Source organism: Nomascus leucogenys, chromosome 22a, assembly GCF_006542625.1.
Source record: "Nomascus leucogenys isolate Asia chromosome 22a, Asia_NLE_v1, whole genome shotgun sequence".
Taxonomy (NCBI): Eukaryota; Metazoa; Chordata; class Mammalia; order Primates; family Hylobatidae; genus Nomascus; species Nomascus leucogenys.
Window position 1 is genome coordinate 138,655,757 of NC_044402.1, and position 62,910 is coordinate 138,718,666.

Consider the following 62,910-nt stretch of genomic DNA (forward strand, 5'->3'; position numbering starts at 1 on the left):
ATAACAGCATAAACTTGAGAAGAAGCGCTGTCTGTCTCCAGCAACTAGAAGAATGCCTGACAAAGAGCAGGCATCCAGTTAACAACTGTGGAATGAACAAGCAAACATTATCTGGACTATGCTGTCAGGGAAATAAAAGAAGCCTTGGAAACTGCATAAAACCAGGGGTGACCAGGAAAGGCTTCAGGCAGACAGTCTATCTGAGCCAAACCTGGAGGCATGCAGAGGGCACAGCAGCAGCTTTGGCCATGCAGCAAACCAAATATCTGGCAAGGGCATGGATACAGAAGGTGGCGCAGGGGGCGTGGAGGCAGTCAGTAAGTTCTGAGTTAGCCCACGTGAGGACCAGGCCTACTATTCTTTGAGAATCTGCAGTGTTGGGCTTTTGAAAAGACTGAAGCTCAGGGCGTGACCTTCAAGGTGGGGGTTTTCTTAATGACCACTGCCATTCTCCAGGTGAGCGACAAGAACCTGAACTAAGAATGCAGGAGCCGGACAGAGGGAAAGGGATGGCTAAGACTCATCCACTTGTTCGTTCAACCTATTGAAGTGGTAGGATTGCCAGTTCCTGGACACTACCTGCGGGGTGCCAGTGTCCCCTGGAACCTGGGAGGTCAAGGTTGCCCAGGCAGGGCTCCAAGGAGGTTTCTCCATGGACTGTCTGGTTTCCAGCCTGAGGGATTGATGACCTTGTTGCTCTCAAGGATCCAGAACATGAAGGGAGGCGCAGGTTTTATTGGAAAGCTGAGTTCACATTTGAACTTGTTGCAGAACCTGTGGGATTCCTGAGAGGCGAAGCCAGGGGCATTTGGATAAACTCTATGAGAACTCCAGAGAGGGCTGGGCCGGAAATAGACTTTGCAGCCGGTGGCACAGCAGGCGAAGCCATGGAGATCGTACAGATTACAGCCTAGAAGCTAGAGAAGAGGGCCTAGCAAAGAAATGTGGGGCACAATGTTTAGGAAGACAATATTCGCCGGGCGCGGTGGCTCATGCCTGTAACCCCAGCACTTTGGGAGAGTGAGGCAGGTGGATTGCTGGACCAGCCTGGGCAACACTACAAACATCTCTCTCTACAAAAAATACAAAAATCAGCCAGGCATGGTGGTGTGCGTGTGCACCTATAGTCCCAGCTACTTAGGAGGGTGAGGTAGGAGGATCACTTGAGCCTGGGAGGTCGAGGTTGTGGTGAGCCATGATCGTACGTACCACTGCACTCCAGCCTCCAGCCTGAGACAGAATGAGAACCTGTCTCAAAAAAAAAAAAAAAAAAAAAGACAATATTTAATATCCAGTTGTGAGGAGCCACTGCCAGAACCTGAGAAGGAATGGTGGGACAAGAAGAGCAAGAAAACTAGACACAGAACAGTTTTCTGAGACAAGGTCTCACTCCCATCGTCCAGGCCGGAGCGCAGTGGCATGATCTCAGTTCACCGCAGTCTTGACTTCCCAGGCTCCAATGATACTCCCACCTCAGCCTCTCGAGTGGCTGGGACTACAGGTGCAGGCCACCATGTCTGGCTAATGTTTTGCATTTTGGGTAGAGATGGACTCTCGCTGTGTTGCCCAGGCTGGTCTTGAACTCCTGGGCTCAAGCGATCTGCCTAACTCAGCCTCCCAAAGTGCCGGGATTACAGGTGTGAGCCACTGCGCTCTGGCAGGAACAATGTTTTAAGAAGCACGAGGATGTTGAGTATCAAATGCCGCAAAGTTCAGGTGAGAAAACTGAAGAGTCTACTCGGCAATCAGGAGTTCATTGGAGACTCTGGCAGAAGTTTTCTATAGTAGAATGGCAGGAAACGTAGCCATACTGAAATTTTGTTAGGGACAAACAGGTGGTGAGGAAATGAAGAAAATGAGAATGAAGACTGTTTTTAAGAAACTGGAGTGTGAAGAAAACAGTAGGACAATAAGTAAGAAACCTCAACGGGGTGTGAGGACAAGTTCCCCAGGATAAAGTGGATAAGATGGAGGCTGGCACTTAAGATTTGGAACAGGTTCAACAGAGAGGAATGGCAAGGTTTGAGGGATGGTTCCTGACGTCTAAGGGCGCATTTAATATTCTTTCAAGGTTAAGGTGGGGCAAGATCTGGAGGAGAGAGGATGGTACCCCAAGTGTCATCATCCATTGACAGGTCAATAGGTAGTACAGAGACATGGAAACAGAGCAGGTGTGGACAGAAAGCATGGTTTCCCAGGGAGGGCAGTATTTTTCCATGAGGATGCAAGAGTGAAAAGCCTGGGAGATTCCATGAAGAGCTGAGGGGCTTCTGAGCACAGCTTAAACCTTAACCCTCCTCCTGCCAGATACATTCAAATCCAAGTACTGACAATAATCTAGTAAGACCTGGGCTTCCCTGGCTGCCGTCTATCAAGGAATGCCAACGTCTACCTCTGGGCAGTGTGCGTTGGATTGGCTTCTCTGCGGGGTCTTGCTGATCTTAATGCAGGGGCCTCGTGAGTCTCACCTCTGTACCCCCAGCACATAACAGCTGCTCAACACATTCGCGAGGGGAACGCTGAGCAAAGCGGAGGCCTGGGTTCCCTCCTGGAGAAACCTGCTTCCCCTCCACGGCCTCAAGCGTCCCCTCCTTCATGACCCCAGTCGTTGATTTCGGCTGCACTTCCTATCCCTGGGGGAGCTTTCAACGCTCCGCCGTCCAGGCCGCCGGGCCCCGCAGCCCGGGCCCGCTCTCTAGGGCTGGGCCCCCCGGCAGCGGTGGGCTGGCCCCGCAGAGGACCTGTCTCGCCTTCGCTTCCTCAAGCGTAAATCGGGCGGCGGGGGCTGCAGAGCCTTCACCTCTTCCTCTGTCCCAGGATGTCGGAGAGACTGCAGCCCAGCCTCCGCCACCGCAAAGCTGCTTAACGGGCAGCGCGAGTCCCTCGGGCACCGTTGGATGCCGTTGCTCACCGTTGGGCACGTGCTTTAAGAAGCACGAGGATGTCCAGTGTCAAATGCCGCAAAGGGCTCAGAGCTCGCCGCAAAGGGCTCAGAGCTCGCCGCAAAGGGGCGTGGCCTCCGGGCCGCGGAGGCCTCTGGGAGTTGTAGTCCCGCCTCAGCATGTGGTGGCCTCTTTAAAAAAAAAAAACTGGCCCTTAGGTCCGTCGCTGCCTCGGTGGCCCTGTCGGGCTTCCCAGTAGCGGCCTAGTGGAAAAGTAAAAGATGTCTGAATATATTCGGGTAACCGAAGATGAGAACGATGAGCCCATTGAAATACCATCGGAAGACGATGAGAAGGTGCTGCTGTCCACGGTTACAGCCCAGTTTCCAGGGGCTTGTGGGCTTCGCTACGGGAATCCAGTGTCTCAATGTATGAGAGGTGTCCGGCTGGTAGAAGGAATTCTGCATGCCCCCGATGCTGGCTGGAGAAATCTGGTGTATGTTGTCAACTATCCGAAAGATAACAAAAGAAAAATGGGTGAGACAGATGCTTCATCAGCAGTGAAAGTGAAAAGACCCGTTCGATTTAATAGTGTTGGGTCTCCCGTGGAAAACAACTGAACAGGACCTGAAAGAGTATTGTAGTGCCTTTGGAGAAGTTCTTATGGTGCAGCAAAGCCAAGATGAGCCTTTGAGAAGCAGAGAAGTGCTTGTGGGGCGCTGTACAGAGGACATGACTGAGGATGAGCTGTGGGAGTTCTTCTCTCGGTATGGGGATGTGATGGATGCCTTCATCCCCAACCCGTTCAGGGCCTTTGCCTTTGTTCCATTTGCAGAGGATCAGATTGCTCAGTCTCTTTGTGGAGAGGACTTGATTAAAGGAATCAGTGTTCATATATCCAATGCCGAACCCAAGCACAATGGCAATTGACAGAAAGAAGTGGAAGATTTGGTGGTATTCCAGGTGGCTTTGGGAATCAGGGTGGATTTGGTAATAGTAGAGGGGGTGGAGCTGGTTTGGGAAACAATCAAGGTAGTAATATGGGTGGTGGGATAAACTTTGGTGCATTCAGCATTAATCCAGTCATGATGGCTGCCCCCCAGGCAGCGCTACAGAGCAGTTGGTGTACGATGGGCGTGTTAGCCAGCCAGCGAACCAGCCAGGCCCATCGGATAATAACCAAAGCCAAGGCAACATGCAGAGGGAGCCAAACCAGGCCTCCGGTTCTGGAAATAACTCTTATAGTGGTTCTAATTTTGGTGCAGCAACTGGTTGGGGATCAGCATCAAATGCAGGGTTGGCAGTGGTTTTAATGGCGGCTTTGGCTCAAGCGTGGATTCTAAGTCTTCTGGCTGGGGAATGTAGACAGTGGGGTTGTGGTTGGTTGGTATAGAATGGTCGGAATTCAAATTTTTCTAAACTCATGGTAAATACATTGTAAAATACATATGTACTAAGAATTTTCAGAATTGGTTTCTTCAATGTGGAGTATATTCAGCAGTATTTTTGACATTCTTCTTTAGAAAAAGGAACAGCTAAAGGAATTTTATAAGTTTTGTTACATGAAAGGTTGAAATATTGAGTGGCTGCAAGTGAACTGCTGTTTGCCTGATTGGTAAACCAACACACTACAATTGATATCAAAAGGTTTCTCCGGTAATATTTTATCCCTGGACTTGTCAAGTGAATTCTTTGCATGTTCAGAATGGAAGCCATGGATTAGAACTACATTCTTTATTCCTTGTTTTAATTTGAACCCCACCATATGGATTTTTTTCCTTAAGAAAATCTCCTTTTAGGAGATCATGGTGTCACAGTTTGGTTCTTTTGTTTTGTTTTTTAACACTTGTCTCCCCTCAAATACAAAAGTACAATATAAAGCCTTCATTTAATCTCTGTAGTTCATCTCATTTCAAATGTTTATGGAAGAAGCACTTGATTGAAAGTAGTGCTGTAAATATTCTGCCATAGGAACACTTCTGTCTACATGCTTTCTCATTCAAGAATTCGTCATCACGCATCACAGGCCGCGTCTTTGACGATGGGTGTCCCATTTTTATCCGTTAATCTTTATTTCATGGAGCCGTATAAACGCTCTGAACGCAAGGCTGTGATATGGAACCAGAAGGCTGTTTGAACTTTTGAAACCTTGTGTGGGATTGACGGTGGTGCCGAGGCATGAAAGGCTAGTATGAGTGAGAAAAGGAGAGAGCACGTGCAGAGACTTGATGGTGTATAACGGATATTTTTTAACTTGGCGAGATGTGTCTCTCAATCCTGCGGCTTTGGTGACAGTGTGCAGACAGCAATGATAGCAAATAACGTACGAATGTTTTTTGCATTCAAAGAACATCCACATCTGTTGGAAGACTTTAAGTGAGTTTTTGTTCTTAGATAACCCACTTTATTTGAACGTGTTAAGTGAAATGATACTCGTACTCCCCCTACCCCTTTGTCAACTGCTGTGAATGCTGTATGGTGTGTGTTCTCTTCTGTTACTGATATGTAAGTGTGGCAATGTGAACTGAAGCTGATGGGCTGAGAACATGGACTGAGCTTGTGGTGTGCTTTGCAGGAGGACCTGGAAGCAGAGTTCACCAGTGAACTCTGATGTCTCAAAGAAGGGTAGAAGTTCTAATGTCTGTTAGCTACCCATAAGAATGCTGTTTGCTGCAGTTCTGTGTCCTGTGCTTGGATGCTTTTTATAAGAGATGTCATTGTTGGAAATTTTTTTTTTTTTTTTTTTTTTTTTTTTTTTTTTTTTTTTGAGACAGAGTCTCACTCTATCGCCCAGGCTGGAGTGCAGTGGCGCAATCTCGGCTCACTGCAAACTCCGCCTCCCGGGTTCACGCCATTCTCCTGCCTCAGCCTCTCCGAGTAGCTGGGACTACAGGCGCCCGCCACCACGCCCGGCTGATTTTTTGTATTTTTAGTAGAGACGGGGTTTCACCGTGGTCTCGATCTCCTGACCTCGTGATCCGCCCGCCTCGGCCTCCCAAAGTGCTGGGATTACAAGCGTGAGCCACCGCGCCCGGCCGGAAATTCTTAAATAAAACTGATTAAAAAAAAAAAACAACAAAAATCTAAGTAAAGGGGTTGGAACTACATCTCCCAGGAGGCCCCGCGGCTCGCCTCTGGCGGGGCGGGGCTGGAGGGGGCGTGGTCAAGGCCTCGGTTCCTCCGAGCACCTCCCAGCGCACGGCGACCCCCCCGAACCCGCCTCCAGGGCGCTCGGTATTCCCCAGCGCCGGCTCCGGGCAGTCCCGGAAGGGCTCAAGGGCTGGGCGCGCTGGCTGATCGAGACCGTCCGAGTCCTGGCTCTCGGGTCACTTGCAGAGGCCTGAGCAGAGCGTGGGGAGGGCTGGAAGGGGAGAGCCCCGGGGAGCGGCGGTGCTGAACCGGGTACAGTCTTGAAGGTCGCGGTCAGGAAGGGAGTGGAGTGAGAGGGGAGTCAGAGGCCTGCTGCGGAGGCCCAGGTTAGAAACGAGGCTGCTTTGGACTCGGTCGGTGGCAAAGAAGACGACACGTGGAGGCAGCGCTTAGAAGTAGAGCTCGGCCGGGCTTGGTGGCTCACGCCTGTAATCCCAGCACTTTGGGAGGCCGAGGCGGGCAGATCACGAGGTCAGGAGATCGAGACCATCCTGGCTAACACGGTGAAACTCCGTCTCTACTAAAAATACAAAGAATTAGCCGGGCGTGTTGGCGGGTGCCTGTAGTCCCAGCTACTCGGGAGGCTGAGGCAGGAGAATCGCTTGAACCCAGGAGGCAGAGGTTGCAGTGAGCCGAGATCTCGCCGCTGCACTCCAGCCTGGGCGACAGAGTGAGACTCCGTCTCAAAATAATAATAATAATAATAATAATTAATAAATAAAAATAAAAAAAAGAAGAAGAAGTGCTCATGGGCTTGACTGATAGGAAGTGGGATGGCGGGAAGAGGGTGAACTTGAGGGTGACGTCTGGAGAAGTGGGAATGCCTGCGGATCTGTTGTTTCGGCGGTGTTGTGAGCCCATCTGACATCTAAGTGCAGTCACTGAGTGGACAGGAGGATGGAGAGGAGCCAGCCGCCTGGAGAGGGGCTTTGAATCAAGGGCACAGGATTGGCAAAACGGGCCAGATGGTGTCACTGGGTGTGGGGGTGGCAGGGAAGGCTGAGGACAGAGCCTTGGGAAGAACGCGTCCAGGTGGAGGTCGGCAGGGAGGAGCATTGAGTACAGGGGACTGAGGATGGCCGATGAGGTAGAAGGAAGGCTGGTGTGGTGCCCTTGAGAATGGAGGAGGAGCCTCCAGATGGATGAGTCATAACCCACGAGAGGTGAGGTTGACATGCAGACATGCCCACTGGGTTGGGGAACATGCTCGTCACTGGAGATTTTGACTGTGCAGTTCCAGTGGAAGGGTGGCCAATAGCTTGACTGGAAAGGAATGAAGAGGAATGGGATGTGTGGAAGTGGAGGCAGTAAGTGTAGATGACGCTTTCAAGGAATTTTTCTTTCAAGCAATGAGACAGAGGCTAACAGTATGTCAGATCCAGGGAGGTTCTTCCGAGTGAAGGTATTCACATTACAGCCTGTTTGTAGGTTAATGAGAATGATCCAGAAGGGAGGAGAAGCTAATGGTGCAGTGGAGAGCAGGGTCCCTGAGCAGGTGAGCAGGGATGGGGGCCCATGCCCATGTGGGAAGCGGGCGCCACACTGCTTCACGATGGAAGGCAGAACGCCTGGGCCAGGGTGCGGGCAGGTGTCACAGAGAATGTCCTTCATGACCACATCCTAATTCCCAGAACCTGCGAATATGCTACTTTACATGGCAAAAGGGACTTTGCAAATGCAATTAAGAATTAAGCTAAAGACCTTCATATAGGGAGATTATCCTGGATCCTCCAGGGGGCTGGTGTCATCACAAGGATCTTTAAAAGTAGAAGGAGGAGACGTGACCACGGAAGAAGGGTCAGAGAGACGCAATGCTTCCGAGGAACTTTGAGGATGGAGGAAGGGACCATCCGCCAAGGAATGTGGGTGGTCCCTGAATGAAGAGGCAGGAGAAGGAACACAGCCCTGCCTGCCAACACCTTGATCTTAGCCCAGTGAATCCTGACAGACTTCTAACCCGTGGAACTGCAAGATAATAACCGTGTGTTTGAAGCCACCAAGAGTGTGGTCACTGGTTTTGGCAGCCATAGAAAAGTAATACAGTGGGTCAGGGATCTGGGTGGGAAGGAGACAGCCCTCAGAGAAGGGCTTGTGGGAGGCCTGGGGGTGCTGGGAGAGGAGCTGGTAGCTGACTGGGAAGCTGGTGGCCCCAGGCTGCACCGCAGGCAAGAGCAGCTCTCAGCCCCAGAAGGCCAACAGTGGTCACTGGTGTGGGAGCCAGTTTACATTTCCAAAAGAAGCTGCACTCGAGGATACTGTGAAGCTGACTTTAGGGCTGGAGGGGCATGGGGCCAGAGTTCTGGGTTAGTGGCTTCTGACCCTGGTCCTAGCAACGCTTTTACTCCAGGTCAGCCTCCTGCACCTTGCCTCCTGGGCTTCCCCTTCACCCCCTCCTAGGGCCTCTGGAAAGGTGTGATGAGTGGACTTGAGAGGTGAAAGTTGCTCCTTTGAAGCAGTCCGTGGCTGATGCTCCCTCATTGGCATGGCCTCTGGGTGCTATTGGGAGCCAGGGCTTTCAGGATGGCCCATTATCCATCTGTGTCCCTATGGGCACATCCTACATCAGTCTGTCTGAGGACATTAAAATAATCCCAGGAATGATATTTCCATTGCTCAAGCCTTCGTTTGTGGCGCTGGCTCCCCCACTGCCCCAATAGCTCAGCTCCAGATGATAAAGTTAAGCTGCATCTAGTTATAGCCCAGTGGCTTCTATCATTGAATTGAGATGAGCCAGAGTGAACCTCAAACTTTGAAACATCCCTGGTGGCCAGGACCTGCTTGGGGGCTTTTGTAAAGGGGCTGCTGGGAAAGGTGTTAAGGCAAAAGCACATGTCCAGAGAGGAGACCCCGACGTCAATGCTAAGTTGTCACACCTCGGCCCTAGCCTGGGGACTACCAACCCACAGTGAGAAGCTGCTGCTTTGGGGTCCTGGAGCAGGAGGAGAGGGCTAGGGTAACTGTGGCGGTGACTTCAGCCGGCTGACCACGTGCTATCTGCAGGTCTGGCCCAGCCCAAGAGGGCAGGCTCCCGCACCCCAGCTGCCCATCCTGCCACCCTCCATCCCTGAGGGTTCTGACCTCCTGGACCCAGTTTGACCTAAGGCTCAAGCCCCCTGGGGCCTCGGCGCTTTCATTTCAGGCCACAAACTGGGTGGGTCTCCTTGACCCTGAAGTCAATGGCAGCAGTGGGGAAGTTCCTTCTTCAGTCAAGATAAGCAACAACCTCACACAAGTAGACTGATGTCTATGTCATGCTCGTGGGTCCTAAAACAGGTCTTTGAAAGATACTTTCAAGCCAAATGGGTAGCAATTAGGCATTATTTTATTATTCCTGAAGCTCATGAACAAGAAAATGGCACAGAGACAGGTCATCTCCCTATTGCTGAGTTACCCTGGAGACAAGCCTCAGGCAAACAAAATCCTTCTCCAGGACACACACAATGCCCAAGAACAGGCTGGGCCTGAGGACCTGCCTAGTATGGGGGGGCAGAAGTACTGCCTGCTGCAGAGACAGCCACGGAGTGCGTCCCCACCGCCATCACACTGCTCACTCTGCTGAGAAAGGGTGAGGTTTTAAAGGACATTCACCAGCCTCAGATGCAGGGGAAATGTGCTTCGTTTAGCATGTACACATCTGACACATTAATGACACATTACTCAACAATACTTCAAGGGTAACTAACTCCAAAATTCTTTATTTAGTAAAATTGTCACATTTGATGTCAATGGAATACACAAACTCAAGTGTGCTACAAACAAGATGTACAGAGCATCACAGCTCTGGGCAGTGCTGCAGAGTGCACCTGCCTCTCGTCTCCCCGCTGAAGTGGCAAGTTCAAGCTTTTGTTTAGCCCAGGGCTGCCTGGAACGCTAGTGCCCAGCACCATTCCTGCCACCTCTGCCCCCAGAGCCCGCACAGGGCTGGTGAAGGCTGGGCAGGTGAACCTGGGAGAGCGCTGGTAGCTCTACAAGATTCTTCCTCCTGCCTGTGGCTCCCTCCCTCCACCCACCCCAGAGCTGCAGGGTCCCTAAAAGTTTCTTAAGAAACGAGGCTGGGGCCTGACTGGGCTGGTCACCAGGGGCTGCCCTGCAAGCCATCCATCGGAGGAGGGAGGGAAGACCTGGGAGACTTCAGGGCCCTACCCCACCACATCTGAACCCCTGGGAGGAGGGAGAGATCCAGGGAGGGCCGGGCCCACCCCCGCAGGACTCTGGCTGGCATTGGTCACCAAGGCCTCCAGACACTCTGGGCAATTTGGGCTGCGGTCAGGCTGCCCAGGGCTGCAGGCACCAAGTCGGGCCCCTCAGCAGGAGCCCGACTCAGTTCAGCCTCAGGGGCCTCCTCCAGGTCGGAGCACAGGTCGTCCCCGGGACTGGGGGGACTGGGTATCGGGGATCCCGGAGCGCCCCCCGCAGGCCAGCCACTCCGCCCAGGGGCTCCAGGTGGCCCCGCCAGGGCGTCCCCCAGCAGATCCTGGAAGCTGCTGCCCTCACGCAGCGGCATGGACTCGAGCAGATGGTTCAGGAGCTCGGCAGCGACGGTGGCGTCGATGGCCTGGCACGTGGACACGAACGTGTGCACCTCGTGCATGCACTGGATGTAGCCGGCAGCGAAGCGCTCGCTGGCTTCCGCCTGCAGCTGCTCGCGCTCTGGGCCCGAGGGTGGGAGGGAGAGAGCCGCATCCCGCGCGGTGAGCGGCGACAGCGTGGCCCAGCCCACCCGGCCCGCGGGGACGCGGCTCACCCAGGAGACGCGGGGGCGCACCCTGCTCCGGGGGAAGCCCTCGCCGCCTACAGGACAGGGGCGCCGGGAGGGAAGTCCTCCGTCTGGCGGGGGTTACAGGAGCCTGCGTCCGGCGCCCCCGCCCGCCCCGCCGCCACTCACCGCGCGCCCGGCCCCGCAGCACACCCTGGACCCGCCGCACCGTCAGCTCCAGCACCTCGGCGTTCTCCAGCTTGGCCTGCACCTGCGCCGGCGGGAAGGGCGGTGAGCCGGCAGCGCGCTCCCGGACCCGCCCGCCCGCAGCCCCACGGCGCCTGCCCGGCCGCCGCACCTCGGCGCCCGCCAGCAGCAGCCGCAGCTCCTGCAGGCTCTCGTTGATCCGCGCGCGCCGCTTCTTCTCCACCAGGGGCTTCCGGGCCTGCGGGGAGCGGGGCACTGAGTCCCAGCCCCGCACGGCCTCCCACCTGCTTGCTCGCCCACGGCCCCGGCCCGCACCTTGCGGTCCCCTCTCGTCTCCCAGCCGTCCTCATCCTCACGGCCCACACGGTCCCGGCCGGGCGCCGCAGGTGGCGCCATGCCCGCTCCGCCGGGGACGTGGCGGGGACTGGGAGCAGCGGGGACGGGGAGCGCCGGCGCCCTCCGCTGCCCCGCGGCCGCCCAGCAGCAGCCCAGCCGTCCGCGCTCCTCGCGGCTTCCGGCCCGCCACTGTCCCGCCCCTTTTATAGCCACTTATTTGCATTTAAATGCGCCGATTGGCCGCGCGGGCCCGGGGCGGCCGACCGCGAGGCGCGCTGCAGCCAATCGGGGCAGCGCGCTTTGTGCGGCCCCGCGGCTCTGGCGGGCGGGCAGCTGGCTGAGCTAGGCTGGGCCCCCAGCCCGGCCTTCCCGAGACCCCCGCGGGGACGGCACCGGGGCGGCGACCCCGGGGAGCTGCGGTCCTGCCTGCGCTTGTTTCTCTCCGTCTGCTGCTCTAGGACCACTGATCTGCCGCGCGTGCGACCAGGCGTCCACCCGTCCGTCCGTCCACTCATTCATTCACGCATTAATTCATTAATTTCCCTCTTTCACCGATGGCGACTCCAGAGCTGAGCGCTCGGGCCACTGGCCCCAGGAGATGCGTCCCTGGTGTGCAGAGCCACAGTCAAGTCCGCGGTCTCTGGACCTAGAGGGGTTTCAGGTCCTGGCTGGGGTGGCTGCCAAGCCCCGGGGAGGCAGGGTCCACTGGGCAGCGGTGGCAAGGCGGCCCCTGAGTTTCTTCCGGACTCGTCCAGACGCCGGGCCAGACCTCCGACGCCGCCCTCCGCCAGCACTGGAGTCCTAGTGGGGCGGGGTCCCGGGTGCTCCCGCCCGCGCCGCTCTCCCCCTGGGCTCTGCGGGTCACCACCCCCGCCCCCCTCTGAGCTCCCCCATCTCCCCCTAGTCCCCTTTGGCCCCCGGGGCCCCCTCCTTCCCTTCCCCTGCCCCCCGCCCGCCTCCCTCCTCCCTCCTCCCCTCCTCGTCCTCCGCGCCCCGCCCCCCAGGCCCGCCGAAGCTGCCGTCTGGTCCCGTAACTTGATGCCCGTGACAGTTGGCAGCTGCGGCCGCTTCGGCGGAGAAAAGCGGCGGCCGCGCCAAGAGCGACAGGTGTTGGCCGCGCCTTTGTCTCGCGCGCTTTGTCCCGCGGGCAGGCGGCGGGCGCTTGTCCCGGCCAGACGCCCGCGACCCCCCCCATCGCGGCGGGCCGCCCATCTGCTGGGTTCCTCTTGGCCGCGGGCGGGGTGCATGGGCGGTGGAGCCGCGCCCTCGGGCAGCGCCCTGGGGACCCCTGCCCAGCTCCTGCCCCGGCGTCAGTCCAGACGCTGCGTGGAGGAGCCGGAACGCGGAGACGCCTTCTCGGACCCCAGCCGGCCGACCACCAGCCTGCCCCGCACAGCACCTGCCTTCCTCAGTCCCCACTACTCACCCGGGCTGGGATCGTCAGGGTCTGTTCTGAGCCCCTCCAGGCTATAAGCGTCCCTGGACAAGGGCACAGTCTGACCTAGGACCCCCTGTTCACCTCCCCGCACCCCCAGCAGAGCCTGGCCTCACAGAAGCGCTGGTAGGTAGGGAAGGTGAGGGGTGTCCCCGGCAGGATGGGCTGGAAGGCCGCGTGGGAGGGGAACGTCATGGGACCGCAGCAGCTGAGCGGAGCGGCAGGACTAGGCTGCAGACCGACCGCCCCACTGCCCCTAGAGAGGTCTGACAGGCCTCCCATGGCCCCTTTACTTCCGCCTCTCCACCAGAGGGACCCCTGCAGGCTTCCCGCTGGGTGAGTTTGGTTAGAGGTTTGAAAGCTCCCAAAGTCACCTCACTGACCTCTGTAATTACCTGGAACCCCCTCCCGCCCGCTCCCAACTGTCCCTGCTCTGGCTCTTGGTTGCTCTATGAGCAGGGTCCTGAGATTTCCCCCAGCCCAGCATCACTCACCTGGGTGTGAAACTACCCCTTTACTTCACACACTCCCCACCTGCCCAGTAGTGGGGCTGGCAGGGTGGGGCTGGAGTGGCGGATCCCAAGGAAGTGGCTTACTGGCCTGTGACTTTACTCTCCTTCACCACTTAGACGTCACCCCAGGGAAGGAGAACCCGCACTCCCCCAAGCAACTACAATGACATTTCCACTACTTTGAGAAACTGTGATAGGGAAAAATAAACCCACTGATATTTCCTATAGTCTCAAGTTTGCAAACTGATGAACACTCCTCTCATTATCCAAACGAACAAGGCCGAGAAGATGTTTTAGGACGCTCTCATCCTAAAACATCTGCTTTATGTTAGGCAATTTATATTGCAACAGGATGATCAGGGCCCCAAAAGAGGACTTTGGGTAAAGACTGACTGAACACTTGATTGGATGGGGAACTGGATTTGAGGGGCAAGGAGGACATGATAAAGGCAAACGGTGCAAGCAAAAAAAAAAAAGAAAACCAACTAGGAACTCTAGGAAAAACAAACAGCTTCCCAAGAAATGTAATCCTAGCACATTACTTGGCTCAGGAGACAACAATTTTCACAGTCACAACAATGTAACACTGTTCATAGGGTTTTAACATTTAGAATTAATCTATACAGAAGGCAAGGAAGGATTGTTTATGGTTATGGGACATGATATAAAGTTGACCTTGTAAAAACAAAAGGACAGGTGATAGGAGTTATGACAGAGTAGGCTAAAGGGAGGACTAGGGACCTCAAAAGCCTTGTCTGACAGTGGAGTGGGTGGGGGTTGAGGAATGCTGTCTAGAGTTGAGGGAAGGAGAAATTAAGCACTGGGATATGCCACAGTGTGACCAAGGACCCTTCAGGGAAAAGAGCTTAAGTAGAGAAGGCTGTACATCAGCAAAATCCTTCTTGGTTGGACTGGAAGTTGCCCAAGGTCCCCTCTGCAAGGCCAGCTTCAGTTCCCTTTAGCGGTGCACTGGCCAGCTGGCATGGCCTTTTTGTCCCAGAAGCCTGGCCTATCTTGGGGTCACAAAGCCCTCCCTCCCTCCTTCACAGCAGCCTCCCCTAGCCAACACTTCCTGCCATTTGTCCCTTGGGCCAGTCCTGCCTTCAAAGTTTGCCTGTGTATGGACTTCCTGAGCATTTGAGCCCTTTGATCCCCCTAGAGCCAGAAACAGGGGCCAGCAGAGGCTAGGCAGGGCGGTGGTTGCTGCGGGGGTACCCGTTAGCGGTGGGGGTGGCAGGCCATAAATCCCTGGGGGAACAAAGGCAGCTGCGGCCTGCAGACTGTCCAGGACCCTTGTGGGCAATCTGCCCAGGAGACTCAGAGAATCTCCGTTTGGCTTGGAAATAAAACCCTTGGGGTTATATGGTAAATAAAAATATAATTAAGAGTCTTCCAAAAGCACTCAGGTTCAGTGAAACAACCATATCTGGCCATTTAGAGCAGTTTGCAGAGGCCTCTGTGCTCACTAGGAGGACTTTGCCTTTTATCCCATCAACACTTGGCGTTAGGCAGCCAGGCTAGCAGGCAGAGGAGAGCCCCTCCCTTCTGCTCAGGGAGCTTCTCAGAGGCTGGGCATTAGGTTCAGGATCCATTCAGCTCTCTGCTCCCACCCCCAGGGTCATGGTTTGAAGAGTGGGAGGGATGGAGAGCAACTCTTCGGGCTTCCACAGTTTTGGCCTCACAAGGCTTCATTCATCACTGTGAAAGAAGGGCTGGGGTCAGGGGACTATGCTGCCCTGCCCGTATCATTCGCAATGGAGACATGTGACCTTTCTGGTGGAGCTTCCTGACCGCCCCACCTTTAGCCCTACCTAGCCCCATGACCAGAAGACAGGCAGCCAGCCTGGACAGGCCAGGTAACCCAGGGCAGGGATGCAGGGAAGACAGAGGCGCATGGAGGCAGAGCTGGGGGCACTCTGGGGCTGAGCCAGACAGCTGCACCCCTCCAGTTGAAAGTGAAAAGACTGCAGCATGACACGATTAGGTGTGCATTACACAGAGTTCACTCCTGCAGCCTGCAGGAGGGTGTGTGTGTGACATGCACAGGAAGAAAGGGAACCAGCAAGAAGCAAACGCTATAAGGGAGCTGACCACCAGGAGGCCTTTGGGATGTAAGATTCTTTAATGCAGAATTCCTGGAGTTCTTTAAAAAAAAAATTAAAAAAATAATCTTTGATCTCTATTCAGGTTTTCCTTTGTGCTATGTGAAAAATACATACAAGTAAAAATAAAAATATACTTGCTTTATTTACCAATTTTCTAAAAGGCAAACAGGTCATAAAAAGACACAAGCAGTCAAACAGATCTATTGCACTGGGTAAAGAAAGTTTGGTTTGCACACAAACCAACCACTTGTCCGGCAAGGCTCAACAAATCATCACACAAACTCTGAGAGCTTATTTACATATCTCTTTAGGAATATATTAAAAAGAAGGCTCAGTTTAAAATAGAGAAAAAGTGTTTAACACCTGTGTAAGCACACACACTAACGAAAACATGACTTGATGCTTGGCATCATGTAAACAAATTCACAAGATGATCCTATTAAGTCAACTGCTTGGCACACGCTGAAGCTACAGTTAACAATCAATGAGCATATATTAAACAATAAAATAATGCTGATGGTAAACATTCATCAGATTTTGGCAGTTTTGTGTTTCGGTAACATAACTGTAACCTTAGATTAACATCTATCCCTTCATGATCTGACTTTAGAGGCAAGGAGTTTGTAACATCTAATTGCCCTAAGAATGCAGACAGCTGCCTTATCATAGGCATAGGCAGGTGATGTTACTTGGTAAATTAACAAAAAATTAAAGTGTTCTTGTGTTTATGAAAAATAGGTTTAATAGTCAGGCATAAGATGGTTTTACGATGAAAACCTAGTGGATTGCCAAGATATTTCACCTCCATCAAAAAACAGAAAACCCTGGTCCCAGTCGGGCGTGGTGGCTCACGCCTGTAATCCCAGCACTTTGGGAGGCCGAGGTGGGTGGATCACTTGAGGTCAGGAGTTCGAGACCAGCCTGGCCAACATGGTGAAACCCTGTCTCTACTAAAAATACAAAAAATTAGCTGGGTGTGGTGGCAGTCGCCTGTAGTCCCAGCTGCTCAGGAGGCTGAGGCAGGAGAATCGCTTGAACCTGGGAGGCAGACGTTGCAGTGAGCCAAGATGGCGCCACTGCGCTCCAGCCTGGGCAAAAAGAGAGAAACTCCATCTAAAAAAAAAAAAAAGAAAACCCGCGTCCCTTTTAAGCCTCATAGTCTTGGTCCAATTTTAAGTCAACTGTTCTTCAGTGATGACTCTGAATTCCCACCAGGGACCAATATTAAATTTTCTGAACCATCTTTGGAATATACAATGCAACATGAGGTTTTGTAAAAAGCTGGGCAGACTGGCCTGACTTTTCCCCAAGTGTCCAAATGACCTAAAAGTGCTGGGGACACTGGTAGAGGCCTGAAGCTGCTCCGAGAGAGGTCGGGCTCATGAAAAGAATGAGGGCTGGGCACCCAACCCAGGGTGCAGTGGGAGAGGTGAGCTCACTGCACCCCTGAAAATACAGATGCAGTCGCAAGCTGTGGGACTGAGTGGCAGTGGCTGCCCTCAGCCAGGAGATGCGATGTGGGCTTGGCTGGGTGGAAGCAGATGTCTGGGTGGCTCCAATGGAAGAAGACCAAACAGGACGGGGTCTCACATGTGTTGGTCACAGCCTGGTTTGCAGAGGGAAGTCACCATAAAGAGATGACTGATGACATATTTTAATCTCCATATTGGCCATCATGGTCTGAAAAGGAGACAAGAATGATGCAGAAATATACAGAGCGTCTGCGTGTGCATTCATCCGATGGAGCTGGCCACACAAACCACTAGGCTTCTTTAGTCCAGAGCAAATGTTTCAACTTTGTTCACTACAAACAAAAGCTATGTCAGACTGAAATACTGACCACACCAGAAGCCAAAGCTGTTGGTTTGCCAAACAATGCTTCACACCATTTAATGTGAAACGTTTTGAAATAAAACTAGGAGAGGCTATCTCCATTTGTTATGTATAAAAAAAAAAACTCTACCTTGACTAAATGATAATTAAGATAAAAAGCAGTCCCCAAGAGAGGACAAAATTTGATCTGATCCAAACACCCTGAGCTCTGGAAGCCAGAGTCCCCAGCTGGTGCAGCAGACAGAGGTCTCGTCACAGTCACAGGACTTCTGGGAGCACTGAGGCAACTTCCCTGACACTAAGAGGCGTTTAGTCTTTCTCAAGTTAAATAACAACTAAAATCTCTTCCCCATCCCACAGAACTCCACATATATATTTTATATATAAAAACATATTTCTTTCCAAACCCTCCCCACTCGCCACAGTTTTAAGTCACCCCTTCAGAAAACTATGGTTTTTTTTTTTCTAAAACAAAAAAAGCAACATGAGCATATGTGTCCATTTCAGTGGAAACAGCCATGAAGATCTTTCATCTCTTCCAAGCACCACCTGGTGTACCTCGCTGGCTGCCGGGCTGAGGTGGGGCAGGGGTTAGTAACGTTTGCTCTTCGATCCTGTGATTCAAGGGGGATCCATTTTTGTCTTCTTTGGTGTCCGACACTTCGCTGAGTCCCAGAGAAGGAGTATCTTCTTCATATGGTATGCAAATATTACCTTTTTCCTTGTTTTCACAGTAAACACATTCCTTAAAAGAAAAAAAAAGAGAGATCAGTAACAAACTTGAGATCTGAGTTGTTACGAAAGTCATTCGAACTGGCGGGGCGCGGTGGCTCACGCCTGTAACCCCAGCACTTTGGGAGGCCAAGGCAGGCAGATCATGACATCAGGAGATCGAGACCTTCCTGGCTAACACAGTGAAACCCCGTCTCTACTAATAATACAAAAAATTAGCCGGGCGTGGTGGTGGGTGCCTGTAGTCCCAGCTACTCGGGAGGCTGAGGCAGGAGAATCACTTGAACCCTGGAGGCGGAGCTTGCAGTGAGCAGAGATCACGCCACTGCACTCCAGCCTGGGCGACAGAGTGAGACTCTGTCCCCCCCCCGCCCAAAAAAAAAAAGTCATTCAAACTGAGTAAGGTGCAGGTGACCAGGTGTCAGCCAGGAGGCAGCTGGCAGCAAAGGCCAAAATCCCTGTCCCAGGAGCTGGCACTCTAGTAGCAGAGAGGGACAATAACTAAGAAGGGCTCCAGAGGCATAGGGTATATGGAGGACATCTGTGATTTTCAACTGGACATTCACAGCAGGCCACAGAAAAGGTGACGCAATGGTTTTGAAATGCATCCACACTCTTTGCCACTCCTCCCTCAAAAGGTGGGGCCTAATTCCTTTCTCCTTCAACCTTGACTGGACTTAGGCATTTGCCTCTAACAAAGAGTACCTGACTTCTGATTCTAGGTCCTAAAAGGCACCTTGGCTTCCTCTTTTCCTCTCTGGGGAAGTCACCTGCCACACTGTGAGGACATCCAGGCAGCCCTATGGAGAGGTCCCCAGGGCAAGGAGCTGAGGCCTCTGCCAAGAGCCAGCAGTGTGTGAGAGGCCTGCAAGTGAGGCTCCTGGAAGCTGGTCCTCCAGCTGGCAGGTGACAGAAGCCCCCATCAGTATCTCACCATCAACATCAGGAACGACCCTGAACTAGAAGTATCCAGCTAAGCCGCTCTCAAATTCCTGACCCAAAGAGACCGTGCAAGGTAATACATGTTTACTGTTGAAATCACTAAGTGTTGGGGCCATCTGCCGTGCAGCAATAGATTACTAATGCAGCAGTGGGTGGAAAACAGACTCTAAGGCAGCCAGGGTGAGCCACGGGTCTATCTGAGGAAAAAGGATTCCAAGCAAAGGGCTGGGCACGTGTGAAGATCTTGTGGCAGGGGCCTGCCAGGGTAGTCTGGGAAACAGCTAAGGGGCCAGTGTAGCTGGAGAGGAGGGAAGGAGAGGAGAAATGGGAGATGAGGTAGAAGATGTGGACAGGCGGTCAGATGTGTATGGCTTTGCAACCATTTATTCTGATTGAGGTGGCACAGCGCTGGCAGGGATCTGAACTGTGAGGGACAGAATCTGACCGGAGGTGACACAGGGAGCAGTGAGTGCAGCTTAGAGGCCACTCTGACATCCAGGGCTCATGCCATGGAAGCATCCTCATGACTTGGACCTGTGTGGTGATGCTGGAGGCACTAAGTGATGGGCTTCTATCTTCAAGGTTGAACCCAGACAATTTGCCAACCCACTGGCTGGGGCCTGAGAAGTAGAGCCCGGGATGCCTCCAGGGCTTGCAGGATGCAGGCGGGGGGGAAAAGAGGTGCAGACACTGAGCCCGAGGGTGGGGGGAAGAGGAAGAGCCTGTGGGGAGGCCAAGAGGTCAGAGGGACAGCCTGAAGAGCACAGGGCCTGGAGACCAAGCGTAGCAAGAGCTCCCTGGAGAGAGCCGCTCACTGCTGCCAATGGTCCCTGGGACGAGGACTGAGAAGTGACACTGTGTTCGGCTGCTGGAGAACTTGAGACCTTGACGAGCACAGCTTCCATGGTGTGTGGGAGGGAGGGGTCAGCAGAGAGCAGGAGAGAGGGGGTGGAGTGCCCACAGGCCGCTGGAAGGACACGTGCCTGGAGAGCACACCAGCAGGAACTTGTTGTTTCCACCATTATTTAATGTTCTCCATGGACACTGAGGATTTGTGACAGGAGAGGTTTTTTTTGTAAAATAGAAAACAGAATTGAAAGAAAGGAAAAACAGATTTCAGCAAGTGACTGAGATTAGATTTTTCAACCTTTTTGGAAACAACGTTGAAAAGCCACTGGAAGAAAGTTCTTTGAAGTAGATATAGTGTTGTGCCTTTAAAAAAATAAACCTTTAATTTTAGAATTTTTTTTTTTTTGAAACGGAGTCTCTCTCTGTTGCCCAGGCTGGAGTGCAGTGGCACGATCTCGGCTCACTGCAAGCTCTGCCTCCCGGGTTCATGCCATTCTCCTGCCTCAGCCTCCCGAGTATCTGCAACTGCAGGTGCCTGCCACCACGCTCGGCTAATTTTTTGTAGTTTTAGTAGAGACGGGGTTTCACCGTGTTAGCCAGGATGGTCTCGATCTCCTGACCTCGTGATCCACCCGCTTCGGCCTCCCAAAGTGCTGGGATTACAGGCTTGAGCCACCACGCTCAGCCTAATTTTAGAAGTTTTAAATTGACAGAAAAGTTGCAAAGATAGTACAGAGAATCCCCATCACAGAGCCTTTCAGGGCCATATCAGAAATTGAGTCCCGTGAGCTTACTGCCACGTCGATGGCTGCGGGTAGGCTGCCCGTCTGCATCCATTGGTGGACCTCGCGCAGCTCCTGCTTCTGACTGTCCGTGAACCTGGGCTGGAGTTTCTGCAGGAGCTTCAGCTTCTCTCTGTCCTCCTTCAAAACCGCGTCTAAATTTCTTCGCAAGATATTTAGAAATTGGTAAGCTTTCAAATGTCTTAAGGGTTTCTGTTTTTATTCTTTCAGAATAAATAATGTAGTTTTAGATGATTTTGTTTAATGCAAATCTCCTTTTCTTTAAAAAAATTTCCATTTAAGGTAACTTAATCTCCCTAGTACAGAACCCGTAGTTTTTCTATGAAAATGATGATTCTGGTCAAGATTTAATTTTACTGTATCTTACAATAGGCCTGAGAGCTGGGTATCTGCAGGTGTGACCTTGTCCCCTGGGGCTCGGGTCCACACAGGAATGGTTCATCTGGGAGATTCTTGCCAGCAGGATGGCATTCCCCTGCCACTGGCCAGTGCTGGGCTGGACTACAGCTGCCCTGGAGATGGAGCCCCCATATCCACTAGCTGACCAGAGGACTTAGGGGTTTGATATGGTTTGGCTGTGTCTCCCCACCCAAGTCTCATCTGGAACTGTAATACCCACATGTTGAGGGAGGGACCTGGTGAGGGGTGACTGGATCATGGGGGCGGTTCCCCCACCCTGTCCTGGTGATAGTGAGTTGTAACGCGATCTGATGGGTTTATAAGTATTTGGCAGTTCCTCCTTCGCTTGTGCTCTTTTCCTGCCGCCTTGTGAAGAAGGTGCTTGCTTCTCCTCCCTTCCACCATGACTGTAAGTTTCCTGAGGATTCCCTGGCCCTGCAGGACTGTGAGTTAACTGAACCTCTTTTCCTTTATAAATTACCCAATCTCAGGTATTTCTTTACGGCAGTGTGGAAACAGACTTACACAGGGTTCATTTTTCCTTCCTTTCTTTCCTCCCAGCTTCCCATGCCAAGCGGGTGCTCCGCAGGGGAAGGGACCACATGCAGTTCCCTATGGCAGCCTGATGTGGACACAGAGCCCTCGGGTCACTGCAGAGCAGCCCGCTCCCTGGGCTGGTCACCTACTCTGACACTTGGTTCCTTCAACTCTAAGTCAGACAGCCAGACACACCCCATTTACCTCACAGGGTTACTGGGCAACAAAGAAAGACATGCTGGCACCAATGCTTTGTAAAAGTTGAGCGTGGCACTGTGAAGGAGGCACCAGGGGCCTGTCTTCCTCGAAGGCTGTAGGGTGTGAATCCACATGGCCCCGGCTTACCCTGGCCACACTGCAGGGCCAGGGTCATCCTGTACTAGCCTGGCAGAATTGTCCAGAGGTAAGCCTGCTTCTCTGCTGCACTCAACTAGATCTAAGTCTTTCGGAGAGGGACGTCCCGCCCCATCTGAATGACCTTGACCTTGTTGTTTCTGGCAACTCCTGAACCCCATCCCTCCCCAGGTGCCTAGGAAAACGCTGGGTGGTTACCGGGAAGGCAGCTGGTATGTCATCATGACACTGCTGTCCGCATCTGCCATCAGCAGCCAGATGGGATCCTGCAGGACGCACTTAATGAAACGCTCACTTTCTTCCATACCAGTGTTCATTTTTGCTTTGTGATTATTCTCTGAGGAGTCAATGCTTCCAAAATATTTGCTGGTATGACTTGTGTCACTACTGCCTTTAAAAACAAAAAACGTGGTGCGTCAAAACCTTGCCATATGAAATTAAACCTTGCATAATGTGCTTCCTCAAAGTCAGAATGATTTGAGAGAGCCCAGCGCCTTCTTAGGTATTGGCTATCTGTGCCGGTGCATGTTCCCCTTCTCTTCCCACTTCTTGAATGCTCTGGGTAATTAGGAAACAGGATCTCTGCTAGTGCCACGCAGGCGATTCTTTCCTGTGAAGCCCTGAGCAGCTCAGGTAGAGCTGCGTGTTAGAAGCCTTGACCACCTCTCCCAAGCTCTCACCATCTCACTCATGCGGACCACAGGGCACTGCAGTTTCCCACAAGGGGAGGCAGCTGGCCTGGAGCGCTCCCTAGCCAGCCTCACCTGTGCAGCAGGCCTGCGAAGGGAGGCGAGGTAAAAGCTCACTCCAGAGAAGTAGGGGAGCTTCAATTTTGTGGAGAGTGTGTGCATTTCTGGTGACTGAGATTCCAAATCACATGTGAAAGATCCCAGCGGGTAGAGGCTTGCAGGTGCTCCACACCCTCAGTTCACCAAGTGGAACTAATGCAAGAAGGCAAACCACTATCTGGGGAGTCAGAGGGCTGGTCCCACAAGGAACCAGGGTGTGAGGCCTGTAGGCACCGAAATCAGAAGCAAACAGGGAGGATGTGGAATTCTGACTAGCTAGGGCCGGCCATGCTGAACAGGGAGAGTGTGTCTGTGTGCGTGTCTGCATGGGCTCTGACAGCTGCTTGGGGAGTGCCGGTGAACCCTGTTCTGAGCACAGAGGCCGGCCTGTGGCAGTGCATCCTGCGGGAACCTCCCAAGTGCCTAACACCCCGCCAGGGCCAACACATACCTGCCCCACGCGGGGAGGCGTCGCAGCCCAGTGAGCCAGAGCCCAGACACTCCGAAGCAGCAGAGCCCGAGGCCGAGCAGAGGTCCTCATTCAGCAGGAGGTCTAGGAGGCCGCTTGATGTGGAAAGGGCATCACTGTTCTGCGTGTCTGAGGGTTCATCACGCTTTAGGGACAGGAAGCAGACACTGCTGTTCAGGGGCTCAGTCAGGACACAGCACACGCAGCGGGGTGGGGGTGGGGGGCATGAGTGGGGTGAGGGTGGAGGGGCGCTGTGGAGCGGCTGCGAGGTTCACGGCCAGGGAGGGCCTAACGAGCAGACCACGCATCACCACCAGGCTTACGGTGCAAATTCCACTGATGCTCTATGGATACCGTCTAGTTACATTTAATTTTGGAAGAGTCACATGGAAGACGGCAATACCTGGGCTCCAGGGGGGAAAGCCTCAGGCTGCTCCTTGGCCACAGCCCCCTCCTCGCATGCGGCAGACATGGATGGGGAAAACGCCTCTCACAGCACCCCCTGTGGGGGCTGCCTTGGGAGTGAGGGCGGGGCCTGGCCTGGGGAGCATCCCTGACTCTCCTCTCCTTGGAAACCCAGACTGCAGGCCCAGGACTCCAGAAGCAGGAGCCCAGAGGTGGCGGGAGGACTGGGAGAAGCTCCACAGATCTACATGCTTGCACTTCCTCACCCGGGAGCCCTGGGTCCCCCGGCCAAGGCAGGGAATCGCCTGAGGCCTACGGACTGCACTGCTGCTGGCGTTCCCACACACTTGAGCTCGCTCAGAAACACAAGTGTTTAACTGCAAATACAACTACCATTTCATTAACTGGTTAAGAATCCCACAGTGTCCCTACGCCTGCAGAGGTTGGAAACTGAGGTCACGCTGGTTTTAGGGCTGTGTCCCCCTCCTTCTCCGCCTTCACCGGGGCCACCTGAGCCAGGTTCTGGCGCCACACCCTGAGGAGCCCTAGCTCTGGTATTTAACCTGACTGTGCTTTATCTTTGAAGAGTCATTTAAACATTCGAAGCCCATAAATACTGTCAAGTCACATGCTGCTTTCTGGAGTCTGTACCACAATCTCTCCTCCTTCATTCAGATTCCATGACAATAAAAGGCTTCGAATCATCTACTCTGATAGGATGGCAATCTACAGGGTTTGGTGGAAACCTCAATCCTGTAACCCCCATGTCTGAACTGAGCATGTGTGGCCGGCCTGCCAGGTGTGCTGTTTGCTGCCTGCTTTGGGGAAAGAGCATCAGAAAATCCTTACGGTCAGAGGCGCCTTCGGCTGCTGGTCCCGAGAAGTGCCAGGTTTGCAGTCCGCCCCCACAGCTGCTGTCTCTGTGGCCCCTGTGGTCCCCGTGGCCCCAGTGCCACCCTCAGGGGCTTCCTCCAGCTGCAGCAGGTTGAGCTGCAGGGGCGAGCTGCTGCGGGACTGGAAGAGAGGCGGGGAGGCCCTACCCATGGCCGATGGTGGGGTGGCCCGGGTGGCTGGACAAGCACATGGCTGTCTGGGGATCAAGGTCCGGCTGGGGAACTCAGGCTGCGAGGCAGAGGCCATCTCGGATGTGAGTGTGGGGTGGCTCGGAAACTGAGGCTGGCTGGGGAAGAAGGCCTGGGGCAGGTTTGGGGTCCCCGAGGGGAAGGAATAACTGGGTAGCATGAATGCCATGACAGGGGCCAAAGGGGCAGGGAAAGGTGGGGGCTGGACTGCAAACTGGTGCTGGAGGTCCACGGGCACAGCAGGCACTGTGAAGCTGGCGTGGGGAGGTGCAGGGGGTGCCGCCACAGTCCCTGGCGCTGGAAACACGGGCAGCGAATAAGCTGCTGGCACTGGAGTGGGAAAGGGCACGGCCGGGCAGCTGGACTGGGACGTGTCCGAGGGTGACCAGGCTGTGGCGTTCAAGCCCACCAGCGGGGGCCGGGCAGACACGGGCCCCCCAGATCCAGTGCTCTCAGATGAGTCTCGAGGTTTGATCCGCTTGGACTTCAATTTTCTGTTCTTTCCTGTTTTTTTCCAAGGTGAATCTATTCCGGAAGTATTTCTTAGTCCAGGGGCAGCTAATGCAGAAAAACAAATACCTGGAGTTAAAATTTTAACTCCAAATTTGAAGACACCTCTTCGTTCAACAGTCCTGGGTTTCCAAATACTGGCCCATGGCCTGCCTGGTCCACCAAGTGGTTTTCCCTGATCCTCAGTGAAGTGAGAAAAATCAGGGCAAAACATCAGGTTTTTCCATAAAACTAAATTGAATCAACTTAAAGGACAAGCTCTTAATTGCAGGATCACATTCCTTATTTTCTTCTGGTATTAAACGTCCTTTCTTTTATGAAATGCTAATATGATGAGTGGTAATAGAAAGTTCTATTTGTTAAATAGAAAAAAAGCTGTCACGTCTCTGCTGTTCCCCAGTATTTGGGGGAAAAATTGGTTTGTGAAATCTGAACGGTAGAGCCACTGACCTCCTCTATTTTTCAATTTATAAGCACTGTCACTACTGTTCCTTAAAGAGGGAAGTTTCCTCTTTCACCTGTCAAACAGCCTGAGCAAGATCAGAGGGGAGCATTGCCTTGCAACCAAATTCTTCCTCTGCAATGACAAGTGCTGTTGAGTAAGGCTTTCTTCAGGAAGATGGAGGGACTCAACGGGTGAAGGAGGGACTCTGGGTATGTCCCCATGGCCTCCCTGGGGATTGGGGGGGGGGGGATCCAGGGAACTTTGGTTTTCCTCTCACATCACGCAGAGTGACTTGGGGCTCTTGCAGCAGGTGTCTGGGACATCTCCTGTCAGCTGTGCCAAGGCGGTCCCATGCCTTTGGGATGTGCTGAAGGGAAATGGGCTAGTCCAAGGCAAACTCCTATGTAAATGGAGGTTTTGCAATTCAGCCTCTCTATCTGGTGTTCTTTTCACAAGAAATCTGTCCCCTGGTGGGAACAGTGGCTAAGGCACTGGGTTCCTGGGTTATCATGTCTGGGTCTGGCAGGGCTGCCCTAGACAGCTCTGTAGTCTGTGCACTGCATAAGGCTACAGAGTTGTCTAGGGGGCAAGCAAGAGCGGGAACTCTGCACTAGGCTGGTCCCATGGGGTGGGTCTGCTCAGGGCCATGGAGTGCACCTTTTTCTAATTTCTACAGAGGTTCTCTATGGGCTGGCAGTAACTCTTGAATCTGGGGAGGAAGGAGAGAAAGGAAAGAGTGGAGAAGACATAATCCTCAAGGAAGCTGTGAGCTTAATTTCTTACACATTTCCCTTGGTGCGTCTGCCCAGAGATCCGGGGCAGCTGGGTCCTTGTGGTGAGTGGCTTCCTGGGCTCACTGGCTCTGAGCCCTGTGCCAGTGTCCCAGGGGGAAGGGAAGAGGCAGCATCTCTAACAAGTGTCTGGGAGTATCGGAAGGAACTGGGGGATCAGGAGCCAGACTCCTGAGCCAGGAAAGGGGTGAAGAAGCTCATCTATTTTACTTCATCCCTTGACCTTCAACCCCCCGAGTGGCACCTGGCCTACAGAGCAGCTTCCCACACCATGACCATGGACTCTGCCTGACTTTGGAGTCCAAAGCCCAGCCCTGAGGCTGGCCCAGTCAGGAGGGTGCATCTCCTGGGGAGAAGGGCACCAGGAATGGTACACCCCTCCTTCCTCATGTGCCCAGCACCACATGCCCACTATCTTGAGGTTGAATTAGCTGATTCTCTGGAGGTCCCGTCCAGGTGGGGCCCCTGCCCACATGGTTACTCAGGCAAGAAATGTGGGCACAGCAGCACTGCCCTGCCATGGTTCTGCCCTCCCCGGGCACTAGACTGGGACTATTCCCCAGGGAATGCAAGCTGACATCCTGAGAGCACTCCCTCGATGGGAAGTTCTACAGAAACAGATGGTGTTGCCAGGGAAGTTCCAACAGCTGTCTCACATGTTAATGCTTCTGAAACTGGACACATTTCACATTTTGAAACCAGCACTGGACTCAGTACCAACAGGAATGAAGTTTTTTAAAACCCACTTTTAATTTGGGTATCACTTACTTCGTTCACTTGGCTGCCCCTTGGATCTTTCTTGTAAGTAGTAGTGGCAGTGGGACTGGAAAATGCTGAGTTTTCTTATTTCTTTGAACTTCTGCAGGAAGCTCTGCTCCTCCTTCTGTGTGTGTGCAGCGAGTACCTCCTTGGTGAGGCCCAGCTTCTTGAAGGGCTCCTTCTCTTGGCTGAGACCACAGGCCAGGGCAGGGCCCGCCAGGCAGTCCAGGGATTCTGGCCCACTCGCAGCATCTTCCACCATCTCTGTAACACAAGAACCCAGGGCTCTGGTCCACACGTGCCCTGTTTATTATTTTAAGGCCACACTATATTCAGGAACAAGACAAATCATTCACATATAAAGTGATTTCATGATGCCTGTGGCATGAGGATGAAACTACAATGTTTTCATTTAGCTTTCTGAGAAAGTTCATGGCAACAGGCAGGAAGCAGGGCAGGCCAGCCCTGACAGCCAGGTGCTCAGCAACCTGGGCCTGAACAAACGGAAACGTGGCGAACCCTGGGCTTCAGCTCTGCTGCTGAAGATATCCCTGGGCTGTCCTTAGCTTTCAGAACATCAGAAACTTGGGTCAACGTGCTGAGTCCTTCCGGGTTTGGGACCAGGCATGGTAACAGATGGGACCCTATGGGCCCATGGGGCAGACAGGACAGGGGACAGGCAGGGCCACTGACCATCCTGAAAGGGAGGGCTTGGGGACTGGATCTTGGACATACACTTTTTCCTCATCATCTCCCTCTTCTTAGTAAAGAACAAATTCAGGATTCATTTTAATCATAATATTCTAAAGAATAAGAACACTCAGCCACCAATGAGTTCGTTGTAAATCTATTTACCACCTGTACTGGCTCCTGTCCACAAACAGGGTGGGCTAACGGTCGCACCTTCTGCTGGGCAGAGGAAAGAACCCCAGGCCCGCCCAGGGAAGAGGGAGGTGGAGCCTCGCTCCCAGTGCTCTCTCTGCACCAATTAAAGGGGATAAGATCTTGCACCAATCGACCCTCCTGCGTTGATGCCAGAACAGACAACTGCCACTGGGGGGCACCACAAGGCAGCAGGGACCTGGACAGGTTGCTGCCTGGGCCCTGGCTGGTCGCACTCCACCCTGCATTTTACGTAACTGGATTTCCTGAAACGCCCCCCCTTTCGGGCTATGGTGGGGTTCTTCTGCACTTAGAAAAAGAAATTAAGATGGCAAACTTCTTGTTTTCATGTTTAAAAATCACACTGCTCTCCGATCCAAGAGCCCACGGTCGCACCTAACTCCGGCTGCGGCTTCTTGTCTCCCACATGGACGATGGTGCTGCTGTAGCTGCACTGGCTGGTGAGCGACGCCACACTCTCTGCCTTGCCCGGCAGTGCCAGCGACGTCAGGTGTGTGCCTACTCCCGTGCGGCTGTTCACCCTGGAGGGTGGCTCTGCCTCTTCATGAGAGGAAGGGGGGAACAAACATTAGCGTGTCATTACAATGCACTGTGCAGATGAGAAACCGACACCGGAGTGCCCATACAGCTTCCACACCAGGGTGCACACAACCCATCCCATCCCATCCCACAGACACTCTGGCCCGGGCATGGGATGATTTGTCCCCAATGTTTATTCATAGGAGAAGAGTGGAAAAGAGAAAGTTCTGAAATGGGAGCAGTTACACACTTAAATCCCGAGTCCTCTGCGGAGAGGCGCAGCAGCTTGGCAGCTGCAGGGAACGCTTGGTGAGGGGCTCTTGCCTGCAGCCAGGCAGCCTTTCTGCAGGCCTGTGGGGAGGGGCTTTTCCGACAGTCAGGAGCCAACCATAATCTGGGATACCCTGTTTCTCTCTTTTTTCTTTTCTGAGATGGAGTCTTGCTCTGTCACTCAGGCTGGAGTGCAGTGATGCAATCTTGGCTCACTGCAACCTCCGCCTGCCAGGTTCAAGCGATTCTCCTGCCTCAGCCTCCCAAGTAGCTAGGATTACAGGCATGCGCCATGAGGCCCGGCTAATTTTTGTATTTTTAGTAGACATGGGGTTTCACCACGTTGGCCAGGCTGGTCTTGAACTCCTGACCTCAAGTGATCCACCCACCTCGGCCTTCCAAACTGCTGGGATTACAGGCGTGAGCCACCGCGCCCGGCCGGGGTACCATTTCTAATCCTGGTGGTGAACACCAGCAACACTGATGGCATTGTGTTAAGCAGCCTGGGATTTAATGTGATTTATGGGGCATGTTAACATTCAGGCACAAGGGCCCCTCTGAGACGCACTGGAAAGAAGGCCTGCCCTAGACTGACAACTTGAGACCAGTGTGGCTGCATGAGGGGGTCAGCAGACGGCCCCTCAGTGTGGCGGCATGAAGGGGATCAGATGTCCCCGCAGTGTGGCTGCATGAGGGGGGTCAGGGGACGGCCCCAGGCCTCCAGCAGACCCACTGGGTTCCTGTTCTCAAAGCCAAGGCTCTGACAGCACCATCTTTGCCTCTAGCTCCTAAGAAGGGTGCTGACTTTTGAACTACTTTCATCATTTGAAAAACAGCCTACACCCTTACACTGTGTCCACAGAAGCCATGGGGACATCTGAGTCTACTCCAGAGGATGTACATTATTTCACACGTACATGGCTCTACACAGATTAGATACCTCCGGCATGTGGCCCTGGGCTGACTGTGGCCTTCCGCTTATCACTGGACCTTAGCGCCGGGACGTTTGCTGGGAACTCGCACTTCCTCTTCAGGGTGGCAGCCTCGTTGCAGCTCTCCAAGTACCTGTGTGAAGGCATGAACCACTGGTGAGGCCAAACAACATGAGAGGCGGGAAGGTGCGTGAGATGGTGGAGACTCGGCTGGAAATGCCGGTGTACCTGATGACGCTGTCCAAGCAGCTGATCTGCTGGTAGGAGCAGGTGGGCTGGTCCTTGCAGGCCAACTCCTCGGGGAAGCTGACCCCCAGGCTGTCCTTTTCCATGGCAGGGGCAGCTTTCATCTCAGCTGGGGGATTAGTTTGCATTTCTGAGGGAATGGCAAAATTGTTCTTTCATTTATTTTTCTCCCAAAGAAAACACTGTGTATTTAGAAAGCATTTTCGTTCTACCTGAAGACAGGGCTGGGGACTCAGAATCTGCTTCATGGGTATGGAAGCCTGGGGACAGCCTGGCATCTGGCAGCCCTGTGGGCACAAGCACCACAGTGCCGTCCACAGAGAGACCTGGGAGGGAGCTGCTGCCTAGCCTGGTGTCTGCTTCTCTCTGGGGTCTAGGCTGTGCCCAGGGGTCAGGGACTCAGCAGTGGGAGACAGCAGTTCTCACTTAACTCTTAAACTTTCAGGGCCAATGAGAACCCACGTACTTTATGCTCCTCCTGGGCCAGGCCAGTGTTTTCAAGGTGATCCCTGCTAGTAACAATTATGATGGCAACTGCCTCCTCACTGTGCTGCAGATTCGACTCTTGCCCCAATGACGTTCATCACATGCCTGTCCCCCAGGGGCCCTCGAGCACAGAGCTGTGTCTAGCTCATTAGTGTGTCCCCGACACCCAGAACAGAGTCCAGCAGGCAGCATGTCCACCAACACATCCCCAAGGCCAAAAGTCCTAGCAGTGTCTGGCCGGTGCTCCCCACAGGAGGCTTCGGCCTGAGCACAGAGAATGAGCAAGGGCCCACCACGGGGAGGGGACTGGGATGCATGCATGTGTGCACACACGTGTCTGGGTGCATGCTGTGAGAAATACATGCAGGACAGAGGAGCAGCATGAATCTGAACCCACGCATGACAGTGTGAAGCTGCCTGGGAAGTGTGGCGCTGTGGTAGGAAAGGGCTGCTGCAGTGGGGGTGAGTCGGCAGCCCCTGAGTGGCACTCTCCACTTCAGACAGGTTTGGTTTGAGTGTATGTGGATGCCGGCCAAACCGTCGGCAGTTGTGTGTGTGTGTGTGAGTGAAGGGTTTGCAAGTGTAAACACACAGCCATACAGCCACTCTGTACAGCAAGAACGAGCGGCCCAGGCCGTGGCTCCCAGGCACACCCAGAGGGTAGGCCAGGGTGCAGGAAGGCACACCTGGCCACAGCTCCCCAGGCCTGCACACCTAGCCACACCCCGCCAGGCCTGCGGAGCGTCAGGTGCCCAGTGTGGACATCAGTGCCTGCACTGGCGGAGTGCAGGACTGGGCTGCTCTCGCCTCTTGGAAGCTGCAGACTGTGCTGAACACAGAAGGGGGTGTGGCACGGCTACAAGGTAGACTCCCTGCCAGCCAGAGTCAGCATTCAACCCAGGTTCCCTCTTCTCATGTGGCCATTCTCTAGTTTCAGTAAGGAAATGCTGAATTTTTTTTTTTACCTGTAACGGATTTTTTCTTTTGTTCTCCAGATTCGTGAGAATAATGACTTCTATTTTTGGTCTTGTTACCATTTTTACAAATTTCCTTGAAGAAAAACAAAATGAACACGTTATTCATTCTAGGAGACCTCCTTCAGTCTGTCCCACAAAGTGAGAACAGAGGATGGCTGAAATAATTTCAGCAACACAGAAGGAAATTGTGAATGAGAAATTTGACAGGTGTGGAGCTAGATAAAACCTCTTTGATGATCCTAAAGAATAATAAAAAATAAAGCAAAACGGCACATTACATTTTCTTTTCTTTTTTTTTAAGACAGAGTCTTGCTCTGTCACCCAGGCTGGAGTGCAGTGACGCAATCTTGTCTCTCCACAACCTCTGCCTCCCGGGTTCAAGCCATTCTCCTGCCTCAGCCTCCCCAGGAGCTGGGATTACAGGAGCACCATGCCTGGCTAATTTTTGTATTTTTAGTAGAGACGGGGTTTCACCATGTTGCTCAGGCTGTTCTTGAACTCCTGACCTTAGGTGATCCGCCTGCCTCGGCCTCCCAAAGTGCTGGGATTACAGGCGTGAATCACCGCACCCAGCCCACATTTTCTTCTTTCTATCCTAGTTAAATATTCACTTTTGCTTGTCTGTTTTAAATAATTTTCAACCAACACTTAGCTATGGTTTCTAGCTCTTTCAACTCTTAAGAGATTAAAAAGTCCCAAGTGAACAAAGTTTAGAAAGGAAGCAGAAACAGCTGCGATCATGAAGCCTCTCTCCTAACTGCCAAAGCTTGTCTTGAGTGCGCTTTTTAACTCTGGAGGGACATCCACAAACTCATCTTCTCAGGGAGAATGGAAGGGGACGTACGGCTCTCCTCCGGCGTGAGTCCTCATGGCCGTTGCTGTCGCTGGAGGAGGTCTGGCTCATAAGGTGCTCATGGGACCCGTTGCTGCCCAGACTCCCGTAGCCGCTGGAGCCGCTGTGGGGGACGGGCTGGGGAGACAGCAGACAGGGCTACAGACACAGCCAGGGCTGCTGAGCTGCGCATGTGGCCCCCTGCCCACACACCCTGTTTCACAGAGAGGATGGCGACCTGCCTAAGGCTACATGGCAAAGACCAGGGGAGCTGAGGTTTAAACCCCAGGGTCAGCTCCAGAGGTAGACTCCCAGCCTCCAGCCGCGGTGCGCCGACCCAGACCCAGACATGCAGTCACCGAGGAGACGGCACCAAAGGAATGTGTCCAACCCGCTCATCAACGCATGGCTGCAGCCAGCCACGCCTCCATGGAGGGGTTTAAAACAAACAAGATGTGATGACAGCTTCACTCCACAGCCTCCGGGAACTGACAGGCGGACGCCTACTCAGGCGAGGGGTTGACTGCAGTGGGCCTGATTTTTTTAGGGACCTTGAGTACAATGTCCCTTCCCTAAGTCCCACTGCTCTGGATTAGAATGAGCCCCTGCAGCACTGAGAGGTCACTCTGGGACTATGCAGCCTGTGTCAGATCACGGGGTCTGCACATGTCCTTCAGCTACTCACTAAGGGCTGCAGTTCAGACAAGGTCGAATGCAAGGCTGGAGAGAGCCAAGGGTACTATGGACTGTCTTGGACTAGCACAGTCTATGCCCAAACTGTCCCCTGGGTGATGTTCAGAGAATGACAGATGAAGCTGTCTGAGTGGGTGTGCCAGGACCAGGGTTCAGAGCCCATGTCCTCCACAGGGGGTGCTCAGGCTGCTACCTGGGAGGAGGGCATGCAGGCGCCACACCCACCTGCAGCAGGAGCCGGTGGATCTGCTCCGTGAGCTCCTGAATGCTGTGGTGCAGGGCCTTCTCCTCTGTGCAGGGGTGGGCTGCAAACACGTCCTCATTCAAAGGGCCCCTGCGTGGTTTTAATTCATCTTGTTAGATGGGGCCCCACAGGGGGACCTCTCTGGCGTGACTGTATAGCCACTACATGCTGCCTGCCTGGGCGGGCCCTCTGCCTCTCCCATGCAGCCCCCCAGGCTGCTGCCTGTCCACTCCCTACTCTGCCGAATGAGGTCCCTCCCACCTGGGGGTAGAGGACAGGTCACCCCTGCCTACCAGCCTGGGGCTCCAGATTGGTGGCAGGAGGCAAGGTTTCGGTCTTGGCCTCTCAGCCCCTCCCTATGCCATCTGTTGCTGGAAGGTGAGGACAGCCCGAGATCCCCGCCCGAGACCCCTGAGCCACCTCAGGCCCTTGGAGCACTCACACCCTGACTTTGTGTCTCCCAATGATGAAGGAGATTTTCCTGCTCCATGGGTTGATGAAGCTGGACCAGCTGGTGTCCAGCGTGATGTACTCCCCGTTCCGGGCGCGAAACCGAATGGGAGAATAGTCGAAAGGCTGCCCGCCTGACTGCAGGACTAGAAGAGCAAAAGCCAGGATTCAGGGGAAAAGGGGAGCAAACAGGATTTACAGTAGAGAGAGACAAGTCAAGATTCACTCAGGCCCGGGATCATTTGCAAACTGTAGGGATATGAACACTTCTTCAAAGCCACTGCTTTCAACCTCTCGTTTTTGCTGTAGATTACCAAGAGGCTGTTTCCAGCAGGAGCTGTTTCATCCCATGTTTCACCTCTGCTAGTGTCACTTGCGTCTGTGAGGGCTGGGCTTGGTGAGGACATGCACTGTGCACTCCCCTGGCCTGGTGAGAACCTTCCTAGCCACAGATGAACTGGTCTCCCCTCCTCCCATGCACCACGGAAGCCAACAGTAAACATGAGATGCCACGGACTCTGGCCACGGAATGAGAAACAACTGGCCACAAAGGAACTCACATGAGTTTACCCCTCTCTCTCGACTCCACTGGGCACTGCAGTGCCAGGAGTGAGGCGGCGGGGCAGGCGTCTACCACCTGGTTGTCCTTAGCTGATCTGACCCGTCAGAGCTAGACTGGTCCCAAGAAGCAGCCCCAAGGACACACGAACTTCCGCCAAACACTTCAGGATGTACCGTGAAAAGGGGACCTACTCTTTTTGTGGATGGCCAGCATCAAGGGCCTGTCACTAGGGTGGAGCTGCACGAGCACTGGGGTTTCAATCAGGTCCTGAGGTAGGTAGCCCAGGAGAGGGACCGCCCTGGAAGGCAAGCAGACACACGCTAGGATCGGCGTCCAAACAGCGGTGGAGACTGTCACTAAGAACCATCTTATTCCCTGGAAAGAGAAGATACACTCCAAACCCCACCCCCCCACCCCCAGAGATCAAAAGTTGGACTAACAGAACCAGTTAGACTTTCAATCAATAGCAAATGAAGGTTCACTGTCCAGGACCCCGAAGGAGGCTCCCTCTGCTGGGGCCTGAGTTCAGCTCTGCGTTTCACCTCCCGAAAGGTAAGTCATGATCATGCTTTTGTTTTCTTCCTTCCAGCATCTTTTTCTTTTTCGGTGTCATTCATTAGTTTGGCCACATGTGACCTGGCATGGATTTTTGCTTAACAAGTTTCGCCTGGGCCTCGGAAAACCCTTTGTATGTGCTTCTTTTCCAGCCTGGTCTCATGTGACTTTGGCCTCAGCGTCCAGTTGGTTTACTGTGGCTTCTCTGGAGTCTCGGTGGCTGGCTGGGCCTCTGCCCTGTGCACTCATGCCTCCTCCCGGAGCTGTGGCTTTGCTCCGTTGCAGGACGGAGCTGAACTTCAGCAGCACCTTCCGCTTCTGTTTGCGCCCAGCGCCCTCTGCCGGCTCCACCGACCATTTCTTCTCCCCAGCTGCCTCTTAACACTTGTTGCATCCAAACCAATGTTTCCTCAAATTCTGCTGCTTGTGTGGAAGGATTTTTCCTGTGAATCTTTAGACCATGGTGCAGAACTTTCTCACGGGCCTGGCATTATTCTTTGATTTCCTCCTTCTTGTCTGAGGCTCTCTCTTCAGGCCTCATGTTTTCCTTTGGACAGGATATACAGAATGTTCCTGGCATCTGGCATCCGTCCCATCAAGGCCTTGCTGAAGGAGGAAGAGGAGGAAGGAAGAGGAGAAGAGCGGGGAACAGGAAGGAAAAAGAGGGGGAGGAGGAAGAGGAGGGAGCAGAAAGGGGGTGGAGGATGAAAAGAAGGAGTGGAGGAGGAGGGGGAGCCCTGGCCACCTGCTCTGGCTGGCCTTGGGTTTTGTGAGCTAGGCCGCACACAAAACTTCAACAAGGAGAGCTTGCAGGCTGTGGCCCATCATGCCAGGTGCACCTGTCTGCCAACCTCCCTGCACAGGGCTGAGCTGGACACCAAGTTGGCACGGGAGTGGGTTACAGACAGTTCTCAGATCTCTGAAGGAAGAAAAGTCTCCCAAGGCTGCTTTACATATACGGCCCCAGGCCCTGCCCTCCAAGATCCTGGTTCCGCAGGGCAGGGTGGTGTCCAGAATCCTGCATCTGCAAACTGGCTCTGCCCCAGGCAGCCCCGCGGACACACCTGAGTAACCTGGAGCTGGAAGTGACGGATCCCTTTTTACCCACAGAGCCTCCCCAGGGGGCTGTGTGGCCCTGACTCCAAGGATGAGGGCCTGTGTCCCTGGGCCAAGAGTAGAGGAGGGAGAGGCCTTGATCCTCCAGCTTCTAGGAGGTGACCTGGTTCATTTTAGGAACCCAGCACACTGGTGCTTCTTGGTCCACTTCCTGTGGTATCTTGAGGTCACTTTTCCGTGACTACTGCCAGCAACCCACGCATTTTTTTCTTTCTTTTTTTTTGAGACAGGGTCTTTTGCTGTGACCTAGGCTGGAGTGCAGTGGTGCAATCAGCTCACCGTAGCCTTGAACTCCTAGGCTCAGTGATTCCCCCTGCCTCAGCCTCTGAGTAGCTGGGACTACAGGTGCACAACACCACACCCAGCTAATTTTTATTTTTATTTTGCAGAGACAGGGTCTTGCTATGTTTTGAACTCCTGGTTTCAAACAGGCTGGTTTCAAACTCCTGGCCTCAAGTGATCCTCCTATCTCAGCTTCTCAGAGTGCTAGGCTTTTAAGTGTGAGCTACTGCACCCAGCCGGCCCAAGTGTTTTCGGAGTCTTCATGCATTTGTGGAGGAGCTGGGAGAAGATGCATGGTGGGGGCAGAAGCCACTCAGAACATGGGTGCTCCCAAATCTCACTGAGACCGTTTGCACCTGCTACAGCACCCTGAGGGGGAGACCCAGAGAGAGGGACCCAAGTGGGGCTCTGAGGCATGGAGAAAATCCTGTCTCCTGGAGAAGCCTCTAGCACACAGGCTGGAAGACGGACTTCTGCTGGGATCCAGCCAATGGCATCTCTGGCTTCCACCCTGACACTGGTCCCAGGCAACAGCGCCTCTGTCTGGACCATCGTCTACTCCGAATGGGTTTACGTGGGAGAATTAAGACAGGCTCAATTAGAACAATCAACGGCTCTCCAGAAAGCCTCAATTACACCATGTGCATATCTTAGGAAGTTTTCAGTGTAATTCCATAATTATTTCATTGCTTGTATATAATTATATGTTTTTGTCCATTATCATGTAATTATAAAACCAAGATGCAGTCTTGGCTTTGGCTAAATAGCTTTTATATCAAAAACATGAAAAAGGGGGTGGGTCAAGACGACGTACCTTTCGTCCACATCCTGGAACAAACAATTTGGCGTATGGGTGGTTGTAAAAATTCTCTTTTCAGGAGGAATTCTAGGGGCTGAAAGAATAGAATATTGCACACATTTGTGATCTTGAGAAATGCATATTTAATGTTATATTAAAAGTACCAGAAAACACCCTGTAGATTCAGAGTAATGAGCAGCTAAAGAAAAAATTAAAGCATGGACTCTGAACAACAGAGCCTGCCACACTGAGAACCTTATGCTGGTTATGGGATCACTGGCCAGCCTTCTTAGCTTCTTTGCATGCTAGTTTTAGTCTAGTAAATCGAAACTGCCATGTTAACAAAACCACACAGACCACGTAAAGACTACTCTTAGCAAAATAAGGCTGGAAGGCCATCTTTACGTTTTTTTTTGTTTTTTTTTTTTGAGACGGAGTCTTGCTTCATTGCCCAGGCCGGAGTGCAGTGGCACGATCTCGGCTCATTGCAACCTCTGCCTCCCGGGTTCAAGCGATTATCCTGCCTCAGCCTCCCCAGTAGTTGGGACTACAGGCGCGTGCCACCACGCCCGGCTAATTTTTTGTATTTTTAGTTGAGACAGGGTTTCATGGTGTTAGCCAGGATGGTCTTGATCTCCTGACCTCGTGATCCACCCACCCTGGCCACCCAAAGTGCTGGGATTACAGGCATGAGCCACTGCGCCCGGCCCCATCTTTATGATGTTTAAGATGAAACTACAGTGATCTGACACATTATTTTTAGGAAAATGAGTTACATACTTGGATTCAAATTTTTTTTTTTTTTTTTTTTTTTTAATGAGACAGGGTCTCACTATGTTGCCCAGGATGGTCTCAAATGCCCAGGCTCAAGAGATCCTCCCACCTCAGCCTCCCAAAGTGCCAGACCACCAGCATGAGCCACTGCACCTGGTCTGGATTCAGATTTCTTAGCAAATGTCACTGTACTGGAGAACTTCACAGTTTAGAAACTTGACAAAGGTGGACAAAGGTGATAGAATAATTTGCATAAAGTGAGTCATATATCCAAAATTTTCCTCAATTCATGGACAAAACATTCAAAATTCCAACATTTTTCATTCTTGAAGGAGACTGGTAATTTGGGGGAATAACTTGTTGAACTCTATGTACCCTCTCTAAACCTTACTATTTGGAAGAGAACATTCTGTAATACACGCAGGAACACATCAAACATTGTAGAGAGAGTCACATACTTAAAATATTTCTATCACTTTTAAGAAGGCTGTCATTTGGCTGGGTGCGGTGGCTCGCGCCTGTAATCCCACATTTTGGGAGGCCGAGACAGGTGGATTGTCTGAGCTCAGGAGTTCGAGACCAGCCTGGGCAACACAGTGAAACCCCGTCTCTACTAAAATACAAAAAAAAAAAAAAAATTTGTTGGGTGTGGCAGCGTCCACCTGTAGTCCCAGGTACTCGGGAGGCTGAGGCAGGAGAATTGCTAGAATCCGGGAGGCGGAGGTTGCAGTGAGCTGAGATAGCACCACTGCACTCCAGCCTAGGAGAAAGAGCAAGACTCCATCTCTTAAAAAAAATTAAAAAGCTGTCATTCACCACAGAGAAGGTGGTGAGCACAGCACAGCAGACTCAGCTGGCTTCCCCGGGTTCAGCAGTTGCAGAATGCACCTGCCTTCAGAGAATCTGGAGATCATGTGACTCGCTCAGCAGCCATGGTGAGCACCTACAGTTCCCAGCCAATACAAGGACCAAGATGCCACAAAGTGGGCTCTTAAGAGGGACCACAGGAAGGACCCATCAAGGTGGCACAATGCCTTGTATCCTCGAGCTTCAAGAGAAGAGCCCAGATATTATTTTGGGGGTGGGGTAGCCAGAAGAGCTAATGGACCAAGAGGGTCATGGTGAGGTGAGCTGGATTCTGTGAGTGAGGTGGCAACAGGAGCAGAGACTGTGGTCCAGAATGCTGGGCATACAGAGGCACAGCAAGCCTTGTATGGAGGCTGACTCACCTGGAGAGTCATGTCAGTGCATGTCTGTCTGGGAGGAAGGGAAATCCCAGGAAAAGTTAGGATGGGACAAGGTGGGGAGGGAGGGATGCCCAGCACTTCATTTCTTGGGGACCGAGGAACTGTTTGGGGTTCTGGAGCAGGCAGCGACATCAGTGCCCTTCAGAGGGGCCCATTAGGCTGAGGCATGGGGCAGGGGATGAGGACGGGAAGGATGTGGGGCCCCAGACCTGTCGGGGCTGTTCCCACTTTGTGGACAAAAGGCAGAGCAGCCAGGGAAAGGGGAGAAGGGGTCACAGCACTGGTGTGGACAGGGGTGAGAGATGCTGGCACCCAGATGCCATGATCTGCCGTGGGGAGGGCCGCATGACAAGCAGGGTGTGCTGAGTCTCCAGAAAGATGGGGACCCTGCCCGAGGTGAGGTGGAGAGGCCAAGGCTGGGGAACCGCAGCTGGGAGTCTATTGTACAGATGTCATGTGTGAACCACAGGAGTAACTGAGGGGGAGCCAGAGACAACGTCTGCCCTCGCCCTGGGCTTGGCTGTTACCTTCATAACCAGAGTGCACTCTCTCTGCCAGCAGAAGGCAGCAAAGCTGACTCTCAGCACCTTGTTGGTCCTGCACCTTGACCAGGTAGGGCGTCATGCGGAAGGGGTGGTAGCGGATCTCATTCTCGTGGCTTTTCCCGACACTGTGGAGAAGAGCCACGCTCAAAGTTTGGAACTGTGACACAGGAACAGTCCCCTGTTCTGTTCCCTCCTCACCTGGGCCCCATGCCACGCTGCAGGTGATGTGTACCTCTGCTCTGCCTGAGGAGCTGGGCCTGCCCCCCTGCCCTCTTCAGTCCCTCCCGCAGTCCCATCATACCGAAGGGCAAATCAGAGTTGACACCCCCACCAGTGGGAGTGCTCCACAGCCCTTCTCTGGAGCAGCCTGCACTCTGGGTTGGTAAAGCGGACAGAAAAGGGGTGCTGCTCCCGCCAGGGGTCCTCGGCCCTGACTCCTGAGGGTGCCAGGGTCTGGCTTAGGGTCACTCCTGACAGTGCAGCTAGATGGTCAATCAGTCACCCTGGTTTGGACCAAGACCCTTGTCGGGAAAGCTATGGGTCTCTCCCCAGAAGAACGCACAGACAACCAAAAGATGCAGTGCTTTCGGAAACTCTGTCGACCCTGGGGTACAGGCCTTTGCAGGAGACAGAGAGAAAGTGCAGGGTCCCCTGGCCACCATTTTCCATGAGGGGCAGGTTAAATCACTCCACTGCTGGCCGCATTCTTAGCGACCTGTACACATTTAAAATGTAACTGACTGTGTTTTCTGGTAGACTTCAGAAACAGGCATGCTGAGTCCCTGCGGGCAGGGCTCACGCCCCCCAGCCTCAAGCGGAGCAGCGCTGGGGTGAAATGTTTATACGGTTTTCTAATTTAAGAAAACTGGGAACCAGGCTTACCCGACACGGCAAAAGAAAGATTTCTCCTCCATGCATTCTTGAGTAAAAGAATCTAGAAGGGAGAGCCCAAAGTCATTCAACCAAATCAACAACTAAATACAGTGTTCCTCATTTCTCACAAACAAAAGAGGAGCAGCGGAATCAAGCAAGATTCAAGGTGAAAACTGAAAATTTATGGAAGCACAAAGTAAATCTTTAGGGGAGAAACCTTCTATTACATTTTTGACTAAAATTACATAACACTTCATGAGTGTGGTGCATTCCAAATTATGCAGTGCTAAAATTTTAGCACCAGGAGGCTTACATTTTCAAAACGGTGTATGATGCTGCTGCAAACACACCAATTAATTAACAACCGAGCACACTCACGGTGCACTGCTGCAAACACACCAACTAACCTACAACTGAACACACTCACGGATGTCCAGAACATTGACAAAGAAAGCTGTGGAGGCCACAGCAGCTACATCTCGGAAGCTAAGCCTCCATGCTGATTTTTGATTAACTCCACTTCTGGGAAGGCCTCGGAGATTTCATTTACCTACTGTCCCTGAATAAGAGCAGGTACTTAGGGTAAATCCTGCCCTCAGGGCAAATTCCTACGGGTTCCCTCTGAAGCCGGTGTGCCAGTCCCACAGAAGCCCTGGGTCTGGGGGAATGGCAAGACTGGGATCCAGTCTTGTCTCATCGCCACCCACAACATGCACAGCTTCTGTTCTTAAGTCCCTGTTAAATATTTCTTTCTAAGAAACTGAATTTGTCAGCCTCTTTCTTTGGCCTCTCAGCTGCCTCAGACTTTGGAGTAGGTGTGCAGAGGCCTGGCCACAGCGAAACAGAAGCCCCAAACATTTCGTGCTACATATTTTTGGGACAGTCAGTTCTAACAGAAAGAACTTGGCATTCAAGGCTTACATCAGTATTTTGGTAAAATAGTAACTTCCTTTAAAATGTGAAATGTCTAGTGAAAATATGAAATCAATCGGGCAACCTCATCAGAAATGAAGGAAGAGGTGTTTCCCTAATAGTTGAAAGGGATTTAAAAAAAAGAAATCTCTGCTTTCGTGGGAATCTAAACTAAAAAAAATCTTAGATCTAGGTCTTTCATACAACATTTCGTCTACTCAAAAGAAATTAGGAAAGTAGAAGCAATGACTAGTTACAGAAAATGATATAAAACCAGCAGCTTGGAAAGGCCCCTGAGAATTCACCTGGTCCTTGACTTAGCTGGGCAGGGAGGAGCTGGGGCACAGGAGGCCTTAAGGAGAGCGGGGGTCGGAGGCACCGGCAGAGGCCCAGAGGCAGGCACACCCCCAGCTGGCTCCAGGGACTGGAGCAGACCCGGCTGGGAGGGCCTGGCTGGGGAGCGGAGCCTGGAAATGAGGCAGGGTAGACGGTGGCTACAGGGGCAGGCCCGGCAGCCAGGAAGGCTGCCATCCACAGTGCAGCACACTTGGCCTGCAGTGCCTCGGGGGCCAGCGGCATCTGCCCAGGGACCTCACAGTCTATATACCCAAAGCCAGCCCTGGTCAAGGCAAAGAACCCTCAGGAAGTCACTCTGGGACATGACCCACTCACTGGTTGCAGCTGCCAAGGTGGTAGGGGGATGCCTGTGTGCAGGGAGCAGGGTGCCTTGCTCATGCTCCCCACTGCCCCCCCAACCCGGCCTCCCACGACTGCAATTGCAGCAAGATTCCAGCTTTTCCAAACAACTTCATTTCTAAAATGCCTAACGGTTTTCTCTCTCTGAAATGTATGGAAAGCCTATTTTTTTCTCTAAATGTATTCTGAAGGGACGAACAACTGCTTATCCTTTACCTTTGCCAGAGCAGGCAGCTGGTGGCCCCCACAGGTGGGCTCTGAAAGGTGAGGCAGGGCGCCTGCACCACATCTGGGGTGGGCCCAGCTCCTGGCCCCTTTCCCGACCCCAGAGGGAACAAGGCACTACCTCGATGACCTCACCTGCTCCGCTGCACACGCTCCACAAGGGAAGCTTGTACGGGGAGGTGAAACTGTGGAACACGCCCACATCGTGAGGTGCCAGGAACTCCACAAACTTAGCATCGCTGAAGGCATCTCTTTTACAGTGAAATATGGATGCAACCTGGTCAGAGATGTACAGGATCTTCCCAGACACCAGGGACACAGCCACGGCAAACATATCCTGAAAAGGAAGAGTAGGGCTCTGGTGACAAGGTCAGATGGGGTTGGACGCCACATCCGACTCAGGCAGGCAGGCTGGAGGGAGCCACCCACCAGGAGCGTCGGAGGTGGGGGGCTCTCTGAGCCCCTTGTCTAGCCCTCACCAAAAAATCCTATCTTGCCTGTTGACAGAGCAGGAGCATCATCATCTTGGACAAGCCTCTCATTCTAAAGTTCACCTTAATAAAAAATGGCCTACATCCACAGGGCATCAGCCTAATGGCTAAGGTCAACGTGACCATAAACCACAAATAACATCTCCAACCAGAAACATTCCAAACTCCTCCCCAACCAGAGACATACTAGCCCCAAGATAACCCCAATCCGGGCCGGAAAGATGCCTGCCCCAAGTTAACCTCCCCTCCTCCCAGAGAGATTCCAGCCCCGCCATAAACTTCTCCACACACAAACATTCCAAGCTTGTGATAAGCCCCCTCACCCTAAAACCAACATATACTCTCAGTCTGTAAGAGAAAGCACTCCTGACCAAAATCGGCCAGGAGTACCTCTCAGGTTTTAACTAAAGAAAACCTGTCTTTGACTGCCAAGCTGCGTTTCATGTACTGGCGGGGGGGGGGGGGGGGTCCAGCATGATATTATTTGAAACAACACATCAGGGTTCTATGGCTGGAAGAAACCCCAGCTGTCTCCACCCCCGGGAGGCGCCACTCACCCCGCTGTCTTGGACATGGCACCTGGTGTCCAGGCTGGGTGACTGGGAGGTGGGGGGACCCTCTGCTCACTTGGCCTGCCCCAACAACCTCCACCAGCCTTGCTGTCTCCCAGGGTTCTAGAGGCTTCCTGGGGAGGAGAGGCCTCTGGTTGGGCCCCTCCAGCCCACCATGGGCACTCTACCTGCTGGCTGGGCCTCTGGGCTCAGGGTTGGGGGCTGCCTGGGGGTTACGCTGGAGGAAGACGATGGGAAGGATTAGGGAGCCCTGTTATGAGGCCAGCTTCATGATGGTCCCAGCACATGTGGGGTCCCCACTGGCCCTCACATCTGTTCTCACCAGCTGAGAACTCGGAGTGGTAGAGTAGGTGTGTGTGTATGTGGCCCATGTGCCCTCCAAGGGGCCCACCTTTGGGTGTGCTTAAAAATGCACAGGCTTTGGAGTCTCAAATCCCAGCTCCCCCTCATGACCGCAAAGCCCTGGACAAGTGAACTGACTGTCACCAAGTGTGTCTCCTCACCTTGAGGACATGAAAACCCAGAGCCCCCCAGTTCAGTCACACTGGGTTTGCCTTTACACCCATGAGCTACAGAACAAAGTTGGCCAGGGACGAGGAAGACAGTCTCACAGAAGGCAGAAGTCCAGAACACGAATGCCACTTCCAGAATCACTGACTTCACATTCTTCCTTTTAAAGGTAGGAACTTATCTGCTGAAACCCCAAACGCTCCTGCCTTACAGCCACCGGCAGCAGCGCTAAGCTAGCTAGCCTGCCGGAGGAACTCCTGCCGTTTAGAAAGAAACTTTGCGGGAAGACGCTTACGGCATTCTTCACAATATGCTCAGAGGTAACGCTCTCCATCTCCTCCATGGTGTAGGAGGGCACGTCTGCTCCACAGGGGTGACCCTCGCTGGACATCAGCAGCTGGTAATACTCTTCATTGGCTGCAGGAGAGACAGTGTTCACACTCAGTGGGCAGAACCCAGCGCTTGGCCGGAGACAGTCACTAGCTCTTACGAACTTGGGGATCTACTTTTCTCAAATGAAAAGGTAGGATACAAATCTCGTCTTCCTGGGACACAGAACACATGAAAACGTGAAGGCAAAACAAACTCACAAACAGATTGGAATATTTTTCCCTGAAACATCAGAAGGCATTTGATTATAAAATTTTTTAAAGTGGCAACTACATTATTTAAGGTAATAACAGTCGCAGAGTTCCAGCTACCTCTCACATTCTCCAGAAGGGGCTTTTTTTTTTTTTTTTTTTTTTTTTTTTTTTTTTTTTTTTTGAGATGGAGTTTTGCTTTTGTTACCCAGGCTAGAGTGCAATGGCGCAATCTCAGCTCGCTGCAACTTCCACCTCCCGGGTTCAAGCAATTCTCTTGCCTCAACCTCCCAAGTAGCTGGGATTACAGGAATCCACCACCACACCCAGTTAATTATTCTTTTTTGTTTTGTTTTCAGATGGAGCCTTGCTCTGTCACCAGGCTGGAGTGCAGTGGCATGATCTCAGCTCACTGCAACCTCCACCTCCCGGCAGTTCAAGCAATTCTCCTGCCTCAGCCTCCCGAGTAGCTGAGACTACAGGTGCGTGCCACCACGCCCAGCTAATTTTTGTATTTTTAGTAGAGACGGGGTTTCACCATGTTGGCCAGGATGGTCTCGATCTCTTGACCTCGTGATCTGCCCACCTCAGCCTCCCAAAGTGCTGGGATTACAGGCGTGAGCCACCATGCCTGGCCCCCAGAAAGTCTTTAATCATGATGGTATATCCACGTTTCCACACAGGACCACATGGCCACCCCTGCACATCTGACTCCCTGGGTAATGCCATCAGACACCCCCATCCAGGCAGAATTGACTGCTTAAAAAAATAATAGGCACAAGAAACATCTGAAAGAAAGTTTTCAAAATAGAATCTGAAGGGCCACTCCATCTGAGTTCCCACGTCATCCTGGGCGTATCCAGCGGGCTCTGGGGTGACAAGCCTGTCTCTGGGTGTCGGTGCTCATGGCCACAGCCGCCCTCACTCCGGGCGGGAGCAAAGGGGCCATATCGAGGCTGCCACTTGCTCTCAGGGCTCAACAGGCCCCGGACACATGAAACCTGGGGCTGCGTTAGGAGTCTGACCCAGGATTCTGCTACGCGTGTGCTTCCCGCAATGTGGTGAGAAGACCTTTGGACCCACAGCTGGGTCTCAACTGCTTTCAGTTTTGCCACCTTCAGTAATTTCAGAAACAGGCACATTTCTGAGTATGCTCTGAAATCAAGATATAAACTGCTGGGAAGTGTGGAAAATGTCCATGTGGCAGAGCTTCTGAGCTCTGAAGTTACTGCAGAGGCCAACAGGGAAACACCCTAAATGGACATAATCACTTGAGAACAGAGCAGCCCAGCTGATCAGAATGAACTTTCCCTTCCAGCTCCTCCTTCCGGAAAAGGGGGCCTCCACAGGCAAGCAGGCCCAGAGTGGTGCCCTCCATGGTGGGGTGCTCATCCCAGGGGCACCGGATTTCCATGCAGTATCTTTAGACCTGACCAGCACTGACGAGTAGCCCAGGCACCTTGTTCTGTGTATATCAACCCTCACAAAATGGACAATGGGATTAGGGAGGAGAAACTCAGAGGACTGCAGAGCAACTCAGAGGACACCCAAAGACAACACCCAAAACTGCAAGGGTCCAAGCTAGCACATGGCAGAGCAACCCTTCCACACCTGGCTCAAGGGACCCCAGAGACTAGTGCTGATGACCTGCTCACTGCTGATGAAAAATTACCCCAACATTAAAAAATATGAAGACTGCTTGAAATACGAGTTTATACCCATGGTTACTAGTGAAGAACTTTGCTCTAACTGTATGCTGTGCTTTGAAACGACTGATAATAGAATACAGCTACTGCTTCACCTTTAAGCCTTTCAGATTTTTCTATTTTTATGCATGTTTTTAATGTACAAGATCCACCAGCCCCTTAGTGCATGTGCACAGCGCATGAAAAGGCACAGCTCCACAGAGTCAGGAGGTGCTCACACACCAGCTGGCAGGAGGTGTGAAGATGCTCTGCAGGGCACCTTCCTTCCCCACCCTGGCTGACACTGATGGTCTCTGCCTGCTCGTCACAACAGACCAACACAGCTAAGGAATTCTTCAAAGTTCTGGAGCTGGTAGTTTCCACTCCAAAGAAAAAAGGCCAGGCCAGGCACGGTGGCTCACACCTGTAATCCCAGAACTTTGGGAGGCTGAAGTGGGAGGACTGCTTGGGTCCAGGAGTTCGAGACCAGCCTGGGCAACACAGTGAGACCCCCATCTCTACAAAAAATACAAAAATTAGCTGGGCGTGGTGGTACACATCTGTGGTCCCAGCTACTCAGGAGGCTGTGGCAGGAGAATCGCTTAAGCCCGGAAGTCAAGGCTGCAGTGAGCTGCAATGAGCCTCGAGTTTTAGAAAGTCAGCACAATCTAAGCTATAATTTGGGGGGATTTAAAACATATTCCTATAGGTTTGGAGCAGATGTGTGAGGCAGACGTACCTTTCACCTGCTTCACGCTCCTGAGGGCGTACTTCAAGGTGGCCAGCGTACTGGCCTTACCCTTGGCCTTCTTGTCTGCAGGGAGGTGGACCTTCAGCTCCTTTAGTGTTTTTATCAGCTCTTTGTGTGTGTCCACTTTCGAAGACTGGTCGCTACTGCAGGATTCAAGAAAGAGGAAGCCAAATGTTAGCTTCCTAGGTGTCCTTTCCTGAAGAAATGTGCCTCTTGTCCATTTTCTCAGCCTCAGCTCTAGAGACGTTTTGGTCTGGGTGGTCCTGTGTGGGGCTCTGCAGCACATTTAGCAGCATCCCTGGCCTCACCCACAATAGATCAGGAAGACCCTAGCCAGGTATGACAATCAGAGCTGCCAACAGACATTGCCAGATGATTCTTGCTGGGAGACAAATTGTTCCTGGTCAAGAGTCACCGCTCTAACCCAATTGAATGCTGGAGAAGTCCCTCCAACTGTGTTCTTTTCCCTCAAGGGTTAGAGCTAGGCTTTGCTCAGGAAAGGATACTGGTCGACCCACAGTCTGGTGCAGTGGACTATGCACTGAGCTGGGCCCTTCTTCCCTGCCCCAGGTAAAGAAGGACTGAGTGATGGGATTATAGAGGAGAGCAAAGTGACTTCCTGGGACATAAAAGTGAGCCATGAACACAGAGAAAAGGGGATTGTGGAAAAGGGTCTTCAAACATTAATTGAGGATACAGAGATGTTAGAGCGACAGGACAGCGGGGCACTGGCTGATGAAGATGGGCCTGTTTGGAACAGAGGGTACAGAAGGAATGATGGAAATCAAGGTTTCTCAGGCAATGCAAAGTGCCCACATGCCCCGGATAAGGAGCCGGGTTCTGCTCCCGAGGTGACATGAAAATTGACATAGGGTAAGTTTGCTACAAACATCTACGAAGGGTGAAGAATGTTCCAGATGAAAATGCCCAAGACGCAGGCAAAGTTGGCTTCGAGTAAAGCTGGGAGGAGCTACAGGTACCAGAGTGACATCCTGGGGGCTCTGGATGGTAAGGGGACACAGTCAGTGTCTGAAAGGCCAGAGTGAGGCTGGGTTCATACCCACACAGCCACACAGATGGGCTTTAGCAGAGCTTAAAAAAAGCCACGTCACTCCCAAAAAACTAACCTCCAATAAGTCTTTCAATTTCTCTAAAAACTCTATGTATGAAGTTCTAATTGGCCTTACCTGCAGCCACTTGTAGATGGGTTGTGTTCAGATTTTGCCATCATCAGGCTAAAGGCATCTGGACTATGAAAACAAGAAATAAAAGCAAAATTTAGACAATTGTATGCTCCAGACACATCTTCCCCTGCCATCCTACCAGTGATAACAGGCTAGATAATAATACCATGGTAAGACAATTTTTTAAAAATGCAAGGTTAAGATAAAACTGGAACATAAAACCTTCAGACATCAGAAAAACTAAGTACCAGGACATAGAAACACATGACAACAGGAGCCAGTTCCTTTTCTATAAACCGCCCAGTGTTGTATAAGCAGCCGCTGGCTGGGTTACCCACCACTGCTACCTCGCAAGATCTCCTTACACTACCCAGTACCTGTCTGTTGGCAACTGGATCTGCGAAATCGACAGGGATAGGAAGGACAGACACTGGCACATTTTAGTCATTTTCAAAAATCTTGAAAAACTTGGTAATCATGATTTAAAGATTGCAAAAGCAATCAAATCACAGCAGAAATGAGCCACTGAGAAAACAACCTGCCCAGCCTCCATCTGGCCAGAGGCTGAACTCACCTCTGGTGGGCGTCCAGTGGCTCCACCAGCATCCCCAGCTCCTTCCCACTGTCATCACAGTCACTGCCCTGCGAGTCCCGCCCCGTGGAGCAGTTTTCGTTGGTCTCGTGTCCGCTGGAGCCACTGCTCATGTCCACATCTTCCTGCAGTGGGACCTGGCTGGGCTGGGGCTCCATGGGCTCCTTGGTGGGGTTACTGGGGCTGGGTGGAAATTCCGCGTATCCATTCATGTTGGGCTCTGGAATGAAGCTGGCAAACAGAGGGATGCTATCACTCATTAACAAGCACATGCACAAGTGGCGCTGCAGCCATCAGGTAGAGCACCCGTTTGACTCTTTCTGTTACTAATGAAACTGCAGTCTCTTTCTTTCTTTTCTCTCTCTCTCTCTCTTTCTTTTTTGGGGACAGAGTCTGGCTCTGTTGCCCAGGGAATGCAGTGCCTGAGCTCAAGTGATCCTCCCACCTCAGCCTCCAGGGTAGCTGGAACCACAGGCACTCACCACCATGCCTGGCTAATTTTTTGTATTTTTGGTAGAGACAGGGTTTTGCCAGGTTGCCCAGACTGGTCTCGAACTCCTGAAGTCAAGCGATCTGCCCGCCTCAGCCTCCCAAAATGTTGAGATTACAGGCCAACTGCACCCAGCCAAAGCTGCCCTTTCATCGGGATCAATCACACCCATATTAGTTCATCACATCACTTATTTGTTCTTATTGACAGAGCTCCTATCTGCCATGGATTAGGAAAATGGTTGAATGAGGCAGCCTCAGCCCGTGACACAGAGCTGCTGACGGCCTCATCAGAAGGCAGACAAGAGCACTGATAATCACTACCCAGGCTGTGGAGTGCTGGGAAAAACACACAGTCCCTCTGAATAGGTGATCTGCCTTTTATAAATTTCCCCAGATGATGGTGGGGTGGGGGAGCCGGGTTCAGAAATCTTGGCCATTACTGCATGGCACAGTTACAGGAGGAGGAGCCAAGGCTAGCAGGAGACATGGGGACAGACAGGGCTTGCCGGGTAAAGAGGACAGAGGGGCCTTGGCAGGTGTGGAACCCTCCCAGCAGCTCGGGGATCCCAGGTCCCACAGGCATGTACAAGTAGGATGGGGAGGGGCCAGGACAATGTGGCTTCACATTTACTGGGAATGGCTGGGAGCTGCTGAGGCACTCTGAGTGCCAGGCCCATGGAACTCAGCTTGCATTTGGACAGGCTTGCACTGCTGCGCTGGACAGAAACTTTACCTCTGCACTTTGGGGTAGGTGGGTGGAGTGGCTCAAATTAGAGACAGTCCAGCGATCATCCTGGACACAAACTGAGGGGGTGAGCAGAGACAGGGAGTAGGGAGGGGTGGGACTGATTAGCAGGTGGGAGGCCAAAATGCCATCCTGGGTCCTCCCTTCTTCACCCAATGATGTCTCCCCATCCCCAGGACAGCGTTTTCAGCAGGGTCCCAGCAGGACGCAGGCACCCACTCAAGCGGGGCACTGGAGAGAGCCAGATGAAGGCCCTGCTTGACACAAGTGGTCATGCTTAATGAACACAGCTGTGAGGCTCTGGGGTGATGCTGCTGACTACAGACGATGCTAAGCACCCAACACACAGCCTTCCCAGCAACTCCGTATCACTGTCTACATGATACACAGGAGATCGTTCTACGGAGGAGCCAACAGGGGTGGGTAGCTCACCCCAGGCCACACAGTAGCAGATGACAGCCCTGGATTCCAGGTCTGCCGGCATCTGAAGACGGGACCCCTACCCTACACCCAGGTTCAGCTGTGTGGGGACCTCCTGCTTTCTGCCACTGCACTGTGCTCGGCCCCAACTCTGGCCCAGTGTGGCACTGCCACTTCTGCATGGCATCCGTTTGGCCTTTCCCAGGGCAGGTGGAACAAAGGGAGAGAAGGGTTTCTGGATTCCAGACCCCAAATCTTGTGAAACATCTTATGGTCCAGTTCCCATCTAGCTCTGGGAGAGCCTCCCGTTCCACCTCCTTCCCACCAGTGCCCACATGAAATGAGCAAGGATCATACAATTGGTCAGGGGGAGGGATCATTTTCAGCAGCCCTAGAAGTCCCGAAGGGTCCCAATCATTTGCCACAAAGTGAAGGTGCGTCCTGCTGCTTGTCGCTCAGGTGGAAGGAGCATGAAGAGCGCACTGGAGCCCAAATCCCCCTGAGGAAGTGGCTAGTGCTGAGATCCCTGCTACCCCCAGCCATGGAAGGAGACGGCCCGAGCCACGGCCAAGGCTGGAGAGTCAAGAGCTCTACCACCAGGAAGATGCTTCGTGAGGAAGCTGTGGGAGAAGAACGGACACAGGAACAGAAAGCCTGTGGGAAGGAGAGGTTCTCCTGGAGACGCTTCACCCACTGAACACCCCCAGGTGCCCTCCCCCACAGGGCAACTCTAAGAAAGGGCTCGAAACTAGCCAGCAATACTGAGGGCTACACACACAGGGAGCCGGATTCCAACAGCTGGCCCCAGGAACTGAATGGCTAAGCTCCAACAAGAGCCTTCGGCATCCCCTTCCCCAGGTCGAGTCCATTCGCGGGTGAGCCACTCCAGGACAGCCTGGTGAGAGGCAGGGCTCACGGAGAGTCCACCCACATCAGTGTCTGGAGAACAGCAGGGCCGACTAGACCTTGCCTTGTTCACAAACTAATAAACAGAAGAAAGCCAGCACGGGGCTGTGGAAAACACACACAGCAAAGACAACTGAACACAACCCTTATGCCACAGAAGCAGCAGCAAATTAAGACAGCATCTACTTTTCATCCTAAGAATTCAAGAAATGATGGATTCAATGAAACAAGTAATGAGAGATGAGATAGGGCCACAGACTGAGATGAAAATGCCACATTAGAATGGAAAACTAGAAAGGACAAAGTTCAGAGTCAATAAAAAGAAAACGGCTTCAGTGATAGGGAGGAGATGCATGACACTTTTAAAATGCAAAGGGAGAAGAGAAGAGAAGAGAGATGGAGGAGAGCCGGGTTTGACCTGTGGATTACAGCTCTTCCTGAAAGAGACGAGAACAATCAACAGAAACCATAATGAGCGAGACACATAAAGAGAACCATCCTGAACCACAGACAGATCTGAATCTGCCAATCAAAGGACAAGAGTGCAACGCCTAACTGCATCCAGATGACAAACAGCATCTTCAAGGATAAAGAAAGTCCTACCGACATCCACAGAGAACAAACAAGTTACCCATAAAGGATGAAAAAAATCACACTAGTCTTGGATATCTCTTCAGCAATATTACATTTCCAGAAGACAATGTCTATACTTTTTTTTTTTTTTGAGAGGGAGTCTCGCTCTGTCACCAGGCTGGAGTGCAGTGGCGCAATCTCGGCTCATGGCAACCTCCGCCTCCTGGGTTCAAGCAATTCTCCTGCCTCAGCCTCCCGAGTAGCTGGGATTACAGGCACTCGCCACCATGCCTAGCTAATTTTTGTATTTTTAGTAGAGATGGGGTTTCACCATGCTGGCCAGGATGGTCTCTATCTCTTGACCTCATGATCCACCCGCCTCGGCCTCCCAAAGTGCTGGGATTACAGGCGTGAGCCATCACGCCCGGCCACCTACATATATTAATAGCTTTGAGAGGAAAAGCTTATGGTCAAAAGGAGGAAATCTCAATTACAAGATACTTGATTGTGGGTTACATAGCTGGTTTTATCAACATCCTGAGTCATATAAAACCCAAAATGCCAGCGTCATTCCACTGAAAGTCAGGAACAAAATAAGTAAATCTGTTATTCTAGTCTTTTTTTTTTTTTTTTACATTTTATGGCAGTTCTAGCAAATTCAATGAAAGATGAATGGTAATACCTTTTGGGAACAGAGAGACTAAGCACGAAGACTGCCTAGGCCATTCCCACAAAGAGAAACACCAAAGATTTGTGAACTTGTAGAAAGAGGCTCAACCTCATTAACATCAGGAAAATGCAAAGGATGAGGTTATCTTGCCCATTAGGTTGCCAAAAATTAACAGGACTGATCACACTCAGCGTTGGTCAGGTGGAGAAGAGTGGCTCTTGTGTGTAGTGGTGCAGTAATAGGGTATTTCTGGAGAGAAATTTGAGTTCCCAGCAACATTTATAATCTGCATACTCTTCCCACTTCCAGGAATCCATTGCAGAGAAGTGCTTATTTATGTGCACAGAGATGTGTAAGCATTGAATATAAAAACCTGGAAAGAACTATCAACAGGGAGGCCACGGCTCCTGTCCACGATCATCCTGGCCAACAGCCAGCCTCCAATTCCAAACTGGTCCCCTTTCTCCACCTAGCCTTGCTATGGTTAACAGAGCATCTAGAGCGATCCTGGTGAAGGGGCTTAGCTTACGTCCGGCCTGTGCTCAGACCCTTGCTCAGAGCACAACTCTAGTGGGCACGAGGGCCAAAGGCTCTGCAAGTCTAGCTCCTGCAATCTCCTGGGCATGTCCTGTTAACTGCCCACCCCTCAGCCCCAGCCCTGTGTGCTCTGACCACAGGGACTCTGCACTTGCTGCTCCTTCGTACCCACAGCCCTCTTCCTGCAGATGCCCTGGGCAGCCTGCACGAACAGCACCGCCTCCCTACCAGCTCCTTCTCCGTGCCTCCACCTCCGCTCTGTGGGCTTTCCTCGCCAGCACTGAGGGGCTGGGCTGTTTACTGCCTGCCTCCCCTCTGGGACCTAAGCTCCATGGGGACAGGGGTTTGAGTTGGTCACTGCTGGATCCCCAGGGCCTGGCACGTACTGTTGAAGACACAAACCTGCGACATCCATGCTATAAATACTATACACCCACTAAAAGGGTAGAGGCCAGAAAGACTGACGTGGGGAGAGTCTCAGACACAGACGAACAAGTCCAAAAACAATAAATAACAACAACAACAAAAAGGGCAGATGGCACTCAGGCAGGGCCCGCCCGGTGCCAGCAGTTTCTCACTGACTGACTTGCCCTGACTCGCTTAGCACTGAGGGCTGGCACTGGGGCAGACAACAGATCAGACATCTTTCCTGCCCTCAGGGAGCTTACACTGGGGGAAACAGACAATAAACAAGAAACTAGAATATACAGTACAACTGGCAACTAGCAAGTGGGAATAGAGGGGCTGGGAGTGACATCTCAGTGAGGGTGGCCCCAGGTGTAGGTGGCATTTGACAAGGACCTTGCGCACGAGCCCTCGTGTGTGAACTGACTCAGAGTCCCTGGGCTTCGCTCTCTCAGGCTTGCAGCCACATGCTCCAGCAGGTCCTTCTAGCTTCACACCTGAGGCTGGCACTGGGCGTCTCTGGCTCTGCCTGCCCTGTGTGGACTCGGACGACGTGCCACACCACTGTGGGGGCCCTTGCTGCCCCTCACTGTCCCAGCTGCTGCCAAAGGGTCTGATGAGGCAGCTGGACAGGAGGGAGAGCTCGCTTGCTGGGCGGGAGGCAAGGAGGAGCTGGCAGAAAATGCCCCCTCCCTCTCTCCCTCAAATGGACCGTTTTGAAGCTGTCTTTCTTTCCTTCCTTCCTTTTTTGGGACAGCCTTTCTGAAGAGGTGCCAAGGGGGTGAGCACCCAGCTGGGTGTCTCTGTAAGGCAGAGCCTCATCTCAGCAGGGTGTCATCTTGTGTGTGCTTTCCAGACTTTTCTTCCTTACCTCCCTTTTCCTTTTCTGCTGCTACCCTGGGACCTGCAATTCCCAGTAAAGTGCTCACCTCAGACTCCATTCTCAAGAGAGCCTGAAGGCAGACCTGAAGAGAGTGGAGAGTGAGCTACCAGAGGAAGAACACTCTAGGCAGGGGGACAGCACACACAAAGGCCCTGCGGCAGGCGAGCACCTGACCTGTCTGAGGAAGGTGCACGAGGCTGGAGCAGAGCGGGCAGGGGTAGGAGGGCGGCAGCAAGGCCAGATCACAGAGTGCCTTGCGGGGGCAGTCAGAACTCCGAAAGGGAACCGTGGAGAGTTCTGTGCAACAAGATCTGACTTACATTTCAATGGAGTTGCACGGGTGAGCCAAGGTGGAAGCAAGGAGACCTCTCAGGCGGCTCTTGCCATGGTTCAGTGGAGCTGCCAAGGGGCCGTCCAGGGTACCAAGGGCATTCTCTCACTCCTGACCCCCCAACACCCTGGACACCATCAATCTCATCCCCACCGCCCTCCCCCAGATAAGCAGCTGGTCCTTTCTGCTCTGAGTGAGTCATTAAGGTGATCAGAGGCAGCGGCAGAGTGGTTAAGGGCACAGGTCCTGGATGGCCTGGGTTTCAGCTGGGTTCCACCACTTCCTAACTGTGTGATCTCGGACAAGTTCCTTAACCTCCCTGAGCCTTGTGTCCTCATTCGTGAGATGGGGATAACAGTAGTTCCTGCCTCCTACTGGTTGTCAGAAGGATTAAATGACACAACCCATGCAAGGTATCTGGAATGTAATATTAGCTTGTATTATCACTGCTAATCACTACAGAAAAACAGATGGGGGCTCACACCTGTAATTCCAGCACCTTGGGAGGCTGAGGCGGTGGATCACCCGAGGTAAGGAGTTCGCGACCACCCAGACCAATATGGTGAAACCCCGTCTCTACTAAAACTACAAAAATTAGCCAGGCGTTGTGGTGTGGGCCTGTAGTCCCAGCTACTTGGGAGGCTGAGACAGGAGAATTGCTTGAACCCAGGAGTTGGAGGTTGCAGTAAGCCAAGATTGCGCCACTGCACTCCAGCCTGGGCGACAGAGCAAGACTCTATCTCAAAAAAAAAAAAAAAAAAAAAAAAGAGAGAGAGAGAAAACAAAGAGAAAAAGAAAAACAGACAGGTAACAAAAGTAATTTTAGGAGAGAGAGTGAATTGTCATGGTAGCTGTCTCTGGCTTGTATTCTTATATTTAAAGGACTAACAACTCAGTGCCACCCCCAGCCCAGGCAGTCCTTGGAGGAGCATCAGGTATCTGAAGTCACCGTGCTGTCTGGGCACTGGGCACTTTGCACGTAGCTCTCCTGGTTTTCACTGTTTTTGCACTTAGCTCCTGGTTTTCACCCCTGAGTCCATCCCCTGTGAGCCTGTCTAAATATGAATCACTGGTGCCCCGACATTATCTTAGGTGGAAGATAAGTATTTTTGCAAAGAGGGTAGAGTAAGCTTGGCAGAAATGTGAAAGCCAAATCATCAGAAACTTCGTCATTCCAGAAAATGCGTCTCTCAGCCCCAGCGGCTCTAATAGATCAGCCTCATTTTGAGAAGCTGGCAAAACCAACGTCCCTGTCAAAGTGGACTTTGCCTCTTGCCCTCCACAGATGTGTGCCCAGAGCCGGCTGGACCAGCTGTTCCTGGGGCGCTCCTAGGAAACCTGTTTCTACCTCAGGGCGGGTAGGGGGAGGAAGGGCGGGCATGCACTTATGTGCTCAGGGTGCCAAAGCCCAGGAGGGAAAATGACAGCCCGGTTGAAAAGGGGCTGCCAAAAGCCAACATGAGCCTCTGGGTGTGAATCTGCCCTTGAGGCCCGCTTTGCATGTCCACCCACTGGCTCTGCCCCTAAGAACAGTCAGACTCAAAGAAAGAGGTTAAGCTCGCACCCCTGACCAGGTCACTTGGCCACATTTTTAGTAGCTGGGTTGCCTCAACTTGATAGAGCACCATTCAGAAAGTGCAGTCCGCCACCAGAACGGAGAGCCTGGGATCAGGAAGAAAAGCAGCTGGTGGGGGTGGGGAAGGAGAGGGGCCAGGAGCAGAAACTACTGGCTGGTGGGGTCGCAGGGGTTTGTTACCCTATCCTCCCCACTTTCAGAGATACTCATACTTTCCATAATAGTGTTTAAAAATTAGGAACAAAAGCAAGCCTGGTACCCAGTTCCAGCCTCCACTGCCACTGCCAGGACTGGTAAAGTCTTACTGTACTCAGTACCTGCACACCTAAGAAAAGCATTTTTTGTGGAAATCAGAAATCAGCGTTCAATCACCAGAGGAGTCCCACCTCATGAGGTCACAGCTTGATGTATATCCACAAACAACATGCCATGTCACATGTCACCAGAGGCAGGACAGTGCCAGCCTCCCAGAGGCTCCTGGCGGCCCTCCCAGCCACCATCTACCCCGCAGGGACCCACTAGCTTGGCTTCTCACAGCCTAGTGAATTCGCCTGTTTTTGAACTTTACATAATAGGGATCATACAGCAGGTACTGTCTCTGCGAGCCCCGCAGGATTTTACAACCCTGAATATTATAACATGTTTTCTACTTCCTGGTAGGAGCCAACTCCCTGAGGCCAGCCTGCTGTAATCCTGAGAAAATGTTTGTCCTGCTAAATAAACAGCCGTGCTCTCCATGGCAACGGTTGGGTAACTGAGGAAAATGTGACCGCAGCCATCCAAATATGGAGGGAAGGAGGTGCACTGGGGAGGCATTGTCTTGGCCTCACTAGGACACCTTCAATGCTCTCAATTCAGACTTTTAAATCCCTACATTTTTAGAACTGCAAGACTTCAAAGCAGTAAGAAAGGCAAAAGTGTCAGCCTCCTAGCTCCCCAGTGGTCAGGGACTGAGCTACTCTGAATTGCAGGAAGCTCAGGCATCTGCTCCTCCTGTACCTGGTTTCTTAAAGAGTGGATTCTGATTCCTCTATGTCACCCCAGGAAGAGCACCAGGAACCCTTCGAGGCTGGTGAGGGTTCAGCACAGCAGCTCACTCTGTCTTGGGAACTACCAGTCTCTGAAAACCAAGTGGCCTTGACTCCTGTCATCCGTCACTGCTGTTCATTTACTGCTTCTAATTTGCTCTGGACTTGGAAATATGGTAACAAACTTGTTACAGATGTGTACACGATGAGCATAATGAGTTGAAAGGAGGGCCTGGTTCCTAGGGGGGAGTGCGTGGGCTTGGGGAGGGGTCCATCAGAGGCCCCCTCTAGACTGTCTAATTCTACCTTGGTTCCCAAGGTGGGCCAGCTTTCCAGAAGTGTGGAGACAGTCTCTGCCAAGCTTATGGAATTGTATGTTTCTGGCTCACTCTGCCAAACAGAGTAGTTTTCAAAAGGTAAAAGCATACCCAGAGCCTGTCTTTCTTCTGACTAAATGCCGAGTGGCCCTGCCAGCTGTTCAATGACCTGATAGAGCCATGGTTTGCCGAGTCCTGGTGAAGTTACATCACCGCTTAAAAACAGCAGTGTGACTACCAGTATTTCTCTGAGAAAGTTCAGTGGGTATGAGAAGTAGTGCACAGGAGAGGAATCTTTCCTTGTTCCTTGTAAGCACTGCAGACGTGGCTCACAGGAGAACATTACGTGGCCCAAAGGCAAGAGCACATCAGAAGCCTCTGTCTCCTGCGAGAAACCTGGGAAAAATCATCCATAGGGTAACAGAAAACCAAAAACCTGGGAATTAAAGCGGACCTCTGAGACTGCCCAATCTCAGCCCCTCCAAACAAATGAGGAAACTGAGGCCCAGACTGGGAGCCAAGGCTCCCAGCAGCAGCCAGCTGGCTGACACAGGGCTCCCCCTTCACACCTGGCACTCCAGTCTCCACAGAAAGCCAGGGCTGCGTTAGTTCTGTACCAATGAATCATACCGAGGCGACAGTGACAGATAACTGCAAACACCCACGGTACCATCCCCGTGCTGGCACACCACACAGCTTCCACTTAAAAAAAACGGAGTCCCTTTCTTCATTATAGTCATATAGCACACAAAAATCAATTCACTTTGTATTTTAAAACTCAATTTCCAAATAAAGCCTTCAGGTAGAGTCCTGTTTTCTTCTCAGGCACACCCAGCCTGGGACCAGAAGCCCCAGGTGGGGGGAGAGGGTGGGCATCTCCCCTCCGAAGCCAAGTCTAGCGGTCCTGCTGTGCCACATACAGGTGACAGGTGTCCACGTGGGGCTTTGGCCATGGTGTGGGGTTCTTAACACATTTCCCGGACTTAAGGCCCTTCCTCCCAAATTCCAGCCCACCCAGGATTCAGCACGCAAGTTGAGGGCATCACTGAACCTCTGAAACTCATTCTGCCCCAGTACGATGGGAAGATCCTGCAGACAGCCTGGGCCTGGGCCTCAGTTTGCTCATCTGTCAGGCTGAGGGGTTACTCTGGGTGATTTTCAGGGTGCCTTCTGGCTCTGTTGTTCTGTATGAATCAGCTTTCCAAACGGGTTCCTTCTGTGTAGGTTACAGAAACCCTGGCAACCAACTCGTCATCCCTTACCCTGGCCTTCCTGAAGGGGGAAGCAGGCCACCTCCCACCCCCTGGTCTACGTCTGGGACTTGGCAGCCAAAGTACCTCCCAGAAGGTAGGTGTGACTGCTGCACCAGAGTGGACACCCCATTCCCTTCTATCCAGTCCGGGGAAAGGGAATTAATACAGGGTGGTCCAGAGGAGGCAAAGGGGCGAACATTAGGCAGTCTCCCTGCCCTCAGGTTCCCAGGCCTGGCTTGGCACAGGGACTTCCTTGTCCCTCTGATCACTCATTCCAGGAGACCCGTGGGTGTCCAGGAAAAGCTCCTAGATCAGTGCCCCTCCATGGCCCTTCCCCAGCCCAGGACTTGGCCCTGTGGCCTCAGAGGAGGCAGTCAGCTCCCCGAGGGTCCTCCAGATCCCAGGGCCGGCTGCGCTGACCCTTGGTTCCCTTGGCCTTCCCCATGCGAGGGGAGGGGGGGTTCCCAAAAGAGAATCGCCCACGGAACCGCAGCCCGCGCGCAGTCACTCGGTAGCTCGGTGCCCTACACATGCTGCCTCACCTTTCGGACCTCAGGCTCCTGAGCTGCGAAGCGGGGGTTCGAGTCCCCAACCCGCGGTGTCAGCGTAGTTCAAACGAGCGCACCCTGCGCGCGGGTCGACCACCCTCCACCTGGGACAGGGCCAAGGGCACACGCCCCCACGCCGGCGCCGTTTCAAGCCGAGGAGTCCAGCAGCCCAGGGAACTCCCAGCGGCGCCTCCGCGGCCCAAGCCGGCGCTGGGACCCCGACCTGCCCGAGGCCCGCGCTCCGGCGGCGGTTACATAAGCCGCAGCGGGGCCGCGCCGCGCCACTTACCGCCCGGCTGCGCCCGCGTCAGCCCGTCCGCCGGTTCCTCCGCCGACTCGCAGCTCTGTCCGCCCGGCCCCGCGCCCGCTGCCGCCGCCGCCCACAGCTGCACGTAGCCCCCAGGCGCCGCCGCCTCCGCCGCGGCCGAGTCGCCGCTGTCACATAGTGGAAAACGTGACCGCGCTCGCCGCGCCCGCCCCCGGCGTCCGCCATTGGCCGCGACTCTGTCTCATCTGTATACATGAGGGGCGGGGCCTGCGAGCGCCGCGCGCCCATTGGTGGCGGCGCCCGTCGCTCTTTTTACATAAGACGCACATGGAACTCCATGTTCACCTCGTCGGTTCCTCAATGGAGACCCGGCGCGTTCGTGCTCCCCGTCGTCCTCCCCAGTGGTCTCATCCACTTCCGGCGTCGGCCTCTTCCATTCACGACGCCCTCAAGTCCGCCAGCTCTGGGAGCGCGGAGTGGCGCGTACCATTGCGGGCAGGGGAGCTGGGCGCCGGGCTCTTGCGCACCTCCGGCCGGCCTGGCAGACCCGGCGCGCCTAAGCCGGACCAGGGAGATCTCCACCTCCGGCCACCGGCCAGAGGCGCGCCCCCAGCGGCCTGGGCCGCGGGAAAGTCCGCGCGGCATGCTTCATTCACGCATTCACATTCATTTATTTATTCATTCACTCACTCATTCATCGCCGGGCCCCGGAGAAGCCCACGAGAAGGTGGCAGCACCGCCCTGCAGCAGATCCCGGGGCACGCCCACCCGGGCCTCCGAGGTGCCTGTGGTCGACACTTGTCCCGACAGCTACCAAGTGACCTTTCTTATTTTTGAGACCACGTGTTGCAATTTTTGGTTCAGGAAATGGAGTCATTGTTACTCTGGGGAGGTACAAAAGAAAGAAATGATGTTGTCCCTGCCCCCAAGCGCATCACTAGGGAGAAAGGACTGTCTCATAAAAAGGAAACTTAATCAAATGCTAAATTGGGCGATGTGGGCTATAAATTAACCAGAGCTATCCCCACAGGCTCCGTGAGAAAGGCAGCACTTCCAGGGCGGGTAGGATGGGCCCTGAGAAAGGGAAGCCTTACAACGGTGCAAGCCGTAGAGACGCAGGAGCCAGGGGTGGGAGGTTGTCCCGGGAGACAGCGCGGGACCCTGCATCACCTTGTCTGAGTGTTTGCTGTTTCAGTAAGCATTGTTTGGGCACGTGGAGCCTCTAAACTTCCATTGAAAGTGTCAGGAGAGAGAGTACAATTTCCCCTGGTCTGGGTAGAAGCCTGAGACTTACAGGACAGGAAGGAGCTTTCAGGCTCCCACGCAGCAGGCTCTGAAAGTGTAGGCTCTCATGGGGAAGGCGAGATTGTCCAGGAAGCTGGAGGCCGCCGTATCTCTCTTTACTCTTCTTGTTCTTCTTTACCTGGACTCACCTGGGGACCAGGGATGGGACAGAAGGAAAAGCTATGAACCCACATCGGGAATTCCTGAGTGTGATAACTCCTTCCCTTCCACTTGACAAGGTGTGTGTGCAACTTCTCAGATGCAAACCAGGGCAAATACCAAGTTCATCGGGGCAGCCCTTCCCACAGAAGCCCTGGGAGGCCTGCAGGCTGTTCACACAGTCAGGTGGCCCCTCCTCCTGCTCCTCTGACATTGACACCTCGACAGGCTCCCCGCCCCCTCTAACACATACACACACAAATGCCAAGCAAACCCAGGCCCGGCTGCTGTGCCCTGCACACACCCAAAGGCTCTTTTGTTTCTTCCCTCCCATTGACGTCAATGGGGAGCTCCATTGTTCTGGAAACAAGAGTAAACAGACAGCTCATCTACACCTTACCGAGATTCTTCTTCACGCTTTTGCTGGGTCTTGCTCCATATTCAGCCTGCTACCTGATGTCACATTTCCTCCCTAAATGTAGCCTTTTTTATTTCCACCAATAAATCTGGTAGGAAGATATTGAAATCAATTCTTTTAGAAATTATCAAGTGCTTTGGGCTCTAGGACTCTTCAGAATCTCATCTATTTTCAGTGATTCACAGCCAGTTTCTTCTTTCCTATTATTGGAAATTTTTGTACACTCCACAAATACTTGTTGACACCTGAGTTTTAAGGGACATGCAAAAATACATCTCACTGCATCCCTTGTAAGGAGTTGGTGATGTAGAAGGGGGGGAGGAGGCAGACTCAGAGGCAATTTTGTCTAAGATGCGGTGTGTAGGTCCTGAGGGAATAGGACAGCCATGGACAGAAGCCTCCATCCCAGCTCCAACAGAGGAGAGCGCTCAGGGGATGAGCTCCTACAATCAGGCCAAGTGCATGGATGCCATTCTTGCTGAACCAAGATGGTGACAGAGAGAGAGAGAGAGAGAGAGAAAAAGAGAGTGCAAATTGGGGCAGTCAGATTGGAGAAGGAAGGGGGACGAACCCTTTCCTAGCCAGCCCACACTGGCCAGCTGTCACCTCCAGCACGGAGCTCAGAGCTCTTGGATAGGGGAATTGCCGTTGACACTGTGGGAGGCAGGCTGGCTAGGAGAAAGCTAGTCCTTTAGTTGGGGATGGAGGTGGGGTGGTAAGCCAGGGTCCCCACCTACCTTGGGAATGCTGCCAGTGGGAGGAGCTGGCCTCCCAGCTAAAGGCTGCTTGTCTCCTGCCGCAGCCACTCCCACCAGCCTGTTTCCACCAGTAAGCCTGGCCTAAGTCGGCCTACCCATCTATGTCTGGGCTTGCCTGTAGGGCCTCTCTGCACCCAGGCCTCCACGCCCTTGCCAGTCCACTCACTTGCCCTCTCATTCGCTCATGCACCCAGCCAATTGTTTACTGAGCAACTACTATGTACCAGGCAACTGTGCTGATCACTGCTTCCTCTCATTGTAGGTGGCATGGTTTGTGGGTTGGCTAGCTGGAGGGCCAAAGGACAGGTGGCTAGGAAGAGAATTCCCTCTGCAAATGGAGGAGGTGGTGGCCAGCAAAGTCCTCTCTAAAGAGATGGAGGGGACACTGTCAAGCTTTCTGGCACTCTAGTGCTGGAGCCCCTTTCTTGGGTCTAGGGACATTGGAGACGGTAATGCCCAACCCTTACTCTCCAGCCTCCCTTGAACCCAGCGCTGACCTATGGCTGACCCCAGCTTGGCATGGTGGCAGCTCCTGGCAGTGAGACCCTCAGCCAGCTCACAGAGGTGACCTCAAGGGCGCGGGCACCTGCGTCCAGGGTCTCAGGGTGAGATAAGGACTACTTGCCTCTAGTGACCCGAGGGCAGGTGCCTATCCCTGGACATGAGGTGGTTTGTGGACCAGTATAAAGAAAGTATCTTCCAGCTCTTTGGGAGGCCGAGGTGGGAGGATTTCTTGAACCCAGGAGTTTGAGAACAGCCTGGGCAACATAATGAGACCCTGTCTCTACAAAAAATAAGAAAGCCAGGCATGATG

General features: G+C 52.9%; 2 protein-coding genes and 1 pseudogene across 5 annotated transcripts; 1 reads left to right on the forward strand and 2 right to left on the reverse strand.

The window, feature by feature from the left end:
- The first annotated feature begins 3,163 nt into the window (after positions 1-3,163).
- LOC100597055 lies at positions 3,164-4,247 on the forward strand (annotated as a pseudogene).
- Positions 4,248-9,699: 5,452 nt separating this feature from the next.
- Positions 9,700-11,443, reverse strand: HES6 (hes family bHLH transcription factor 6). 2 transcript variants are annotated; one of them, XM_030803602.1, is made up of 4 exons: positions 11,251-11,443; positions 11,087-11,173; positions 10,918-10,999; positions 9,700-10,682 (listed from the first exon to the last, which is right to left on the reverse strand). In XM_030803602.1, exons 1-4 carry the CDS (start codon positions 11,329-11,331, stop codon positions 10,258-10,260), a joined length of 675 nt encoding a protein of 224 aa, XP_030659462.1. In that variant the 5' UTR covers positions 11,332-11,443; the 3' UTR covers positions 9,700-10,257. The 2 variants fall into 2 exon arrangements, with proteins under 2 accessions (XP_030659462.1, XP_030659463.1); XM_030803603.1 differs by having other exon boundaries at positions 10,554-10,682; positions 10,958-10,999.
- Positions 11,444-16,430: 4,987 nt separating this feature from the next.
- On the reverse strand, positions 16,431-59,678 carry PER2 (period circadian regulator 2). Of its 3 annotated transcripts, none has more exons than XM_003277482.2 (23): positions 59,204-59,467; positions 48,508-48,756; positions 47,937-47,999; positions 46,738-46,892; positions 44,028-44,149; positions 42,295-42,496; positions 40,336-40,387; positions 39,436-39,578; positions 36,903-36,981; positions 34,327-34,433; positions 33,566-33,719; positions 33,105-33,213; positions 32,199-32,324; positions 31,343-31,427; positions 29,874-30,021; positions 29,654-29,778; positions 28,300-28,464; positions 27,031-27,285; positions 24,284-25,074; positions 23,012-23,174; positions 21,971-22,163; positions 20,474-20,624; positions 16,431-17,901 (listed from the first exon to the last, which is right to left on the reverse strand). In XM_003277482.2, the coding sequence occupies exons 2-23, from the start codon at positions 48,735-48,737 to the stop codon at positions 17,686-17,688; spliced, it is 3,834 nt and encodes a 1,277-aa protein (XP_003277530.2). In that variant the 5' UTR covers positions 48,738-48,756; positions 59,204-59,467; the 3' UTR covers positions 16,431-17,685. The 3 variants fall into 3 exon arrangements, with proteins under 3 accessions (XP_003277530.2, XP_030659240.1, XP_030659239.1); XM_030803380.1 differs by lacking the exon at positions 59,204-59,467 and adding an exon at positions 59,499-59,678 and having other exon boundaries at positions 16,437-17,901; XM_030803379.1 differs by lacking the exon at positions 59,204-59,467 and having other exon boundaries at positions 16,437-17,901; positions 48,508-48,871.
- Positions 59,679-62,910: the final 3,232 nt, after the last annotated feature.

Bases quoted from the DNA above. Each gene is read 5' to 3' on its own strand.
- HES6 (XM_030803602.1), bottom strand. From the start codon at position 11,331: ATGGCGCCACCTGCGGCGCCCGGCCGGGACCGTGTGGGCCGTGAGGAT. The intron at 11,000-11,086 runs GTGCGGCGGCCG...CCGCCGGCGCAG, and splicing joins TGCTGCTGGCGGGCGCCGAG to GTGCAGGCCAAGCTGGAGAA. The intron at 10,683-10,917 runs GTGAGTGGCGGC...CCTCGGGCCCAG, and splicing joins GCTGCGGGGCCGGGCGCGCG to AGCGCGAGCAGCTGCAGGCG.
- PER2 (XM_030803379.1), bottom strand. From the start codon at position 48,797: ATGTGCTTGTTAATGAGTGATAGCATCCCTCTGTTTGCCAGCTTCATT. The intron at 44,150-46,737 runs GTACGTCTGCCT...TCTCTCCTGCAG, and splicing joins GAGCGTGAAGCAGGTGAAAG to CCAATGAAGAGTATTACCAG. The intron at 28,465-29,653 runs GTATCTAATCTG...CCTCTCATGAAG, and splicing joins CCCAGGGCCACATGCCGGAG to AGGCAGAGCCACCCTCCAGG.